Consider the following 72,089-nt stretch of genomic DNA (forward strand, 5'->3'; position numbering starts at 1 on the left):
GAATTGAGGGCTCGAAGAAGGCACAATATTCATTGCTTCGAGACTACAGAGATGAGATTTTAAGGTGTAATCCTTGTTCAATTGTTATTATTGAGACAACGCCGATGCTTGATTCAGACAACATTTCAAAGAGAATATATTTATCTTGATGCTTGCAAGATTGGTTTCTTAGGTGGATGTCGACTGTTTATCTGTATGGATGGGACGTTTCTTAAAGGGTATTACGGGGAGCAGTTGTTGATGGTAATCAGGCATCAATCATCATTCAATTGAGAGTACACTGATGACAAAACTGATAATTTCACAACTTGAAAAATACAAAAAAAAAGAACTAAAATTTGATAACCTCAAGAAAAGTGTAAATAAGTAAGCTTATTAAAATGGTACAAGACTTGATATACTGTAACATATTTATATGCGTTATATGCTTGATATGAAATTTGGTGATATATAGCTATAAGATATTTATATCCTTTATAAGATTGTACGATTTTTTGGTGTTGTGTAGTTGTAACATATTTATATGATTGTATTGTATGTTGATATTATAATGTATAGCTGTAATATATTTGAGTTGTGCTGGGTATTATAGGGTCTTATTCCTGTTCTATAGGAAATTATGTCAGGATCACATTATAGATTTTGTTCTAGGCATATATGGCAAAATTTTGCTTAGAAATGGAATGGTCTTGACTTCAAAGAAGCATTGTTCAGCCGTGCAAAAGCCATGACTTCGCAGGAATTTGATGCTGTCATGGACAGAGTTAAGAGGATGAACCTTCTCGCATGTGAATATCTTAAGCGAATTAAACCTTGTCAATGGAGTCGATCATATTTTAGCGAGTGACCGAAGAGCGATAACATCACAAACAACAATGCCAAGGTGTTCAACGGTTGCATAAAAAAAGATGAGGGAAAAACCAATTATCAGCATACTAGAAGAGATTAGATGTTACATTATGCGCATCTTGGCCAGGAACAAGAAGGCACTAGTAGAGTATATGGTTGGACAGAATTACTCTGGTTCAGCATAGTAGATTGAAAGTCGAGAAGAGGGATAGCAATCGTTGGAGGCTTTTCCCAACGGGTGATTTAGCTGGTAACATATTTGAGGTTTATTACTTGCCGATTAAGGTCAGCGTAGACTTGGGCAAGAAAACTTGTAACTGCATATTTTGGCAATTAAATGGTCTCCTCTGTCGACAAGCTTGTGCTGCTCTAGTATATTAGAATAGAAGACCCGAGGAATACGTGAACAATGAGCTCACTATTGGAGCATACAACAAAACATGATCATATGAGTTATTAGTTCAACTTGTTCCTAGCAATGAGTTTTGAAAAAAGCATGGCTATGCAAACATTTTGCCTCCAGCATACAAGAGGCCGAGCAAAAAACCAACACAGAAGAGAAACAAAAGGAGTGATGCACCAAAGCCACAACTATATCCTTACAGAGTCAAGCAAAAATATGGGCTAATAGTTTGCAAATATTGTCTTATTATATGATTGTTTACAATTAGTGTCATTTTGATACCATGTTATATTTGTATCCTTACTTGTTTCTTACTTTTTCAGGCCCAACATAATATTAGAACATGTAAAAAAAAAAAGGACGACATCGGTGCAAACGAAGAAGCATGACAAGCAGCAGTCCTAGATGCAGCACTGGCAGCAGCAGCCGCACCTGTTGCAGCGCCATCTATGGTGATTCCGACAATTCCATAGTTATTAACTGTTAATGTAATTATTTTCTCATAGTTTTTAATTGTTAATGCAATTATTTCCTCTTTAAGCAGGTGATACCAAAACCCTGTTCCACTTATTCCTCCTCAAGCCAACCAATCTCCAATTCAACTGACATCTATAAGACCACCACCAATCAGACATTCAATGCAGAATATGCCCTCCAATAGCAAGAGGCCAACCAAAAGAAAGAATAACAAGAGGCCTCCTCCAACTCTGTTCAACAACATGAGATAGACCTCCTTCAATAAGCAACCCCTCAAGTATGCATATTGTTAGCCAAGAAACCATGCATGGTGCTAGTGCACTACCAAATTCATGCAATTTATGCCGACTCGAAGACTTGGAGCACCAATAACTGGACTTTCTAGTGGCAGTAGCAATTTCACACCTAATTAGGATCTAAGATTGATATGATTAAGAAATTTTTGTTGTAGTGTTTAAATATGGTTGTTACATAGATCATGTGCACTTCAATTTTTTTGGGAACTTAGTTATAATGTTTTGGTGTTTAGGGTAACATTGACCATGGTTTGTTTTGTTACTTAATTCTCATCAAACAACTATGATAAATTAGCATTAACTTATATGTCTACTATGTTAATGGGAGATGATTATATATTTGGCTTTGTCCCACATTGATTTGGTTTAAGAATTTTCATTTAGTAATTGTTACCATTCATATATATTGCTATGTCAATGTTAGATTAGAGTTTGTAATTTGAAATATAAGCACCTATGTCGAATTTCGAATATTTAATGGTTACTTTTGTCAAATTTTTATTCATTCGGTTCACAAATTTTCATTAGCTGTTAATTGTCACAACTCATATATTGCTATGTCAAAGTTAGACCAGTGTTTATGATCTAAAATATAACCAACTATGTTGAATTTTGAATTTTTAAGTGGTTATTTATGTCAAATTTTCAATTTTCTATGGTTAGATATGTCCACACATATATATTTATCAGGTTATTTTTGTCAAAAAATATTTTAAACAACCAGGAATTAGTTCAACGTCACGTTCCCCTTCCATTCCAATTCAACACCAACCCAGGAAAAGAAGATGACCAAATCAAACCTCAATTCTACATTTTAAATGCTAAGAACATGATTGAAAGGAAGCACAACACAAGTCCTATAACAATTGACAAAATTCATACCCTAATTTCTATAATTTCTTCGTTAATCATTCCTATCTTCATAACTACATTCATTTCTATAATTTCTTCGTTAATCTTTTCTATCTTCATAACTACATTCTCAACCTTTCATAATTAGGGTTTCAGATTTTTGAAGAACCTACACACTTATGAAGAAGAATCACATAGAGTCATTATGGTAAAATTAGGAGATAATACCACGTTGGGAAGCTAAATTGGAAGGGTACTTGCCACGTAAGAAGCCAAACTAACGACAAATTTGAAAAATTGACGTTTAGTTAGAAATGTCAAACGGGATTAATTTTTCATGGTTACAAAGTTAATTTAAATTGATCATGGTCAGTATTATCAGCGCCTCAATCTTTCATGGCCAGAAATGACTATTTACTCTTGTTATTAGTGTATTAAAATCTACCTCCTCCATGGCTGTTCTTTCCTCTACAACCATGTTTGAAAGTATTCCCAGGATTATAATCAAATGATGGTACTAAATTTTGAACATAATGAGCTACAAGCATGTCAAAATTTAGTTTCTTAAAGCATTCTAGAATTTCTTTATAAGAAAGTAAGAAGGCTTCAGCCTCTTCAACTTTAAAAGATCTCCTATCTTTGACCGAAGAAATGTATTTGATCATATTCTTTTGACAATTCTTTATTAATAGCCTGAGGACGATCATCCTCAGGTACTTTGTATCCAAAAGCAAATAAGGAATCTACAATTTTGCGAATCTTGGACACATACTCGTATGCGGCCTGCGGGGCTAGTTCTCTTGTAAGATCGTAGTGGGATCTTGAGGTTTTGAACACACATAGAAGAAGCTGTTTGAAAATATTCATCTATCTTTTCTTATACTTAATGAAATCTAGTGAGATGATTGACCTTGTTTTTGAAACAAGTGCTCATTGAGGCAACAAGCCAAGTTGTAAAAGTAAGATCACCCTGGCATCAATTTTATTACTCCTTAAATTCCGTTATTGTTTTTTTGGCAGCATCAAATGTGAATTGTTGAGAGGTCTTGGTTGGATCTAAATGACTCTCAAGGCCAAGACTTGCTATGATAAGCATAGCAGGATATCGTCATGTAGAATAATTATCATCCTTGAATTTATCAGCAATTAGGTAAAATATTTTTTCTTTTTTTGGACGAATCGAAAAGAGTAATTTCCATAATAAAAGTGATACAGAAATGGTGATGATGGGTCTATCATAAAGGAAATAAAGAGAAAACAAACAAAAAATATCACAAATCAAAATATGAGATTGTGATCAGGGAAGAATTAAAAAATATGTAAATAGAGTGCAGAAACTTGCAGAAGAAGTAATTGTGTATTGAGCTAGAATATTCAACGTACAAACATAATGAGCTTAGACCTCTATTTATACGCTATCTCATCTAATACCAAATCTCAAGATTAACCATGAAATGCAGCTCAAACTAACTGATTCGGGTGAATTTCGTGAAAAATAGATTAAGTGAAAAATAATGGTTAAGATGAGAGATTCGAGCACACTTCTATTAATGACAAATAAGCAATACAAGAACTAATGATGGGAAATAGAGGTGGAGAACAAGTGTTGACACCTCCACTAATGTCACAAGAGGATGAATGAGCTTTGTTTAAAGTGGACAGGGTTGATTAATTGGTGTCGGGTATTCTGGTGGAACACCCGAATACCAGTTTTTGCTCGTGAAGTTGATGAATGAAATGAAGAACAATGAGAGGAATTTTGGGGAGAGAAAACGATGGATTTTCTAGCTTCTCAGCTTCAAAAATAAGAAAGGTCTCAAAAGAAGATGCTTTACAGAGGTGGTTTGAGGTCCTTTTTATAGTGTAAAACTATGATGAAGAGGAAATCTATTGTCCAATGGTTATAGTTTGACATTTGATTTACTCCTTTTGTCCAAAATATTTTTAGGTATTCCCGTCACTTTAAGTCTTTTCAACTGTTTAATGGAAGAAGTTGATTTTCACAAGTTAAACTAAAGCTCATGACATGTGACATTAGTAAAGGGACATCTAGTTTGGTTTTCTTTCAACTAGATGACGCTCTTTACACTCCAAATCCAACCAACCCACTTCCACCAATTTAGTTCCCATTGAAGAGAAATTCAACTCCTCAAGGTGCTCTTTTGGGTTCCATCCTTTTACCCAATACCTTTAGGAGGAACTTGACTCTTTTTTTACCATGTTTTTTTAGGTCATTATAAAAAAATATTTATGTACAAAAAAAGTTTATATTTTTAGTACACAATCATAAGCCCCCTGCAGTCTTTGAGGGTACGAAGTATTCCCTCAAGTTGCATTGAATTTTTTGTACTCAACAGAGCTATAATAATTTAAATATTTTTTTTAAAACATACTAACAAAATAATATATATATATATATATCATAACTCTAAAGGATCAAATCTCCTGTCTTTTATTCATTTTTTTTTGTTATAATAATATATGTATTGGTAAATGATATTCAAATATAAATATGTTTGTATAATTTGAATATGATTATGTACTCATAAAAAATGAATAAAAGAATGTTATTGTGCAAATATTTAAAATATTAATAAAATAAATAAATAAGATTAGTATATATTCATAATTTATTTGTATGTACGTATGTATTTATTTTTAAAAGTAGTATATGTATGTGTACATAATATTATTATATATATATATAAATATATATTTTAAGGAAATGAGAAGGGGAGAAACTCTTACCCTTTTAATTGGACGCGTTTTAAATTTGAGTACCTGGATTTGGAGAGAGGCATAAAGAGAGAGAACACCTGGAAGGATAGGGAGAGCGTGTTCATCATCATCTCTGCTAGGGCATTCTTCTACATGGCAATATTTTTCAGTACCATCACTGTTATCACCACCACCATCCAAACCCTTTGTCTTCTTACTCGGTAAGACTCTTTTTCTTCTTTTCTTCCTTTTGTCTTCAGCCTTGCTCCTTCTTTTTTTTTGGTCATATAATGTGTACACTTATTTTCTTGTATGAGATTCTGACACTTGAATTTCTGCTATTGTATATTTGACATTTTTTGGTATTAGTCTAAACTTTTGGTACTCTAAATTCGTGTGATTCTGAACTCTGATCATCATTCGTATTCTTGTTACTCTGAATCCTTGTTATTATGTTCTTTGTCTTCGTTCTCATGAAATCCCTTTCAGCCCCCATGTTTATTGGATTGCTAATTTTAGAATTAGCTATAGGGATTCTCCGATAAAGGTCTTTCACTTTGCAACTTTAGATGTTATATCCTCATTTGTACATGTTCTCATTTGTGTATGTTTCCAATGGCATCACAAAATAAAAGAAATTGAATTAAAAATTATGAGCAATGTTCATTTGTAACTATAAAATAGATATTTAAAAATAAGAGAATTTTTTTTTGTATAGTATAGTCATAATTCATAAGTAATTTGTTTATAAACTTTTTTTTTTCAATTAGAGCAAATTACTAGTGTTCAAATATTCGTATTCTTTTAAAGTTATAAACGTATAATGTCTTGCAATGTTTTCATATACTTCACCAAATGAAATATGATATTGTGAGGATATGAGGAGTTAGTGGCCTTATCAGGTAAAGAATATAATGAATAATTTTCATACCTTTACTTTTTTGTTTTATTTGAGAACTCCTTGCTTGTTTTCTTGACATGCGATGCTCTTTGACTTTTAGAATTTTTTCAGTGTCCTGCGATATTCTACTTTATTTTTTGAGTATTTTTGTCGTTAGTATTCATGTGATATTAATATTCACTCTATTTTGTTGTTGCCGTTCTCCTTCTTTTCCCCCTTTTTAGGAATTATTTCTTTTTGTTGTCATGCCTCGTGTGAAACTTGCTGAGATAGTGGATAGTGACCCAGAGGACTCTAGTAATAGTTTAGTTTGGGTACTGACTCTTCTGTGGATGATATGGACGATGTTCCTCAAGAGTATGCAATCGAGTTTTCTGAATCTGTCCCCCAAACTTGGGTTAAACCATCAGATAAGAGGGCTATTTTTGTGGATACTCCTCTGATTAAGAAACCTTTTTTGGACCTTCCTTCCTCTGGCTCGTTATTAGGTATGGATAAAACTATGAAACCCAGCTTTGATTCTTCAGATCGTAGAGTTTTGGGTGAATTTGTTGAGAAGCCTTCATATCAAGTGGGTCCTGCTCTACTTCGTTCTCGGTTGAAGTGCTAAGAATTTCCATGGACGTTTTAAATCTGAGGCAGCTACTCACGTGAATAAGGTTTGGCAAAAGTGGGTATTCACAGTGTTGTTTGAGGAGGGTGGTAATTTTGTGAGGAGAATAAAACTTGCTGGTGTTGTTGAGGCTATCCGCACATCTGCAAGTTGGTTGTTCTCTACCATCTATCATCATAATTGATTCTTATCATTTCTTTACTTTGTTGCTATATATTGAAGAAGCACTACTTGATTTCTTCTTGGCATGCTTGGGTGTTCAACGAAATGGATATGATATGAGTTTACTTTGACAGAGGTGGTGTTCTCATACTCATACTTTTCTAACTTCTTGTGGTGAGTTTTCACCCACTTTGGAAGATGTTGTGGTTCTTCTTCAACTGCCGGGGTTTGGTAGTGTGGATCTCACTCTTCTTCGCCCAAATTCTGATCTGCTTAAGCTTGCGAGACGTCTTCAAATGAGTTTAAGTGATGCTGGTCGATATGCAAAAGAGTTGTCCAAGAGTAGACGTGCTAAGAAATCTTCCTCCAAGGATGAGCATCCAAAGACTCGTGGGACCACGAAAGGAAAAGAGGTGGTTGGCGACAAGCAAGATTCCAAGAAGAAGAAGATTACTGTTAAGTATTCTTACTCTAATTGGTCTCGTTATTTCTTTGGTGATTTCCTCAATGGTGAGTTTGTTCCTGCTCCTGCTGTTCCTTCAGATCTTAGGGAAGCTGCTTTTGTTGCTTATTGGTTAAGTAAATATGTGTTTTTGGGACTGGCGGATGAGTGTATGAGCCATGGGGTGTTTCTTTTAGCTTGCTTGATTGCTGGAGGAGAACGTCTGCCATTGGCTTCTCTGTATCTCGGCAGTTTATATACGCGACTTGATCAATTTTTCCAGCAACTCAAGATTGCTCATGGTCGCTTTCCAGTATTGGCTTTCATTGACGAAATATTTCTTCAACTCTTTCTTTTTGAGCGGTTCTATCAGTTTGCTCCCATCCGTAAGCCCCCTACAATTCTTCCAGATAAGAAGGCAAGTCCTCGTGCTTGGATTTGGGGTTCAGCTCATCCTTCCAAATCTTTGGAGGATGTTATTAATTTGGAAAAAAATTTTTGTTTTCGCCCGTATGTAACCTCTTACCTGCCTAGTGCATCGGTTATTCATCGTATATATTCTGCTGATCTTGAACATGGCCGCAATGATATTTCCACTGGCAAGGAAGGGGCTTATGACTTTTGGCTTCTGTGTACTTCTCCTACCCCCTTTCCTGGTCTGATTGTTATGGATAGGAATTTTCATTGTGGAGCTTTGATCTGTCCAGTGAACTACCGTCCTGATAGGGTAAGTTGCCAACTAGGGTGGGACCAAGATCCAAAGAATGTGGAGCATATTTTCTTTCCACTGGAAAATTTAATGAAAAAGGTTTTGTTTCAAAAGGAACTCATGGAGTACAATCCTTGCTTGGTTGTTCCTCTTGATAGGGATGGGAGAGTTACAATGGAGTATGTGGATTACCTTATCCATATGAAGAAGCATATTAGGCAATATGAGGGTACCTCTGTTTCAGATGTCAGATCATTTATTCCGGTTTTGATCAAGGATCCATATTTCATGACTGATGTAAGACTTCGGATTTTTACAAAATTAAATAATAAATTTTTTTATGATTTATTATATTTAATTAAGATTATATTTTAAGAGATTATATATATATAAATTAAACAATTTCTTATTTATGATTTAAAAATTTAGTAATTGAATAATAAAAAGAATTTTATATGCTTTAAGTTGAATAATTAGGTTTATTAACTTTATTTCATGATTATAAGGGAAACTGATTTTATATTATCTCTAATTATTGAATTGAAGTATTAATTTGAAAATAAATTTTAAGTTGGCAATTAAATAGTATTTTTATAGATATTATTATTGGATTAAATTTGGTTTTTTATTAATACCTTGCCTAAACCCTAATTCCCAAATCAAAACCCTAAATCCCCAAAACACAATCCTAACCCTAACTAAACAAAATCCCAAATTTTCCCTAACCTCACCGCCATATTCACCGCCCTAACCCCTCCCATAAACGCCACTAACAGCTGTTTCAAAAGAAAACAAAAGAAAAGAAAGAAATACTGAGCAGAGAGCGAGAGAGAGCGCTTCTAGTGGAAAGAGGGAAGGCGCTGTCGTGCAGCGCGAAGCCGCCGCCGCCGTCGCACGCCCTGTCACCGCGGTTGATGATGGGTTGCCGAGCCTCGCCGCGCCGCCGTGCCTGGTTGCCGGGAAACGGCACTGCCGTTACTGAGATCTACTGTCGGTAAGGGTTTCATTTTTAATCTCCGTTCTTCTGAATTCCTGGAACATTGTTGTCACAACAGAGCTTTTACAGTTGCTGTCTTTGGAGCTTGGGGCTATTGTCGTCACTTGAGGTAGCTGTCGGAGCTTCTGCCCCTCCGTTGCGGCATTTTTCTTTAATTGTGGTAATTTATTCTAGCCCTGGAATTCTTACCGTTATTATTCTGCTATAAAATTTTGAGAAGTTCATGATGTTAATATGCTAGGGTCGAGTTCTGGAAACTGTATGATTAAAATAGAGGCTGTTACGGTGTCATCCTTCTTCGTTTCTCGTGGTTGCTGCCGCGAGTTAAGACTAAAAAAGGGACCCTTGATGCGTTAACTATTAAAGGTTTCGACTTTTGAGGTAGGAGAGTTTTTCTTAAACTTGTTTTACTTACCAGAGTTGTTATGAATCGATATTAATGCGTAAAATACATTTTTTGTGATTTCGTGAGTCTTATGAATTGAATTAAGTTGTTTTGGATAAATGAGATTGTTAGTTCGATTGATTGATCGATCAAATGAGGAAGTTGAATATTCTAACTAGTTGACTGATGTGGTTAAAGTGGTTTTTCTTGAATTATTGGAAGAGATTTAGTATTGGCATTTAGTTTAATTTTATAAACGATTTGGTTTAGGAAAGATTGAATATTGAAATTTGATTTGAACCCGATTTAATATCAGAATTTGATTTTAAAACAAATTTGGAAAAGACTTAATATTTGAAAACAGTTTGTTTATTGAGAATGATTTGCTATTTTGGAAAATGAATCGAAAAGGGTTTGAGGAACGGTTTGGTTTGAAACTGTTTAGAGAAGACCGAGAATTCTTAATTATCGATTGATTGCTGTTGGTTGAAGTTGGTTAAAATTACGATTTATAGGATTGGTTGATTAAATTCTGGATTTTGTAATTTCCTTGGGTTGAGTGTTGATATTGTGATAATGGTTATTGGAAGTGATTTGACTGATTAACAGGTGTTTGGTTTGGTTTGGTTGGGACCCGAAAATGGTGGCAGAATCTGAGTTTTAGAGGAGTTGCTGCTGATATTTTATAAAATTTGAAGTTTTATTTGAAGTAATTAATTAAAAAGATTGGTTTTAAAACATTATATGTTTTAAGATTGATTTATTTATCAAAGAAAAAATTATGTTTTGAATTGGGATTGTTAATGGACAGAATGGACAGAAGGATGATGAGTATTTTCTTTGAAATATGGTTTTTGAATGAATTGGAAAATGAGATTTGAATTGATGAATGATTATAATGTTGAGAATGTTAAGAATGTTGAGATATGAACTTTGAATTATTCATATGGCTTATGAATTTGAATTATCTGAGATACGAGGTTCCCTGGATAAAGTACCATGGCTTGCCACCACGTGTACCAGGTTGAAAACTCGATACTCTGTTGATCCTATGACGTAAGTGTGACCGGGCACTATATAAATTCCTGGGAATGTTACCCCTATTGAGCAATATTGATTATTTGAGAAAAAGCTATGCATAGACTCTTGGGGATGCACGTCGGGGGACAGTCTAAGGACAATTCAGACTTGTCGGGTTGGCTGGATAACCGACAGATGAGCCTCATCAGCCATAGGACAGGCATGCATCATATGCATTTGTATGCTTTGCTTGGGTTTGAACTTGTTTTGGTTTGCCTAATTGCTAAACTGTTCTTAACTGCTACTTGAACTATTTGCTGTAACTGCTACCTAAACCTGTGCTTTCCTTGTCTGTCTTGCCTATGTTTGTCCTGGCGTGCTACATTTGAAAATGAACTTTGGTGCTGAATTAATGATTGTGTTGTTTGATTGCGTGGTTGGTTTCTAATTGGGATTTTTTGAAAGATTAAACATTGTTTCTTTGAAAAGGTTTTGGATGATTACCTATTGGTTTTTAAAAGATTCATAAGGCAATAAGGCAATGATAATCACTGAGCTTGAAAACAGTTTTCTTATTAAATATCTTCTTATGACAACTTTGAAACTCCATGGTGAGACCGTGTGGTTAGGTTCTCACCCCCTACACCTTTACCTTTTCAGGAACCGGATGAAGAAGCATTAAGAAGAGTTATACTGTGTTTGGTTTATATGTTGTTGTATTAGTTAGATTATTTTCTTTCCTCGTCCTTGTTTTTACAGTTTTGTAAGAGGGATAGAAGTTGTATGTTTTATGTATATTATATTATAAGATATTATGTAAGAAGTCTTGTATATGAATCTATGTCTGCTTGTTTTTTTAAGATATTGTATTTATTTCCGGTTTTCTAAGAAAGGAACGATACGATGTTGAGTCACATGCTCCTATTTTAATATTAAGTATATAAAGTAGTCGTAACAGTTCTTGCAATCAGAGTGGCGCAGCCGGAAGCGTGACATTCTGGTAGTGAGGGTGTTACAACTGGCAACCTTTCTCCTTCAACCATTACAAGTAATATTTGCTCTTTGCTTTTTTGTTTCTTCACTTCTTTTCATCCTTCTCTCCTCTTTTTTTTTTTTTTTAAGTTTTGTGTGTTTGACTGTTGTATCTTTTGTGTTGGTGTTTTGTAGACTTGGACGCCAGGTGTTATAAACATCCGCCTTCTTCAAAGAAAAAATCTGATGATTCAGTTGTTACTGCTGAAGTGGTCAACCGCAGTAAAGTGGAGAGTTCAAATGTTAAGGTTGCAAAGAGGTCTCTTAAAAAATCACCTGGGCCTTCCATTGATGCTACGCCTTCACCAATTTCCACTGGTTCAAGAATTTCTCCTTCTTGAACAGCAAAAGCTAAAGGTTCTTCTGCCGCTGCTTGCTTTGTTAAGTCTTCACAGTCTCCTGGTAAGGCTGTGGTTAGCTCATCTAGAAGTGCTGTGAAGCGTAGGTCTCATCGTCTTTTGGGTAAAATGAAAACAATTCCAAATGCACATTCTGATCCGGTAATTGTAGGCGATGAGAGCTCTCAAGAAAGGGTCAATGGGGATTCTCCTAATTCATTTGTTGTTGGCAACATCCCTGATAAGGGTACTACCCAAGATATTGTTCGAGATGGCCCACGAGCAATAGCAAATTCTAAGAGCAATATTGACATTGAGCCGAGTGTTACCTGCCAAGGGGGTCCTACTAGATGTGTTGTTACTCCCATCCGAATATAATGAGCTTGGACCTCTATTTATACACTATCTCATCTAATACCAAATTTCAAGATTAACCATGAAATGCAGCTCAAACTAACTTAACAGTATATAACTAATTAACTAATTGTTGTTATCAGCAGAGCTTTGTAACTGTTTTCTTATTCTCCGTTAATAATGGCCTCTATGATCATAGGGAGCAATGTTATATAGACAGTAAATATTATTATTTTTGGTTAATAATAATTTGTATTTATATTTATAGACGATTTTCACATAAGAATAATATAATTTATACTTATATTTATCAGAATTTTGTACATAAATTAATATAGTTTGCGCCCATATTTTTCAGAATTTGTATATTTAAATTAATAAAATTTATTCGTTAAAGATAATTTAGTGTTTGTACTAGTTAAATGATGGCCAAAAATACTAAAAATTACTGTCTCCAATAATTTTTTGTATATAATTACGATAAAAATAACATAATTATTCAACATTTGTTGGAACCAATTGAAACCATTGTCTCTGGGGATTATCCAAACACCCAACATAATCTCTAACACAAATGCATTTATTTGTGACTAATATTGATGAGTTTCTATCTTTGTCTAAGCACAATCCAATATTGTCTTGTAAATGCAAACCAGAATCTGATATGAACTTCCAAGAACTACTTAAGTCACCTGATAAGCAATCAGATGAGACAACAGCAGGATCACCTTCTTTTCCAAGAGATTTCAAACAATGATCTCCATTCAGTTTGATCTTGTCTCCCTCTTGATTCCACCCACTTGCTTTTTTACAATCACCAAGTTCAATTCGGTTGTAGTTTTGATGAGCTTTCACACATAGCCCACTTTGTGGGTGATACAAGATGTGGGAATATGGTGCCTTTGAAGATGGATCTGTATAAATTAAACTTAATTAAACCTCTAATAATAATAATAAACAAACACATATAATTGAAATCAATATTAGTTAAAAAATTTGTTTAATTTTGATATATTAATAATATAACATTAAAATTCTTTTGATAATTAATCAAGAAATTTTCACTATCATCCGACAAACTTGTTTGACTGTTATAATGACTACCTATATAATATTTAATAACATGGTATTGATAAATGATTTATTATCTTTTTTTAATTAATTTTATTTTTAAATCACTTTAGCCACTACTATAATCATTATAATTAATGACTATTTTTGTCTTTATTATTAAAAAAATTATAATACATTTTAAAAATATTAATTTTGATTAAAAAATAAAATAAAATATTTGAAATAAAAAATATTTTTAAAATTAAAAACAAAATTAAAATTTAGCCCAAAGTTGAGAAGCTAAAACCATAATTTATCCTATGATATTGTACGGCATACCTTGAAGTGTGTTTATCAATAACTGAAATCTCTGAGGGAATTGAGGGTAATTTGATCCATTCCAATAGAAGTTGAATAAACCACAACCTTCATCATGATCAACTATCCCTTGTCTGAAATAATAGCTACCATGCAATCCCCACCAACACCAATCAATGTCTCTCTCAGCAAGGAAAGTCAACATGCAAGTCAACCATGTCTCGTCACTTGGTATTCTTGCAGTGAAATCCATCCCAAACTCACCAAAGTACAAAGGAGAATCATAATGATCATCACTAAGGATAAAACCGTCTTTTTTCTCAAGATCACTCTTCACTGCAGCACACATAGAATTGATTGGTTCATGATCCCAGGTTGGGTTCCAATAAGGGTAGTGATGTGTCTCAAACACAACCTTGTTCTTTGGTTCTACGTTCAGTGGAGTTTCCTTCAAGAATCTAAGATTGGATGCGAAGTCAAAACCTGAGAAGATCATCAACAAGTTTGGGTTTTCTTGGTGAATGGCTAATGCTGCTTGTCTCATGTAACGATACCAATCTGCTGCATTTTGATTCGGGCCATGAATTTCATTCCGCAAGCTAACTGCAACGACCTGTTGGGTTCAATAATGTCAATTTCAAATTAGTTATCCATCCTTGATCAGTTGATCTGAGACAAGTGCCAAGTGGTTACTGGTTTCATCTTATCAGAATTTCTATATATATTAAGAAAAATAGAATTGGTTTTGTGAGGGGAAGAATTTAGAATATAAAAGAATAAAAAAAATTGTAGAACGATCAAATCAATCAAAATGAGAAAAAAAAAAGGATAATTATATTTGTGAAATATTTTAAAAAGAAAACAATACAATTCATTAATAAGAGTTGTTAAGTTGAACTATTAGATATCCACTTTTATTTTTTTAATTTTTTTTAGAATTCGATCATTATTATTACTAAACAATTTAGTAGAAGATAAATAAAAAGCTTAAAAATTATTTGTGTACAACATTTTCTGAGGCTAAGTAAATAAGTATAATATATGTGATTATGATAAATAATTACGTATTATATAATTTTATTAGTAAATTATATAAACTATTATTATTTTTTAAAAGTATTCAAATTATTTTTATATAACTTGAGGTTTATATGAGATATTTATTATAATTTCTATTTTTAATAAACGTTGTTATTGTATTAAAGTGAATTTCAATAAAAATAATATATTTTAAAGGTGTTATCAATATAATTTTTTAAAACATTATTAAATGATAAATAATATTTTTGTCTTCTTTTATTTTAATTTTACTTTTAATATTTAGGTTTAATTTTTTTATATTTAATATATTTCAATTATATACTTGAGTGAGATAACATATAATGTGACAATATTGTCACTGACATGTTAATTGAAAGTTGTCACGTGTATTTACATGTCATTAAAAGTAGTAACACTCAAGTGTTAAGACTCAAGTGTATAATTGAATAACTATATATATATATTATATATATTAAAATTAGTTATTAAAGTTATTAATTATTAATAGTATAAAATACATTAGGGATGGCAATGGAGTAGGAGAACGGGAATGGGAGATACCTATCTGTTTTCTATTCCTGTCTCTAGATTTACTTTTCGTTTTTGTTCTAATTTTGTCGTAGAAAAATATTGTTTTCATCTCTATTTTTCATAAGATCTATTCTCTGTGTGGACCTCATTCCTCATCTCTTTATATTAATAATTTATATGAAAATTTTAATAAAAAATAAAAAATTACAAAATATTATTACAACATACATACAAATAGAAAAGTATTATTTAATATTACAAGTCTAAAAATATAAAATAACACACCATATATATATATAGTTATGGAAAAAAGAGACTGAAAATGTGAAACACACAATATTAGTATTATGGAGGAAAGAGAGGATATTTTTTAAATTCGAATTAGGTTTTTCAATAAATATATATATATATATATATATATATATATTATTATGTGAAATAACTAAAAAATTTAAATTAAAACTAAATTATTAAAGATATAGAAATAAATTTAATAATTCGGAGTTTAGTAAGGACGAGGCAAAGATCTCTACTCGGATCCCCACACCTGTTTCGAGAGAATTTTATTCCATTTTCATTTTTACAGAAAAATTATCGTTTTTGAGTTTCTATTTGGGACCGTTTCTGCGAAAAACTTTACGTTTCGCTGAGTTTTACCATTTTTAAAAATAGATGTTAAAATATAAAATATATTTTAAAAATGAGTTAAATAATACATATATTTATATATAAATACATAGTAATTAATTTTATTTTATAAATAATATTTTTTATAATTGAAATATATTTAAACCGTTAAAAACAAAATTAAAAAATATTAAACGTAAAAAATAATTTTTAGATTTTTCAAAAATTTTAGAAAAAACATATAAATTACCCTAAAAATATTTTAATAAATAAGACAATATTTGTTACTTCTGTCTTCTAAGTTATAAATATTAATATCGATACTCACATTAGGTAAATTCTTGAAAAGTTGAGCTGCCAAAATGTGTCCCTGCACCCACTCATCAGGATCAAAATGTGAGTCTCCAAAGAAACCATTGCTGTCGTTGTAGTTGCAACACCATTTCGCCTTGCTGACGTGGTTGTCGGCGACAACCATAATGTTGGCACTGAAAAGTTGATTAACAACAAAAGCATAGGCTTGAGGATGAGTCATGTTCAGGAAATCATTGTTATACTTCATCATCCCTAATTTAGTCTCTTCCAATTTCAAAGCATCAAGGGTTTGTAAAATGGTTTGGTTAAAGTGACGAGTAAACATGAAGGTTGCCCAAGTGAGACGAACGCAATTAAGGCCAAAAGAAGAAATGTTGGTGACAATGTTGCTTAGAGTTTGTTTGTTCAAACCCTCTGCCAACATTACACTCAAGTGTGCTGGCCAATTTGCACATCTTAGCTTCACACGTTTCCCTGTGTTTTCTTCAACAATCCTTCTATTCTTGACTGAGAGAGGATAAGAAAATGAATGTGATGCGAACACAGCTTGTAAAATTATGAATAGGGTAATCAAGATCAATAGTAGCAATGAAGATTTTGCCATTATTTAGCTGCTAAAGATACCAGCTACTAATATGTTTGATAATTGATACTCTTTTTTTTTTTCACTTTTGGGGAAGAAAGGGGGGTTGTTTGAATATAATGTATTGATATAAATTATAGAGTAAACTATCGTTTTTGTCTCCAACGTTTGGAGTAAGTTTTAAAGTTGTCCCTAATGTTTTAAAATTGATTCAATGTTATCCTGCCGTTAGGGATCCGTTAACAAAATTGACAGCGAGACAAAATTGAGACGATTTTGAAACGTTAGGAACTTAAATAGGACGAAAACGTTAGGGACAAAAAGGATACATAAAATAAATTTTAATTTAATTTTATCTTTCAATAATAATTTTTTACTGTACATAGTATTCGATTATTTTTTAATTACATCTAAATAAATTAAACTTAATCACGTTACTTTCATTTTAAATAAATTTATTTTTTTATAATTTTAAAGAATTTTGATACATTGGAGATAAAAGGTATAATTTATATTTTATTGTATATATATTATTTTTTTTTCTTTTCTCTAAGTTTATATACTAGTCATTCTTCAAACATTTTATGATAACTAAAAATCTTTAAGAGTAAAATTATAAAAAAAATAATTTATTTAAAATGAAAGTAATATGATTAAGTGTAGTTTACTTAGATGTCATTAAAAAATAATTGAATACTATGTATAGTAAAAAATTGATATTATTGAAGGATAAAATTAAAATTTATTTCTATGTATTATTTTTGTCCCCAACATTTTCGTCCTATTTAAGTCTCTAACGTTTCAAAATTGTCTCAATTTTATCCCGCCGCCAATTCTGTTAACGGATCTCTAACGGCAGGACAACATTGAGCCAGTTTTGAAACGTTAGGGACTTAAATAGGACGATTGAAACGTTAGGAACAACTTTGGGACTTACTCCAAACTAGGGGTATTCATGGGTCGGGTGAAACCGGGTATGATGTGACCCAGACCCAGCCCAAAATATACACTGGGTCTATTTGTTAGACCCGAACCCGACCCTAGACCCGATGAAACCTATACACTTTCTGGCCACGATTATACCGGGTAAAAATCAGGTCGTTAACATTATATTATCTTGATACCTTCTTGTAAGCTAGCATGTGAAAATATCTAAATTTCTAAGACTCCAACCATTATTTGACTTTGTAAAATTCACTTAGAAAAATATAACAAGAACCAACTATTCTCTAAAACTAAAGCATAACCATAATCAATACTAATATTGTCTAATAACACCAAATTTTTAAATCAATACAAATAACACAATATTATGCCATTAGTCTAAAGTCTTATACATTTTAATCATAAAACATTAACTTATAGTCTTATAATGACTAATAACACAAAGTATTAAAATTTACAATATTTAAATTCCGCATAAAAATAGTCATCATCCATCACTAATAACAAAATATTAATTGTGTATAATGACCGGATCGAGTTCGGGTGACCCAAGTTATGGTCCGGACCCGACCCGAAATAATGATCGGGTCTATTTTTTAGACCCTTATCCGACTCTAGACCCAATGAAATCACACCAAATTAGCCCCTAAAATGTTTGGAACCGGACCGAATCTTTGAGTCAGACCGAATCATATACGCTCCTACCCCAAATATTGAGGACAAAAACGATACTTTACTCTAAATTTTGAATACTCCTAAGCACTTTAATTTTAGTCAATATGTCAACCGTTAAATTGTTAAGAATACCCTTATTTTTAGTAAAGAACTTTAATTTTATGTTTATTTGACTACGTTAATTAATTATATTGATTATCTTATTTGACTAGAATAAATTATATAGTAATATAAATTTTTAAATAAGATTTAAATTCACAATAAATTAATTTTTGATATAATGGACTGGGAGATATTGTAAATAATAAAAAAAATTAATTAATTAATTATTTAATTTTAATTAAAATAAATATCAAATTATTCGATATTTTATTTGACTACATAAGTACTCATCAATTATATTAATTATTTAATTTAATTCAAATAAATAAAAAATTATTTTAATTTATATTAATTTTTCATTTTATTTATTTTAATTATTAATTTTTAAAATTATTATAATTTTTAAACAGTATATTTATAAGTATAATTTTTATTTATTTAACTTATGTTATTGAGTCAAACGATTATAATTAATTTATTATACTAATTATTTAATTTAATTAATGTAATTAATTTAAATATATATGTTATTTTATTCAATTTATTGTAGTAGTTGTTTATTAAATTTTTTTTTATTTTTTTATTGATCTTAAATATTTTGATTTTTTAAATGTTAGAATTTTTATCGTTTATATTTCTTTTTTTTATTTTAATATTTCTATTACTATTTTTTCATAATTTATTGTCTAATAATTATATATGTATCATTAATTATATAATCGTGAATATTTTTTTAATTTATTAAAAAATGTAATTTTTTTTTTATTTTATCTATTTCTATATTTCATTACTTATTCAAGGTAAAAATTCATATATGGTAAAAGAATTTCATTTTTTACCAATTGCTCTTCTATTCAAAAATATTTTTTCTCCTATAACGCATTATTTCAACTCTTTAATTTTTTCTCCTATCTCCTCTATTTCTTTTATTTTGTTTCTATTTAAGCTTTTATTATTTTTTATTATAAATTTTAACATTTTTATCTCATACAAGTTAATTTATTATAACTTTTCACATGGTAAATCTTTTCAATGTTTAAATTATATCCCTAACGTGTTTAATTTCATTTATAATTTGAAAAATTGATTAAGTGATAAATAAAATTGATGAAGATTGTTATGTGTCTTCTTCGTCGTCTTTTTGGTTTACCTTACTTATATAGAAATTATAAGTAATTATATACAATAATAATGCTTATGCATAAAGGATAAGTATAAATTGTATCCTATATTATTTTCTTAGTAAAATTTTTATTATTTATCTTGAAATAGTAAAAATCATTGTAAATTACTTTAGAACAATAAGTCTATTATCATTGTGAATAACTGTAAATTTTTAAAACAAATTATATATAATTATTCGATGATCATTTCATTTAGTCTAATATATTAATTCTTTTAGTCGAATATTATCTTAAATTTGTATTGGACTCAAATATTTTAACAAAAGACATTTAAAATACTGGTGCAATTTTTCTTACTTAAAGAATAAATAAATTTATATACTTATTTCAATAGCTAATGCCTTAGATTAAGATAAAAAAAATAGATTGAAAAATTAGGCCAGGTAAAATAAAAAAATATTTTTAAAGATGATACACTTAAATATTGGATAAATTTTTATTGTATTTATTCTTATTTGATTCATGTATTTTATTTTATTTTACTATACACAAAAAATTAAGACTTATCTTTTTCTTAATTAATAATTTAAAAAAGATAGTGAAATGGGTTTTATAATATTTCAATTATATAATATTTTTTATTTTTTATTCCAATGATAAAACATGAGTAGTGTTGTTGCACTCATCATATAAACTGTTATGATATAGTCTTAAAAAAAATTATTAAGTATTATCGATGCAAATTTAACTTTCACAGTGATATATTAATTGAATGATAAATTGTTAATGAATGTCAATATATAAAAAATACACTTTAGTATATGTGGCATAAATTAATTAGAGCAAATAGATAATTTTATTTTACACTTAGAACACCTAATAATAACTCTAATATTAGTTAATTTTTACTATTTTTATTTTATAATTATAAAATATATAATTTAATAATTATGTTATTTTTCAAATTCAATAATTATTCTCATGCTTGTATAAGGATTTTAGTCCAATATTATTAGAATTTTTTTGTTACTAATTTATTAAAATTTTTAATTATCAAAAATAATTTAGTAAATTTGATTTTTAAAAAATATATTTTTAAAAATTATATCAGTTATATTTGATAAATTAAAGTAAATAAAAATAATGGTTTTCAACCTGCACAAAAAAATAAAAATTTTATTCAATAAAATAATATTTAAAATTTAAAAAATCATATATAATAAACATAAATATAAGAAACAAACGATAATTATGTCTAATCAAGTTAAATAAAATTGATTGAAAATGTAATCTCATTCATGATATGGATATGGTAGTAAGCGCCACAGACTCGCCATTGTGGAAAGACTTGGTAAGAGTCAAACAAACTTTCAACCAGAATGTCTCTTTCTCTGTTGGAATTTTAATTATCTGGAACAATACCTAGAAGGGGAAGTATCTGATCATGTATGAGTATTATATGAAAATGGGTGTGGCCTCAAAGAATTCCTTGTTTTTTCTGGCTTCTTCTCCATCAGCGACTTTGGGGTGAGCCCGAATTGCCATCATTGTGGAGGTGTATAGTCAGTTTGTCATGTGCTTAGAGACTCTTCCGAGGGTGTTCATGAGCCAAGTCGGACTGGATTTAGTTAGATTCGGATCCAGCCTTAAAAGTTCACTAAGTATTTTGACCCAATCTAAAAGTTGTATAAAATAAAGCGAGTTAAATTAGGTCGATTCAATGTAAAATTAATATATATAGATTTGTAAAAATTAACCAATTTGGATTTGTCGAGAGTTTAAATCCCGCTTAAGCAAGTATCGAGAGTTTGAATTTTGCCTACCGCATGCAGCAACTCATTAACCAATGACAAACCTTTAAATGGAGTTCATATCCGTGACTAGATTACTTATTAGCCTGTTAGAACTTTAAATGGAGCTCAGATTCGCAATCAAATTAATTTTTAGTCTATTGGGTTGGAAAATAATATGAACTATAAAAAAATTGTAAATTTTATATATTGAAGTAATAAAAAGTAAAAACAACCCAAAACATAACTTTAGCCCAACCTAAAAATAACGTTGAATATAAATGATAAATTTAAATCCAACAAAATATATCTTAATTCCGGGATCGAATTTTAAGTCGACCGAATTTTAAACACCCCTAATTATCCATTGATGGTCTCAAGAGTTTGGACAAGGCATATCCAACTCAATCATCTTCAATAGTTTTTCAGAGTTTCCTTTGATGCACATGGATCGGATGAAACTTAACATTCTTTCTTGGAATCACCAAAGAAGAGAAGTGGATCTCTTAATTTTTGGTGACCTGTTGGTGGATGTAAAGATGGCACAACCAGGAGTTCTTCTCACCGCCGTTTCCGAAGGCCTGAAAATATAATACTGATGGAGCGGCAATGCATAACCCATGTAAAGCGGGATGTGAGGGGTTTGTTAATTAAGGAATTAATCAAATTATCAAGGAAGGTAAATTGCTAGATTTATGGCTGGTCTAGGCAATTACACAGCAGTTCAGGCGGAGACATGAGGAGTTTATCATGGACTCAATACTGCCTCAGATTTGGAGATGAGGAAAGTTATTGTGGAATTGGATTCAAAGATCCTTGTGAATCTGCTAGTTCATTAAGCAATTCATTCACCAATAATTTATTAATCAACCAATAGTACGTATTAATTCTTATTCTGTCGAAATAAAAAATATTATTAAAAAAATATTATTAATTTAAGAGATTGAATAAATTACTATTTGTACTTATGAAAGATATAGACGCTGACAAATGTATCTATATAAGAATAAAACGACAATTATAATCACGGAAGATGGCCTTCGTGTGCCAAAAGTATCCGGACATTGGTTACGCAATTGGTCTGTTAGGGTAATTTTGGCACACATAAATCATCTTCTGTGGTTACAATTGTCGTTTTATTCTTATATGAGTACATTTATCAGCATCTATATCTTTCATGGGTACAAATGGTAATTTATTCTTAAGAGATTATATTCGATCGTAAAAAGAGTTTCAAAGGCTAACATTTTTATTAAAATTTAATCAGCATTTAACCATAAAAAAATGTGTAATCTCACTTCACTAGATATAATTTCACATTATTAAAAATATTAACGATAATTAATTAATGAGTATAAATCATAAAATGTGTTGAACCCTAATTAATACTACTGTTGTTTTGTGAAGTCTACTATATTCAAGCATTTAAGATTACTTCTATCTTGGCCAAGTAAAAGATTACTTCGACGACGAAGACGAATATTTGACCTTATCAAATTTTGGGAAATTAAGTACATATATTATTATTATTTTTATTTCAAGTCCTTCGGCTATTTTAATATGAATATATATAATAGAAGAAGGAGAACATGCTTTTCTCTTGCACTTGTCTTTTTTCTTCTTTAAAAAGTAGTATTAATTAGCATATATAGTATTAAAAAGAAAACTGATCCAAAGCCATTTTCTTTATTTAGTACTATATCTTATTGGAAGTCATACGACTTTCTCCTAACGCATTTGCATGCAATTCATCACCACGACATAGAGCTCATGATTCCAAAGCAGTACCAATTTGAAATAAAATATTATATATTATGAATATAAATTAAAGGATGCAAACAAAAGATCCTATTTTTATTCGTGGGGCATCATATACATGCAATGCAAGAGCTGGATATCCACTAAGGGTCACATGTAGTACTACCTTAAACCTAAATTAATTATCTTTTCTTTTTTTTATTTAATTTATTTCTTTATTTCAGCCTTACAAAAATATTACTTTCTATTTTTGCAGTTCAATAAAGGATATCTCAAAGAAATCGCACTACTCAAAAGTCTACCAGCTCCTTACGACTCAATTATAGATTTGTTCCCACTTTATACACTAATAATCCACACAATAAATAATAACAATAATAATAATAATAATAATAATATAAGGAAAATTGATAGAAAATGTTCTATATATTAATTAAGAAGTGTAAGAAACTTGTCTCATTTTTTTTTTCTTTTGTCTCAATTGAACTATTGATATTGGAATTTTATTACTAAGAACCTGAGTGAATTGGATCAGTGGAAATTATTATGAGGCTGGTGTTCAGGCCAGGGCCACAGATTCTGTTGATCATCAATTTGGTGATGAAACATGTTGCATAAGCCTTCATCCTGATGAGGAATTCCTTGTGGTCTTGATGATGATGGTGGTGAGTATTGGAGGAGCTGAATTATGTTGTTGGGCTTTAGAGAATTATCATTATTGGATTCAAGGGTAGTTTTGGCATTTTGAGAAGATACTGGACTAGTGTTTATAATTGGTGTTGTTGAGAGATCTAAGTTAATGTCTGATGATGAGATATTATTATTGTCACTACAACCATTATTATTATTATTATTACTCCATGAACCCTCTCCCGCTTCTTTCTTATTAAGGTTGCTTATTATTGCTCCATCTTCTTCTTCACAATAATACTCCTTTCCTTTGATTAGGGCCTGTAACTACAAACATAATTAAGAATCCCAAAAAAAAAGTGAGATTGTATACCAAAAATATAAATAATTATGAAAAATGTTATCTATATTTATTTCATGGTGAAAACTCAGGTGCAATCGACTTCACGTAAAGTTGATAGGTGAGATTCGACTAAATTTTCATCTAACAACTCTCAACTATTAACTTCACATGAAGTCGACTGCACCTGAGTTTTCACCTTATTTCATTTTATGTATCTAGTCAACTAACACATACTTTTATATCAATCTCCATCATTTTATTAGATATCCATGAGTGAAAAACTCATGGTTTCAAAATATGCATTAAAGTGTATATATAAAATAAAGGAAAATGTAAACACCACATTTCTATAATTACATACCAACTGATGACATTTAGTTTTCTGATTTCTTTTTTACATTTTTAAAAAATATCAAATAAAATAAATATTTTTAATCCCTTACATATTCTTATAAAACATTTAAGTTATTTTCATTTAATATTTAGGAAACATTTAGAAAAATATATTAAAGTGAATAAATTATTTCTTTTAGATAGAATAATGTAACTTTTGCCTTATTAGTAAAAAAGAGTTTTATAAAGACAATTAATTATATATATGATCACATTATTAATATGTAAAAAATATTATCTAAATACATAAATTTAATTAAAAAAAATAAAAAATATACTATCAATACATCAGAATCAAACTTTTTTTCCATAAAGAGAGAAACATCACTTGTGAAGAAATCCAATTGGGAGACTATGCAGAAGAAAGAGTAACTAACAATCAAAGAGAAAATATCAAAATAATGAGAGAATCAATCATCTTAAAAAGGACTAAGTATAAAGCAACAAAACCAAAACAAGAAAAGGTGTTGCATGAATAAAGTCAATGGAAAAAGGAAACGCTTTTTTTCGTCCAGCATGGAAACATCAAATCACCATTATTGAGCAAAAAGAGGGAGGGGAGAGGGGGAAGCACATACTAAGATGAAATTACTTATAAAAACATGAGTAGCACTCAGGAAAATATTTGATACATTATAGTAAATTGAGTTCAAGTGAATATATGGGAACAAATAATAATAATAATAATAATAATAATAATAATAATAATAATAATAATAATAATAATAATAATAATAAAGAAGATATTTTTAATAATAAGAAAAGCCTCAATTATTCTATTTTTAGTTTATTATGAGCCATCCACTCATCATGATGATCTTACAGTTACTATCATAAATGCTTTACCAACCCCAAGATCTTATACAAGTTTTTTTTTTCTTTTTCTAAATATATTACTAAATTTTCAAAACATATTTGTATTTTTAAGCAGGATGGTTATTATCTTGATCCAAAAAAGGAACTACCTAACTAGTATAGAGAATTTAGTTACACCCATAACATAACATAAACTATGGGAAATAATTTATCAATTTTCTTAAATATTCTCCTAATTTAATAAGGACAAAGAAAGAATTATTGAACTACTTTAATTTTTTTCCCTTTATTTCTTTATTAGCATATAATAAGAGAATTATTATTATATGATTACCTCAGCATGTAATTTTTGATTCTGAACCTTAAGTGCATCATTATCAACCTTCAATGCTTCAAACTGCTTCTTAAGAGATTCATATTCCCTTTCAAGTTGCTTAGTTTTCCACCTTGCCCTCCGATTCTGAAACCAAATAGCAATTTGTCTCGGTTGCAAGTTAAGGGCCTTAGCAAGTTGAACCTTTCTTTCAGGTTCAAGCTTGTTCCCTAACTCAAAACTCTTCTCAAGTGCTTTCACTTGTTCAATGTTCAGCCTCTTTTTCTTCTCCCCAAATTGGAACCCGAATCCGTCGTCCGATAGGTCGTCGTCGCCGTCGCCGCCGCACTTATTCTCGATCCCTGAAAATGACATGGATCTTTTCAACATGAAAGGTCCACCACCCCCTACAAATTAAGAGAAAGTATCTTAAAGTTTGTTTTAAGAGTAAAAAGAAAAAAGAAAAGAAGAATTTTGTTCTGATCCATCCATAATAATTAAAATTAAGCCCACATCATCAATTATTAATTAAGGGGGAAATAATTCATATTTTTTCTTTAAATTAAGCAACCCTAAAAAAAAATTAAGCAACTCATAAAAAATCCCTAGTCTAGAGAAATTCTTGAGGAAAAGGGTTTTTGATCTGGTTAAATTCATGATTAAAATAAGAATGGATCTAAGTAAACTATTTGGTATAATAAGATAGGAAAATAAGAATGAATTAGAATATAACTTTTTTTTTTTTTTTTGAAATTGTTGAATGAGTATATAAATATTACCTAAGAATTGGTGTGAACCCATCTTGAGAAAGAGAGAGGGTGTGTTGTGTGGTTGACCTAAGAAGTGGTGATGGGAAGGAATTGGCAAAGAGGGGAAGGAATTGAGGGAATTAGAAGAGAAGGGTTGGTGATGATGATGATGATGATGATCTGGTTGGTGTTCATGATTGTGGAAGATGAAATTATTAGCACTTTGTGAAGAAGGTGGTGGTGGGAATGCCATGATTAGTAGCTAAGTGTAGTTGATGCAAACAAGATTGGAGGGAGTATTGAGTTGATTATATAGTAGTGATAGGAATTTATTGATGATGATGATAAGAGGGTAGGTTGTTGGCTCTCACTCTCATGGTGATGTTTGGAGACAAAAGCTTCGGAAAGAGGAATGATGATGATGATGATGATGATGATGATGGTGGTGGTGGTGGTGGTTGATTCAGACTGCTGCCACAGACACACACCCATTTTTAGCTTCACATACGGACACACAAACACAACATATATCTCTTTGTGTCTCACCGAGAAAGATGCTAATTATTTTCAAATGAGGAAACAAATATGTTTATTGTAAAAAATAACTCTATCAAGTAAATATTTTTACTGAAAATACAGCAAAATGTTATTAGGATGTAAACTCTAGTTTGTGAATTAAGTTTGAATAAATGGACAAACATATATACTAAAATTCATAAATATAAAAGTATACTCGAAAGATTAATTTTGGAGGACAAAATTACATCCTATATTTTATAAACTCACTAATGATACAGTTTTTTTTTTATTAAAAATAAATAATTTTATGATATGTTATTTAAATTTATATAATTAAAAAACATCTAGATTACTCAATTATTGTTGAGTTTAAAAAAAAAAGTAAAGTAATAATTAGTTCTCTGAAGATTTTGACTTCGGATAAATTAGTTTCCAAAGAAAAAAAGTTATTAATTTGGTCTTTTAGGATAGCAAACGGTGGACATTTGATGTCCTTATATCAATTCATCAACTAAAACCTAATGGTGATGCTTATATATATTGTTAATTACTCTAATATATCTATCTATGAAAGATAGTAATGTAAATAATAATTTTTGGAACGAAATTTCACTTATTTTAATAGGATTTCTGATAAATAAAAAATCGTTGATAAAGGATATATGAAAACTCAAGATAAGAAATGCTTTAATGTCCAAAACTATATCGTTTTTCTACTCATGTGATAATAATGAGATATGCACCACTGTAAACAACGAAATACATGAATAATTCAATTTCGTTTTGTACTATTTATTGACAAAAGGACATACATATTACAATTTGTTATCTTAGAGGACTTAATTGATACTTTTTTTTTTTCAAAGACAAATTAGTCCAAGGTAAACATTTTTAAAGATTTAATTATCATTTTACTCTAAAAAAATAAGTATATAAGACAAAAAAAATGACAACCTTTATGCAAACCTAAAAGTTTGTTTTAAAAGACACCTTAGATGTATAATGAATTAATGATTCATCTATTTTATCTAAAGTTTAACCTTTTAAATTTGTGATTTTATGATATAATTAAAATTTTTATAATTGAAAGATTTAAAAATCAATCATTATTAATTTCTCAAATAAAAGTACAATTTTATATTTAAAGCATAGTAGACTGAAGTATACAAAATATATACAAATTAAAAAAAATTACATGAGATGTATAATATACATAATCTTTTATATATACATCTATTTAATCATTTTAAAAAATTGATATTTTAATACTTCAAATTTTGAGATAAATTATTTTATCACATTATTAAGACCTTTTTACTTGGGATAAACCATATACTTTTCTGCACATATTAAGAATTAATTCATGTGTGTTTGATTAGACAAAGGAATCGATCACTACTGTGTATTATATTTTAATGTCATATGATAATATATACATTGTGTTAGAGATAGGTTCAAACTTCAAACTCAAAGGAAAAAGCTACTGTATAGAGAAGTTCAAATGCAATGATTTGGTTATTGATTTCAAGGGATAATAATATGCATATATATATTTTGGCCTTTTTTATTGCATACATCATATTCAATACAGGATCAAAGTCTGATTTTGTTAACCCTCCGTGTCCAAACCAAAGGAACAAGCAAATCCAACAAAAGAAAAATAAAGCTTATAATTAGCTTTGATTGGTTTGTGTGGAGAAAATTTTCATGTTGCTTGCTTGTATGGTTGCATAATTATTGTTAGATAAGTGGTTAGGTAGCATTGCCTATCATCATATATACATACTCTCACTTCAGTTAACTGTTAACATCTTTGACAACATTTTCTTTTTATATATAACGTATTATATATTTTTAACACACTGCTCAGAATATTTTATTATGCATATTTAATTTCATGCTAAATGCTAAATAAAATACATTTAATAATAGAGAGTTTAACTTCAAAATCAATGTTTTATATAGTCGATATTAACCTAGTTTTGTTAAATTACTTTTTTTTTTACTTTACAATCTAACAAATCTAAAATTTTGAATTCTAAAATTTTAAATCCTAAATCTTTTGAAAAATAATATTAAAATAAATAATTAATTAATATTAACTAATTAAAAATTAATTCTATATACTTATTCTTAATAATAAGCATTGCTTGTAAAAGTATTTTTTAGGGTTACGTACAATTTTGGTCTCTAAAAGTACAAGTCGAATTTTTTTTTATTCTAACTCTTTTTTACATACAAAATCGTCCCTAAAATTTAAAATCAAGTTTTAAAGTCATTCTTTTTACTTAAATCTTCAAATTTTGGACCAAATTATCCATAACAAAAAAATTATAAAATAAAAAAAATAAGAGAAAAAAAGTATTTCTACTCCTGCAAAGGGGGGAAGAGAAGAAAAAGAAGGAGAAAAAAAATAAAGAAGAAGAAGAAGCTATCCACGATCTACCTCTACCTCTGCTTCTGCTGCCACCTCCGTATGATTTTGATCTCTAAAGTAAGGACAGTTTTAAAACCAAGTTAAACATTAAGGACAATTTTGTATGCAAAAAAAGGTTAAAGACAAAAAAAATTTTTAGCCTATATCTTAAGGACCAAAATCGTATTTAACCCTATTTCTTATTATAATAATAGTACAACTCTTGATTTTTGTTTTTTTTTTTTTTTAAAAACCACATTTTTAAACAGAGTTGCAATTAAAATTACATGGAAAATGCAAATGAATTAATGATTTGGATTTTTTATTATTTATTTATTTTTTGGATTAAGAAATAGTTAAATTAATTTGACAAGTTTGGATTATATTATGTAGGATTATTGCTATATATGCTAGGAAATACACAGATTAGGATTAGATCCAAATAACAATTAGGCCATGTGTAACAAGGAAACCTGGCATTAGATCGGCTGCATGAAAACCCAGAATCCAAGGAGAAAATTATAATACAAAAAAATAATTTTATTTTATAATAAGCATTTATTATCAGTTATGGGACTTGCATTTGGAATTAAATTAATTTATGCGAGCCTGGCATATCGGTTTGATATATTTGGATATATTTGTATTAATTAAACACACATTCATACTGGGATTTTGGAATATATTCATTGGGCATGAATAATACGTATAGTGCTGTCAGTTCATTCAAGTGAAACTGAAGAATGGAGAATATTTTTTACTATATACTCTTAACCTAATCCTGAAATATGCATGGTAATTATTGATCCATGCATGTGGTTGACAGGTTCGATTCTAAATTCTCATGTTTGCCAAAAGAAGACAAAGGACAAAGAATTTATAGCAGTCAATGCTTTCGATGAACATACAAATTAAACGAGTCTGCTGGAAATAACTTTTATTTTAATTTTAAAGTAATAAGTCGATGTATTTTTTTTTTTTTTTTGGGTGAGAAAAGTGGATGTGATTAATATTAGTAGTTATAGATCAGAGATACTATAACTGTTTTACGGCGGTTCAAAATTGTCGTTAAATTCTCTCAAAACTGTTGCTATCTGCCTTTTTTTAGTATAGTGTTTATGAAGACTTATCAATTAAATAAAGAGTTAATCACATGAAGAGATATATAACTTTGTAGTTTTATAAGAAATTTAAACATAACTACAGAAATCATATATATATAATCTATGATGGTAAGAAATTAATAATATGACATTCCTTGATTCATGTAATTAAGAATCTAATTTTTTTGAGTAAATAATTTTATAATATACTATTAGAATTTTTATTGCTAAAAAAATTAAAATTAAATCTTTATATATTACTCTTAAGTGAAATCATTTTAATTAACATAAATAAAAAAATTATATCAAATACACATTTCAAACTCCAAGAAAAAAAAAAGATTTTTTCGTGAGAGATAAGCAAGATATATAATCATCATTTAATTTGTATATGTTTATACTAACAATATATATAAGTTTTAAAACAAGCTATTTATTTCATGACATAGCTAATAACTAGACAAGAAATTGTTGTTATTAATAATATTATTGATACATAGACTATATTATTTTAAGATAGTAAAAAAAGAGATATATGCATGTGTTTAGAGTTAAAACTATATTATGATACAAAATGTTCCTAAATGTATTGGGATTGGAAGTGCCCTTTATCCATTGAAGTAGAAATCATTGCATGCTTTCTCTTTTCCAATGCATGCAAAGCATATCTAGGGGAACTGAGAAGAGAGAGAGAGACCCACACCACCATCATCTCAATTAAAGTTTCACATTTGATTAAGGAGTGGTGATGATGGTAGCTGGTGAATTAGGTGGGGTACCCTAATTATGTGTATGATGGGACCCATCATGTTATATATATGTGTGTGTGCTGCTACATCTATCAAATAATGAAATAACTTTAATTCAAAATTTGGGGGCAAGCCTTTTGGAGTAGGGTGTGACCATGTTATTCCTTGTATCTTCATCTTTCTTTCTAAAAATTTAATTCATGAAAAAAAAAAATAAAAAACCTGCTCTGAATCTTCTCCACATGTGTTCTTGTGCCCATGTGCTTGTGTTTCCTTTCTCTTCACATCTCTTTATTCTTTCTTTTCCTTCAAATGTTTCACTACTTGTCTCATTGTGATCACTTTCCATGTTATTAATAAAAGGGCAATCATCATATTTCTACATTGAAGACTTAGATATATACTAAGAATAATGAAGAGATTATAGAAATTAAAGTGTTACAATGTCTTGCTTGCTATACCACCGAGATGCCTAATTTTTAGAGGGAGATACTATTATATATATATTGTGTTATATAAAAAATTCCCATTGATATATGATTATATTCACTAGTATATCAGATTTCAGGTCTTATATGTGTTACTAAATAAACTACGAAATGGTAGTAAATTATTAGGTTTTACCACTATATTTTTATTCTACACAAGTCATATGATTTATATGAAAATAAAAAGAGTGTGGTGTAACATGTCTAATATTTTATTCTTGGTGAGGATGAGTGGTTATACAACACGTTGTTCAAGTCTTTAAATGAGTGTTCAGAGAAGGCCATGATCTCTCATATTCAAAATATCGCTTCCCTAGAAGCAATGATCAAGAACAATAAGTTCTACGAATCACCCATGCATCACTACTTGACAATCATGCTTGACAAAGAGTAGAGTTTCTTCTTCACCTCTTTTATTACAGATAGAGAGATAGCTAGAGATAGAGATCTAAATAAATTTCTCAAACTATATATATATATATTCTTTTTCTTTTTTTCTTTTTTCCACGTGAAGCTGTATTGAATTCTTAATTCTAATTACTCCAATAAAGCAATAACTCTACATACTCTATATATAATGATTAAGTGTTTAGTTAATAGTCTCGAGTTAGTAACTTATTAAGACTTACGTACAATTATTTTTATGTGAAATTAATAGTTAAAAATTATTAAATTATTTAATATATTTAACTAAATTATCAATTGACAATTTTTAATTATAAATTTTATATAAAAATAACTATATCTAAATTTTTACTAATTATAAATTTATCTATAGGAGATAACATATCTTAAATTCTTTCCCTTCAATTCAAAATCCTTCATAGTTTAATTCTAGAATTTAGCACTGTTATGGATATGCCTTGTGGCAAGATTAATGTAAGGAGTATAAGAAGTATATCATATGGAAGTATTCAGAAAAATGTTATATAATTTTGTATATTTAACTCTATTTTCTTTTATTTGTACTAAGTTAATCTAATATATCTCTTATAGGAAAAATTCAAAAAAAATAATTATATATTTAGTTTTTTTATTATATCTCCTAATAATTATCCCACTGGACACTAATTAATCCATTGTATGTGGATTAGAGTTTCATTAAATTAAAGATTTGCTGCTGATAAATAAATTGATATATACATAAAATGAGATTCATATTCCTCGACACTTACTTAAACGGACAAGTAAGATAATCACTCCAACAATTAAAATTGGTTAAATAAATTTTATATATAAAAAGTCATTTAATAAGAGAAAAATATATACTAATTTAATGTATATAGAAAGTATAAACGAGTACAATTAACACGTTTGCCATTATAATAGAGAGAATAAATACCTACAGCTACAGAATACTGAAGAGATAACAAGTTGGTTATAGGGATAACTATGTCTCTCTTTAACTAATTCTTATCATTGGAATGAACTTTTTAAACTCATGATTATTTGAGAGAATCTCACGTACATACCTACAACTCCTTCAAACCTCAAATTATTATTTGTCTCTATGCCTAAGAATGAAAGGAAAAATACAAAAAAGAAGCATAGATCAGATTTTGATGTATGTGTTAGAACATGATGAGTAGTGGCAACAACAGATCATTTCTTGTTCTATATATATCACTCTGTAAATAATTAGCTCATTATGTTGTTTGTTTGAGATTACATTGTTTATATTAAAAAAAGGAAAAGAAAAATTCAGATCCATAAGGTAGACATGAAGAGATATATTATATATGTACTGTCATGGTATCACTTTTTTTTTTTTAATTTAAATTGATAGAAAAATACAACATAAATAATTATATATCTAACAGACATTAATATAATTATTACTCCCAAATCATGTCACCTAAATTTATGGACAAATATCAATAAGTAAGGACGAATCTTTTGTTTAGGGCATGTTTGATTGAGTTTTATTTTAAGAAAATATATTTTTTTGAGTTTTTTTTTAAAAGATCTTACAGAAAAATAAAAGTAATTTTATGTTTAAATATATTATGTAAAAAAAAATTTTATTTATTAATTATATTTGAGTATAACAATATAAAAATATTTTTTATTTATTTATTATGTAAAATATATTTTTTTAAAATATTCTAAAAATGATATAAATTATAATTTTTTAAAAAAAATATTTGTTTTAATATTTTATTTTTATTATTAAAAATTTACTAATTTGATGATGCACAAACAAATATTGAATGTATGAAGTTTTATATTGATCGGAGAGGAGAGCGAAGCATGCTATTATAACCACCTGAATATATATCTCTTATGGAAACTTTTTAATAAATTGAGTGATTTTTGGTTACGTTCTACGTTAAAAACAACACCGTAAAGTTTGGAATGAAAAAAAAAAAGGTTAATAATATCGTCAAGGCTAGAGAGGAACATATCATGATTTTGGGTAGTGATCAAAGAATATAATGGATTCTGTTCAGTCAATGTGTACTTCGTGAATGGTTGAAGTTATATATCTTGGGAAGAAAAATGCTTTTGTGTAGATAGAAGTGTATTGACATCATATCCGATATTACGTTAATCATATAGATTTTATTTTTCGTAGATGCCTGTTCAGTTAGTAAATAATAAAATATTTAAATATAATGCTAAACTGACAATTTTGCTACATTTTCTTTTTCTATTAACATTTTTTTTATATTTAAATTTCTTTAATTTAAAAAATTTAAAATTAAAATTTTTTAGTAAGAGAGATTAATAAGATATGAACTATGATGCACATACATTAATATGTATACGGACACAACATGATACGAGATACGTCAATATATGAACTTAAAACTTTTACAAGATACAGGAATATATAAAAAATAAAGTATTTTTTAGATAAATTATAATAATATTTTAGTATTTTATTAATATTAAAACATAAATTAATTTTTAATTATTTTTAATGTTTTTAATTATATAAAATATTAAAAATATTTTTGTTTTAATAATTAATATTTTCAAACTCATTTTAAGAATATATGTTAAGAATAAGATTGAACATGCTGATATATGATGGTATTTTAGTGTGTCCAAGCGTGTCCAGAAAAGAATTTTTTATTTTATATTAAGACACGGTTGGACACAGAAGACACGCGTATCGAATGAGTATCATATTTAAAATGTGTCCAACATGCGGACACGACAAATTAGGAAAGTGTCCGTACTTCATAAGATATGAATCAACCATGTTAGGTGTACACCAAAAGCAGCTACTAAAATTAGTCACTGGGTAGAATACACATTAAAATACAAAATATATATTAAAAATAAATTAAATTATACATATATTTATACATAAGTACATAGTAACTGATTTTGATAACTAATTTTAATATACAAATAATATTTTTAGATATAAATAATTATAAAAAAACTAACTTTTAGTTAATTTATACTAGTTAATTTTTTTTTAGTTGTAATATTTATTTAACAAAAATGCTATTTGTATACTAAAATTAGCCATTAAAATCAGCCATCAATATATTTGTGTATAAATAATATATGTGATTTAATTTATTTTCAATGTGTATTTATATTTCAACATGTATTTTATACTGATAACTGATTGTAATGGCTAATTTTAATATACACGTAGCATAACTCTTTTTTTAATTATCATTTTTTGAAAAAATTATAATTAAACATTTAAAACTTGAACTTTAAAATTTATAATTTATAATTTAAAGCAAAAAATAATTTTAAAAAATTAACTAATATTAACCGAAAAATTCACTGATTGAATTCATAAAAAGTTTACTACCATCATCAACAGTATATTATATATATATATATATATATATTGGACCAGTATTTAATTTTTAAAAATAATTGTTGAAATTTTCATTCTGTTTTAATTTCTAATTTAAATTATTAAAGTAGTGATTAAATTTTGTTGATGATATTATTTGGAATGAAGTTGAAAAATTAATATTGGTGGTAAAAATAACTAATAACAATGGTGACAGTAATGATTATGTTTAGGATAAAATAGATATTTGAATTAGAGAATTGTGTTCTATATATCATCACTAAACATAATAAATTTTTTTTTTGTGTATATTTATTTGTATATTTATGTTTGTATCTCTGTATCTAAAGGACACCAACCAAACACACACACACACAGATATATATATATATATATATATATATTGATGGATGGGTATACTACATTCACATCAAGTTTTTTTTGTCATGATGGTTTTTTTTTCACAACATTAATCAAGTTAGCTAAATGGGCTGCAGTTCACTATTTCTTTGTTCGAACTTCTGTGGGGCTGGGTTTTTCATCAGTATCCAAAAACCATAATTTTTGGATAGAAAACGTGCTTCTAGTTGATCATCTATGTGTGCCAATCCATCACCTATTCATTTGGTATTGGGCCGATGCCTTTAACTGACCCAAATTTGTTTTGCCTCATTTCAAGGACATTTTTGTGCTTCGGACTTTCTTTTTTACAATAAAAAAGAGAGTATTTATACTAGACCATAACGATGAAACGAAACAATACTAAAAAAAAAAGAAAAAAAAAGGATGAAAGTATGAAACGAAATATTTCATGTTCCATGACAAAAAAAAAAAAAAAAAAAGAGAAATATTTCATGCTAAGGGGTTTCATAGAAAGATTAATTAAGAGATAAAATATCATTTTTATCTCAAACATTTGGGTTTGAATATTATATTGTTCCTAACATATCTTTCATCTTGTTTATGTAATTATTTCTCAAATATTTGAAAAGCAACTTAAGTTTATCATTATTTTTAAAACTCCATTTAAAATATTAATAAAAAATGTATATCTTTTGAAATTTAATAGAAGAACTACCTTGACTTACATAAAAATAGGAACACGATGATAGGCGTTGTGAAAGAAGACCATGTCTCAATCTTTTACAGTTTATTTTTCCTTATTTTAGTTTTATTGTTTTTTTTTCTATTCTTTTTAAAATTTATTCACACCGTTTATATCATTAGGATTTACCATATCTGAAATTTATTGTATACATCACTACTTCCATTAGTAATATATAATTTTGGTAGAGTTCTATATACAATTTTTTTTTCTGAAGTTGATAATTAAAAATTATTCAATAATTTAATTTAATATATATGATTAAATTGTTATTTAACGATCTTTAACTATCAACTTCATAGACAACCCATGCTAATTTCAACCTATAATATTTTATGGAATTAACAATTGTCAGTAGGCTAACATACATTGTGCCAATTTAAAATGTTTAGGCCACAAATAGCTAGCTAGAATAATTAAGAAAAATAATAAGTACAACGTTCATACTTATCACAAAAATTTACGTCCTCCTTAATTAATTGAAGAGACATTGAAGTATAACAAATTTTGGGAAGAAAAGAAAAGAAATGTTCTAGTCTTAGCTTAGCTTGTCCTTAGAAGAGTGTTTAAAGCTTTGATTACCAATATGAGAACTAATTTTTTAGTTTCTCAAACTTAAGCGATCGGAAAATGCAACCAAAAAAATAGCATGTGATGTAAAATCTATCTTTTGGTACTTGCTTGTTGAAAGTTGAATTATTAATTGCTAGTTAGTATAGCCACTAGTACAAGAGATTGAAAGCGAGGACAGAATCTTGTATCCTCTTACTACAACAAGTGATGATGTTCTCATCAGCTTCCTAAAGATAAATGTTCTACGATGCTTTAATGTATGGGTGGTTTCATGTGTCTTCTTTAGGTTGCTGCATTGTTATGTGTTAATTAATCTTGGGAGAATATATAATTATAGAGAACTAATAATGCTATATAATATAATTTATGTTAAAAAGAAAATGAAAGTCGTCTAATTAAGCAATGACCATCATCGTATAATCATATGTATGTTATTTAAATTTCGTCTTTTAAAGTTTGCAACTTGCATGTTATATATAAAATAATCTAATGTTAAGAAGATAAAAAAAGGGTTAAATAATTTAAATTTATTTTATTTAATATTTATTTATTATATAGTGTATTAAATAAAGTAAAAAATAAAAAGGATGAATACTCATCTCAATTTTTGATTATTTTTTGATGAAGTCTCAAAAAAATATCTATTTCGGTTCCTGATAATATAATATTGTGAGATTGGTTAGTTCTTCTGTTAATAATTTTTCTTCAAAATATGTTTATATGACTTATTAATCATTAGTATATCTTTTATTTAATTTTTATACGTAAAAATAATTTAAAAATTATTAATATTACTTAATTTTATACAATAAATTTAGTCAATATATTTAAAAAAATAAATAAATAAAAAAAACTAACAATTACCCCTAAAAAAATAATTTTTCTTAAAAAATAATGAGACTCTTAATAAAAACGAATTTGTCAATCTTAATTAACTCTTAACGGATATATAAATTTATTCTATTAATACAAAAAAAAATATTAAATAATAAATTTTGACTTTTTTTATTTTTATTTTCCGTAACTTTTCCATAAAATAAAATAACTAAAAGGATCAATTGCAGCAATTATGGCCACAATTTCAGGTCTTGAGGACGACCAGCTCAGGAGTCAGGACAGATACAGCTAGCATCATTCATTCCCATCCCAAAATTTAGATTGCATTTAGCCATTATTAGGATTTAAAATTTAGATTTTAGAATCTAAAATTTATAATTTAAATAGAAATAACGTGTTTATTTTAATTATCTTATATACTGAATTAATTAATATATTTTTTTATTGATTGGTCTTAATTAATATTAAATAATATATCTCATCAGTTTATATATAACTATGAAATATTAATATTTTGTTGAGTTGTGATATTCACATATCAGATATATTTTACATACGATATTTATTGATATTTGTTCGATACGTATATCTACTATATTTAACTATATCTTCATAAAAAGTAAAAAAAAAAAATTTCTGACCAACAAAGAGGACACGAGCTCAATGAAGAGATTGAAGAGTACATCGCTGACGATGCATCGGAATCAAGTGTATTAGAAACAACGCCGATTTCTGATTTACCATTACTCACGATGGACGTTCCACTTGGTCGGAATCACTGCATGAAGACACCTTTAGTCAGGTTGTGCGATTTTATCTCTGTTGTTACGATACCAATAGGCCCTACCGACCAACCTCCCTCTCCATCAAAATCCTCAAGTGTGTCCTATTCTATACAAAATTTTGTGAATTATAATTCCTTTTTTCAAACAACACTGCAGTTTTCTTGCCTCTCTCCAGACAGAACAAGAGCCTTTATTTTTCTTCCAAGCAGTTAGAAATGAGCGTTGGCGCGAAGCGATGTCCCAAAAAATTCGTACACTTCAACTCAATGACACTTGGAAACTCACAACCCTTCCTCCAGAAAAGAAAGCACATGAGTGTAAGTGAGTTTATAAAATTAAATACAACTCTAACGGGATAATAGAGAGATTCAAAGCAAGACTGGTAATTTTGGAAAATAATCAAGTGAAATGTTTTCTCCAGTGGTAAAGATGGTAACAATTCGCACAACACTCGCATTGGCAACAGCCCAGGATTGGGAACTCCACCAAATAAATGCCCACAATGCATTTTTTCATGGAGAACTTGATGAGGACGTTTACATGAAGCTTCCACCTGGTTTTCAAGTGTCTCAATAAGGACTGGTTTGTAAACTTCAGAAATCTCTCTACAGATTGCGACAAGCTCCACAATGCTGGTTTGCAAAACTTTAATTTGTTCTCCTTCGATATGGTTTCAAGCAATCCCCAAAGGACCATTCCTTGTTTAGCCTTCGCCACAATAGCGTGCAATTGGTAATTTTGGTATATGTTGATGACCTTGTAATTACAGAGAATGATGGTGCTGCAATTCAACGTTTCAAAGAGTATTTACACACATGTTTTCACATGAAAGATTTAAGCCGGCTGAAATACTTCTTGGGAGTTGAGGTTGTCAGATTTTCGATTGGAATCTTTCTGTGCCAAAAAAAAATATGTTTTTGATATAATCACTGAAACAGGATTTTTAGGTGCTAAGAAAAATATGTCTTTTAATATATATTATTAGTTATTAAAAAAATATTTTAAATATTTTATATAATTAAAAAATATTTAAAATAATTAAAAAATTAGTTTATATTTTAATATTAATAAAATATCAAAATATTATTATAATTTAACTAAAAAATACTTTATATTATATGAATATATCGTATCTCTGTATCTTAAAATATTTTAAAATTTATATCTACGTGTCTTGTATCATGTCTTTTATATGTTCATATTAATATTCGTGGATCATAGATATATAATGATAATAAGAGGATATATATGCTAGTTTATATACAAGATAATTATATTATAAATACAATAAGATGTATATATAAAAGGGAAAACTCTAGGGGCCAGCAGTTTTGTTGAATTTTGGCCAGCATGTAACCAGCAGAGAAAGGTGAGTTATTGGATGAAATTTCACACCAATCTCACACCATTAGATCATCATTGATGGTTATTTGATGGCTACCAATCACAAAAGTTGCTGACCCCCTAGCATTGCTCTATATAAAAGTTTCATTTTATGGGTGTCCCACATGTACACCAATGTAAGTTAGTAAGTGGAGTTCATGAACTTGGATATGTAACAAGCGGCAGACAAACATACCATCCAAGGATTAGAATCCACCAAATTAAACTAACTTCAAACATGATATTGATATATGAAATAATGAATTACATTGTATTTTGTTATTCCCTATCATTCCGGATTTCTTGCCACTCATGAATTATATATAGCAATGCGCACATTAGGTTAGTTAAGTAGAATAGTCTATATTATATTATATAGCTAGTGATGATGACCAAAATAAAGTCTTCAATGGATTGCGGTCAACAATCTAAGAGTGCTACTCACATTCATCACTTGCAGGTTATGTATGTATGTCAGCGTCAAAGTTTATGATAACTGTAAAGTCTTAGTATTAACAATTCCCATACACATACATTTATCTTTTAGAAAGTACTATTTTAGTATCATTATTTTTTAAACAATTAATATATATTTTCTTTATATTTTGTTAATTATAAAAAAAGTTATTAATATGTATTCTAAAGATTAGAGAGTAAATCTAAAATAATTTTTTTTAGATGAGATATAGTTTAGATTACCAAAAATACAGAATGTGAATACTTACCAAAGATATTTTGATATTCAAGTTGATATAAAAAATGTATTAGAATATATAGTAAAATAATTCATAATTTAAAAATTATTCTCTATTGAAAAAAAATATAAAGAATACCATATATAACGATTAGATTATACATAATATTAATAGAGGAAGTATAAGAAGCTAGTATCTATACAAGGAAAAATTTAGAGGGTCAGCAATTTTTTTAAATTCTGCTCAACATGTAACTAGCAAAGAAAAATGAGCTATTGGATGAAATCTCACACCAATCTCATACCATTAAAATCATCATTGATGCCTATTTGATGGCTACAAATCACAAAAATTGCTGGCCCTCTAGCACTCCTCTCTATACAATGAGTACAATGGAGTATAAGGATGTTCGATTCAATATGATATCAGATATTTATTATTATTGGTATTCGGATGGTTATTCTGGATAATATGAGTGTATTGTATTTGAGAAATTAGTAGTATTTTATCTTAGATGTTCATTTTTTAACTTATATTGGACCAAATAAATAGCCCATTGTACACATTGTACAAATACTCCATTAGCTCCCTAGTGGGATTCATATTGATATTATGATTGTTTGGTTATTAACTCATAATTTTTAGGTGAGTATGGGGAGACTATGTTATTTGAGTTATAACTTGTTGGCACAAACTAAACAAGATATAACCTAACTCATCATATACGATAAATATTGAGTTATAACTCATTTTGAATAATAGTGTAAACTAAATTATAATTTATAACAAACAAATCAGAAGAAGTAACGATCACTACAACAATATAGATTATTTTTGAGGGTTATAATATGTAAAAAAAATTTAAAATTTGTCAAAAAAATAAATTTTGACACTATTTTAACTATGAAAATATGTTAATAAAAATTTTGTCAAAAATAGTATTTTTAACATATAAGTGATTGTGAAAAAAATTTAAATCTTATTTTAATAAATATTGGCTGTCAAAAATAATTTGTTAGAAAATTTTGAGAACATATTTTCTGTGATACTTATTAATTGTCAAAAATACTATTTATTTTGACACTTGTTGACTATAAAATATTTTCAACAAAAAAATTTAACAAAGAATGAAATGAGAACTTGAAACTAAAGAATAAATTGAGATTTTGAAGATAAAAATGAGTAGTATAATCCTAAACTGAGAGTAATGTAATGTCAAAATTAACAAAGTCCAAAGAAGAAGAAAAATAGTGGAGTAAATTGAAAACAAATGAGTATCAAAATTGAGGAGTAATTTTCTACGGTCAAATTATTCATCAAGAAAACATAGAAAATTTGACATTTGTGATATTTGTCAAAAATATATATTAATTTTGACATTTAATTATAGTGTTAAAAAATAAAATGTTAAAATAACTCTATTTTCTTGTAGTGGATAAATAAGATATCATAAATTCCATTAGTGTAAACCACCATAAATAATAAGATTTGAAGAATTGCACGTGGAAATGATGTAGGATGGAAAATTCTAATTTAGGCGTTGATTAAGGAAAACAGTGAATGGCTCCCTCCACAGCTGCATCCATAATTGGAGAGGCAAAGAACCAACATTCAATAACTGTAAAGACCTCTTTTCCACGTGCCATCACGTGCATCTTATAATCCCAATTAAGATTCATTTTTATATATGAAACCAAAATGTTTGTGTTCTGTGCTTAATTGCTTATGTAATCATCATATTATAGCTTTTGCATGCCCCAATCCCTCCCCACATTCATTCATTTTGGATACAAGAGAACCCCTTTTTTTCTTTAATTTGATGAATACCATTCAAACACTGTTCATTGTTCATGTATATTGCCAACAACTTGTTATTAGTTTACTTATTGCTTTAATAATTTGAGCTATGACTTATATATATATAAAATTATCATCATTGAACTTTTAAACAGGATGGTTAATCTTATCATCATCATTGTTTCAACAATAATCTCGATATAGAGTAAAGTTCGAAATTGCTCTACTGCCAAACAAAGTAAATTTATTACTTCAATGTTTGTATATATTTGTGACGTTTAAAAAAAAAAAAAAATCAAAGTCAATTCTTATCATGATAATAGTTGTAATTAACAACAAAAATATTATTCGTACAACAAAATCAATTATTAAAATTAGTCACTAATATATTTATATATAAATATATACATGTATAATTTAATTTATTTTTAATGTGTATTTATATTTTAACATATATTTTATACTAATGACTAAGTACCTGATTTTAAGAGTAAGCCAAGGAGAGAACAAATTTACATGATTAAGTCAATCCGAATTCAGCTTCATCAATCAACCAAAACACAATAATATGTAATTCGAATAAGCTAAGCTCGAACTCTATTTCTATATAATTCGAATCATGCTGATTCGAATTGTGAGGAGTCACCCAAAACATGTAATTCGAATTCACCTTGTTCGAATTACACAGTAACAGTAATTCGAACCAGGCTGATTCGATTTACTCCCAAATTCCAATTCCTATGTAATTCTAAAGAGGCTGATTCGAATTACACATTGTACAATTCAAATTAGGCTAGTTCGAATTAGTGAGGACCAGACCTGTATATATATGGTGTGAACGTGAGTTGCTCTCATTAGAGGGGGAAAATGGCTAGTGAGGAGAGTTTTGTAGCGTTGGTTTACCACAGAGGTTCGATTAAGAGAAAAACTCGTTCCGGTGTGAAGTTCACTGATAAGGATCCTCTCAGTATTTTCGTGAGGCCTACGACGAGCTATGATGACCTTGTTAACTCTGTACTGGTGAAACTTGGTCTGGAAGGTGTGAAACGGGTTAAGAAGTTTTTCTATCGCATTCCAATCACGGTGCTCCAAGAAACCGTGAAGTATGATTGTTTCACGATCGGGAGTGATGAGGACTTGCAGGTCATGTTTCATTGTCACCGGCAGTTTCCCGAAGTGAGGACACCAGAGCTATTGGCAAAGTTGGTTGATGTGGTATCCAGCTCGGGGGGTTCGAACTGGAATACCCCCACCTTAGGGACGGTAGCCGGTTCTAGCTCCAGACCTGCCGTTGCTTCTTCCTCCGTCCCTGTGTACGAGCCACCCGTCCAGCCTGTCGCCTCCCCTTCGTTCGATGTTGATCTCAACGGCAGCGTAGGCGACGAGGTTGGAACCGGGGAATTTCTGCCAACCTCTTTACAGTGTGTTGCACCGGCTGGGGCCGGAGATGAATTGTTGGATGATCCAAAGGACGATGATGTGGAGCCGGATATGATTGCTGATGACAGTGGCGATGATATTGGAGCAAGTGAGCCTACAGGGGCGGGAGGTGATTCTAGCTCTGGCACACAACAGTACCCTCCACATTTTTCATCTTTGGACTTGGATGCCATGAGGCAGGAGGGAGTTCCTGGGGAGCCTGCTGGATTTGGCGCTAGAGATGCGGAAGGGTCTGCATGTCTGACAGAGTTTCAGGTTGGTCAGTAATTTCAGGATAAAGATGAGTCGTACAACGAGCTCCCTAGGTGGGTGTTAGGAGTCCAGGTGACGATGCCTGGGACTGTTGCCGTCCTTAGGACGAGCCCTGTTCGAGTTGGGGGATAGCTAGACGAGTCTCAAGCTTATTTTCACAGACTGTTCTGGATGTTTCCACCGTGTATTGAGGAATTTCGTCATTGCAAGCCATTTGTTAGTATTGACGGCACCCATCTGTATGGCAAGTATGGGGGAACGTTGCTTGTCGTGATTGCACAGGACAGGAACTCCAACATACTCCCTGTTGCATTCGCACTAGTTGAGGGTGAGAATGCCGAGTCCTGATCCTTCTTTCTCTCCCACATGCGTCAGCACGTGACACCGCAGCCGGGTCTGCTGGTTATATCGGATAGGCGTAACGGCATCAAGGCCGCGCATGAGGCTCTCGACGGAGGATGGCTACCTCCAGCTGCATACCGTGCATTCTGCATTCGATATGTAGCAACAAATTTCACCCTAACCTTCAAGGGCAAAGACGCAATGAGGCTTCTTGTGAACGCAGCGTATGCTAAGACCGAGGTAGAGTTCGATTACTGGTTTGATATTTTGCGGTCTGAAGACCCTGCGATGTGTGACTGGGCGAACCGGATTGAGTATTCATTGTGGACACAGCATTGTGATGAGGGGCGAAGATTCGGGCACATGACGACGAATATCTCCGAGTGTGTGAACTCAATCCTCAAGGGTGTCAGAAACCTCCCTATGTGCTCGCTGGTGAAGGCAACATACGGAAGGTTGGCGAACTATTTGTCCGCAAGGGGAGAGAGGCTGAGGGCCAGCTGGGTACCGGACAACAATTCAGTCAACACCTGGTGAAGTGTATCGAGGCCAACCTGAAGACGGCGAGGTGCTTCACGGTGACGTTGTACGACAGGGATAACTCGGAGTTCACCGTCGCAGAGACGACTCCGACTGGTTCGTTCTCACTGGGTAGCTACAGGGTCTCACTTGGATCTCAGACATGTGACTGCAGATACTTTCAGGCACTTCATTTCCCATGTCCGCACGCCCTGGCATGATGTGCCTACTCACGGATTACTTGGCAGCCGTACGTCCACCAGGTGTATCGTCTTAGTTTGGTGTTCAGTGTGTATCGGATGGGAATCACACCTCCCATCCCGGAGGGTTTCTGGCCACCATATAATGGGCCGACAGTGATCCCGGATCCGAACAAGAGGCGCGCGAAGGAGGGTCGTCCCATGTCCACTCGGATACGGACCAATATGGACGAGGCAGATCCGAACCGGCCGAAGAGATGTGGCCTCCGTCGGCATCCCGGACGCACACGTCGGAGTTGCCCACAGGTCGGAGGACCATCCCATACTGGGGGCATTTGAGTAGGTGTATTGTTATCTTTATTGCTGCGTCCATTTCACTTTTGCGTTTGGAATCCACTGTAATAGGTTTTCTTAGTTGGAGTTGTTGAGGGATAAAATATGTTAGACTTATTGTGATGTACTTTGCATGGTTTTATTAATTAATGAATATGTTCCGTTTCCATTGTCAAGTACGAAATGTCCGATGAATAGATAAAGCGGTAACGCAATCTACATATTAAATGATGCATGATAAGCAAAGTATAAAAGAACTTAAACAGACAATGGAGTTCGCACTATCAATTTAACAGAAACACGATCAAACAAGAAAGAACTCAAAGGCAATAACCAAAATACAACATGGTTGATACAAATACATAAAAGAAGTAAATATAGTTCCCTAAGATACAACAGTGATAATGAAATAAAGTTATACAACATAGAGAAATCATCTGAATAGATGCGAACCGGTAAAGCAACGACGGGGTACCCGTGTCCTATGGCCTCTCCGAATAAGCGACTCCTCGTCCTCGATCTCGTCCTCATCCTCATCCGGGGCAGGCTGCGCAGCTGGCCTAGGCTGGACGGGTGCCCCGGACGGCCCGGCAACTGAATGTGACCCAGCAGTATAGGCGGAAGGAGGGGTACCACCCAATACAAAATGGTTAGGAGCAGGCACGGTAGGAGGCTCGTTCAGATCGACATCTAAAGGTGGCTGTGTCCCCGACGTCTGACCACTTCGACGGGCCGCATCATCCTCCTGCATGATAGCAGTAATCTCATCAAGGAAATGTGATCCGCCGAAGTCCGCATCAAGATCATCACCGGCCAGGAAGTCTGAAAACATCGTCCCCGGGCTAACCCATGGGGTACTCTTCTGAAGTGTCTGATCATAGACAGGCACACCGACGAAGTAATCGCCTAGGGGCCCTGAACCAAGTCCACCATCCCCATGCTCAGCCCCATCACCCATACCGGAGCCGTACCACTCTCCACCATGACCGCCATGATGGGACTAACACCCCCAACTCCAGCATGCCCTCCAGCGTCTCCACCGACAGGTCCGTGCTGATCGCCGTCGTCGTCGTCGTCACCACTATCACCGCGATCGTGATCCGCCTCACGCCCTCTCTGTCTGCCTCCACCCCCTCGTCGTCTACCTCTACGTCGACCATCCGCGTCATCCTCGTCCATAGCCTGGTCCAGCCACCTCCACTCACGCTGGCTCCGTCGTGTCCCTACACGAGCTCTCCTCTCAACCCGACGCCTATCCGGCACGTCGTCAACACGATCCATATCGGGAACTCACCCAGCACCCCTCTGCGTCGCCTCCACAGAAATAGGAACGGCTCTTGGATCCCCCAGGTACATCTCTGGTGACAAGAACCTCTTTCCATGCTGACTCCACCACTCCAGGAAGTCATGTGAGGGTCCAGGGTCTGCGACAACATCGAACCGGAGAACATGGTCCGCACGGCTCTCCCAATGAAGATGCTAAAACTGTAAACTGGACGGGAACCAACGATCACCTCCTCTCCCGTCCTTCGACATCAGAAAGTCGATGTTCAGGGCGGGCTGGGGACGGGGCTGCACTCTGCCGAACTGCGGTAAAACTCTATCTATCTGATGCCACTCTATCACGGCAAAATATATCAGTGACGTCACAGACCACCATAACGCCGTATGACGAGGCTCCAACACCTCCGGATGCACAACCTGTAGTACCTCGGGGGAGCTATACAGCATCTAGATGAACTGCAAAAATATTTCAACATTGTCAGGCCATTTAATGCTTCAAAGTCATAAAGGTTAATTAATTAAATAAACATTAGCGGTTACTATACTCACATCCGTGGCCTGTAACATGTCTATCCTCAGTCTCCACATCTGCACTCTAGGTCCCTTCTCGGTACCGGAAGGGTTGTAACCTGACCACCTGCATCTCACATCGGTGTTATAGCTAATTAAAAGTGTGACAGAATTGTATTACATTACAAGCGTACATGGAATTAATTAATTTAACTTGAAATAGAAGAGTCCGAGAATGGTACCTCGAGGCCAACGATCAGCTGCACGTATCATACCCAGCAGGCCTAAACCTAGGAAAGCGCCAAAAGATCCAAGATTGAAGTAACTGTAATGGGCCCACTAACTTCATCACATGTCTGTTGACCACTCGGCACATGCACCGGTATAGCCATGCTAGTGCTGCAGACCCCCAGCTATAGGCACCCATCTCCTCAAGCCTAGCCACGTAGGGTAGCCATTTAATGTGAATACGGTTGCCGGACTTATCGGCAAACAGCTGAGTGCCCAACAACATCATGATATAGGCACGAGCAAAGCGCCGCACAGTCTCCTTATCGGCTCCCGCGGGGCACTCTCCAAAAGTCTCCTGGAACCAGGTGCAGTTTACTGCGAACTTCTGAACCTGGCTCGGAGGAGGAATCACTCCAAGCAACTCCTGGAACCACACCCAAGCTGGATGGCCACCCTGGATGTATATCTGGAAATCTGTAAGGCAACCACTGACATAACGCCCATCCACTAGCAACCCCAACTGGTACGCCACGTCCTAAAGTGTGATCGTGCACTCTCCGAACGGCATTGAAAGGTGTGCGTCTCCGGACGCCACCGCTCGACGAAGGCACTGACAAGGGGCTCATCTAACCAGAACCATCTATCGTTCAGCCTTGAAAGATGGTATAATCCGGCCATCTTCAAGTACGAAACATACCGTTCATCGAGTCGCATGCCCTGCTGCCGCCACATGCTCGAGATGCATCACTGGGGCTGCGCATTTTATGGACCGCATTATTAGAACCACTTAGAAAACCACTAACAAAAACAACTAACACCAGAAACTACTTATGGAAACCACTAACAGAATCTACATGCAAAACTAATATAATAAACCACTAGCAAAACCACATGCTTAAACCGCTAATATAAACCACATACAAATCCACTTACGAAAACCACATGCAAAACCACTATCATAAACCGTATACAAAACCACATAATAAACCACTTTCAATACCACCAAAATAAACCGCCAAAATAAATCATCAACAAAACCGCATACAAAACCACTAACAAAAACCACTAATAAAAACCACTAATATAAATCGCCAACAAAATCACATGCTTAAACCGCTAACATAAACCACATACAAATCCACTTACGAAAACCACATGCAAAATCACTATCATAAACCGCATACAAAACCACATAATAAACCACTTCCAATACCACCAAAATAAACGGCCAAAATAAACCATCAACAAAATTGCATACAAAACCACTAACAAAAACCACTAATAAAAACCACTAACATAAACCGCCAACAAAACCACATGCAAAACCTCTAAAATAAACCACTTGCAATACCACTAGGATAAACCACCAACATAAACCGCCACTAAAACCGCATGCAAAACAACTAACTCAGATAAACCACTAGCACAAAGTTTTCTATCTACTAACCTCGTCGTTGATGACCCCAGCTATATGAGCAACTCCGTCCAACCGATATAGCCTTTCCGGGTCGTCTCCCATCGGCTGAGTATTCTGCTCGAGTCTTTGTCGGATCGAATATGGGTCGTTTTCTCTGGGATTTGGTGGGGTATGAGAATGGAAAAGTGATTCGAATGAGGGGGATTCGAACTCCTTATATAGCCGAATCCAGTGTAATTCGAATCAGCCCATTCGAATTACTATTTGAGGCAAATTGTGAGTAATTCGAATCACCTAGATTTGAATTACTTGGGGTTCGAACCAACCTAGTTCGAATTATACTTCTTTGTAATTCGAATCATGTAGATTCGAATTAGTTTAAGCTCATGTTCCTTTATAATTCGAGTTACATTGATTCGAATTATGTGTTAATGTAATTCGAACCCAGTTGTTTCGAATTTCATAGTAATCTGATTTGGCTGATTCGTGTAATTTGTTTCTTCTTTTGGCTTAATTGTGTTTTTTGCCCTAATTTTAATATAAATATAAGATAGTCTAATTAACAAAGATTGGTGTATGCTTCTTTTTCCCCTAAAACAAGATATCTCAACACAATTAGGTAGAATAATAAAAAAAAATAGAAATAAATAAATAAATAACAAATATGATCAATTTTTATTAGTCATTGTTATTTGATATTACCATTAGCCATTATAGGGATTAACACTATTCTACTCGTGATATTTTTGAATGACCTGCTAATAATTTTCGACTGGTATATATTTATTAATTAAGACACAATTATATCCATTATTTTTGTTTTTTTGTTTATATATTTTTCACTTTTGGAATGTTAGTATTAAAAGTGATTAATAAAAAGTTTTATCTTTTATAACCAAAAAAAAAAAATGTATACAAGAAGTGTGCACAAAATAATACAAACATCATTTCTTATTATTTAGCTCATTCGTACTCTATAATAATAATAAAGTTCAAATAACTTCTAAAGGAGACATATCACCTTGAGTTATTATGAACTTAATTATGAGGGATCATATTGTTACTCTTATTGGGTGAGGTAATGCTTTCTAATTCATTTTGTTTGGTGATTTCATTATTCATTTTATTGATACTATTTTTTATGGATTAATATATCCGAACCCGAAAATTTTAAGAATTTATTTGTCTCTTTACTTAGTAATTAACAATGGACAAAAGTGAAGTAATTTAGAGTAAAATAATAAGGGTTATGTTAGGTAATTAATGACTTTTTTGAACAATATGAACAACGAATTTTAAAATTGGTCAAATTCAAGTAAAACACACTACACTCCAAATTACTTATCTAAATCTTAATATTAGAATAACCATCTGCATACCTAGTGAATTGAACATCCAATATATCTATTGTTCACATTGTTTAATATTTTCATTATCTACCTATACTTCTCCAAATAATAAAGTTCATCCTTCAAGTTTTCTGTTTTCTCCCTTCAACATGAATTTGAAATTTCTTCGTATAATTAGTTTGCTTTTTCTTTCGTTAAAGTTAGAATTAGACGACAAATAATATTATAAGCAATGATATCAAGAGTTGTTTTAAAGTTTTATAGATCACATACAATCAAGTTGAACGGTTTGATTACTCAATACTTAATTAAGCTATAGCCTAATGTAAGAAAATTAAATTATAAGCATAGAGTAGGCATCCAACAACAACAACTACTACTACAGAGGTATTATTTAGAAAACAACAACTACAAATCACAACTCATCTTAATTTTTAAATAAACAAAGTAAAATTTAAAATTTTATTTTTTCGTATTTTTAAAAGATTATATTTATTTAAATTTTTATTATTTAAGAGGTAAAAAATCACTCTTAAATTTTTATTAATTAAGAGGTAAAAAATGAACTAATATTATTATCATCAATTTTTTTAATCCAAGAGAGCATACCTTAATATGATTTGTCTAAATTTGAGCACTACTATTTTTCTATTAGAATTGATATTAATAAACTTAACTACTCAACTTCAAAATTTAATAAAACGAGAGATGCTTCTATTAACAGTATATCTAAATGGAACTAGACACCAAAAATATCTAAATGGAACTTAGCCATTAGAGGTGGTTACTGGTTAGAGATAATTTTCTTGCATTGTATAGATTCTATTTTTGTTTTTTTTTTTTTCATCATTTACTCCGAATTCTAGGGCTGTCAAACGGGCTATTCCGTCTCATTTAGACTCGACCCGTTAAGTCTGCGGGTTAAACGGGCGGGTTCGTTTAAGCCCGCTTTATTCATGGGCCAGAATTTTCTAGTCCAGACCATTTATGGTCAGTTCGATGGGTTAAACGGGCTAGCCCGTTTATTATTTTATTTTATTTTTTAAAAAATATTTTGACAAAAAATACCACTTTTAGGTCAAAAACCATTAAAAAAGAATATTTTTTAGTTTATGAGTCAGATTTTCGAGTCGGATCGGAAGAAATATTAGCTAAGAGTGCTACTTTTTTTAAACAAAATGTCAAAAAAAATAAACGGACCACTCGTTTAACCCGCGGGCTAGCCCGTTTAACCCGTCATTTTTTCGGGTTAATCGGGCTCAGTCCGTTTAGTCCGAAATTTAAACGGGCTTAATTTTAGAGAAAAAATCTGCCCATTTAAACGGATAAACAGGCTGGCCCGATGGATTTTAACCCATTTTGACGGCCCTACCGAATTCTTCTAAAACTTTTGAAGAGTTTAGGTGATCTTTCATGCATAGACTTTGAATTATAAGCAGCTCGAGATGCTTCTATGTGACAAATTTATTTTTTAATTTCTCAGTGATAGAAAAATTTACTTTTTTTTATGAAGAATGAAAAAGAGAGATTGCCATAATAGGAAAGGATCAATAGTCCAAAAAAATGATTCTAGATACCATATAGTGTTAATCTAGAAAACTAACAGAATTTATAAAAATATATATATTAACCATCTCTTACGAGATTTTATCTTTAAAAAGTGTAAGACTTATAATACACTTCTTTCATTTTCAAAAATGATCATGAAGAATAATATAATTAAAAATATAATGTATAACACTAAAACAGATTCTACTTTTACAGATTTGTTACTTCTAACTATACTAGTCTCTGCAATAATTAAACTAAGAAATATTTGGTACATATATTGAATTACGCTTTTGGATGAAGGATTGAAGGGTACATTTCTGGTTCCTAAATGCTCTTTAATATGCTTATTATGACATCACAAAATAGGGACTTGATTTCAAATAATAAATGTAAATATATATACATGTATATGTAAACTGTAAAGCCTTAATAATTAACTGACGATACCTTTACTCATTCGGATGAAAAAACAAGGTAACACTTTCTTTATTATGTAAAGTTACATATGGTAGCACCTTTATAACACACTTTAATTTGTACATCAGTATTTATTGATTGAATTATTGGGTGTACATATTATGCTAATTAAAATTGCATTAAAATCTGTCGCGTGAGTACTGTGTTCATTTGCTTAAATTAAATTTCCAGTGTTATTATTTACGATACATGATGTTCATTTTTTTTTGGTAAACAAATTTTATTTAGAAAATACCTAATACATATACAATGATTCATTTATTTGGCAGGCAATGATTTTATTAAGTATTAAATTTCAGCTTCTAACACATGTCCCCCACTAATAAATGTATGCTTGAATTTTCTATTTTTTGGGAACTATTGTCAATTGAAGCTCTTGTACGCTTAAATTTATAATTTGGATGGTATATTAGACTTTTCTATTCATCATGCATTATTCTAATTTCTAAAACAACAACTAATTCATATTTATTGATTCGCAAAAGTGACATCATAAAATGTTTTATTATTGTCATTGATTCGCAGAACTGTGATAATGATTTTTAAATATTTATTGACTTGAGCATAATATTTTTTGTAGATATATTTTTATCTTTTTTTTATTCGACTTCAATGACAATAGTTGATGAAGAGTTTTTAATAAAAAAATTTTTGACCCAGTCATAACTCATATAGTCACAACTTCACTTTTATTAGGGGTGTCAACATGTACTATCACTACACCAAATTCGGCAAATAGCAGCGATTATGTACAGGATTAGCAGCGGTTTTTAACCGCTGTCAAACGGATAGCAACGGTTGATAAATCCGCTGAAAGATAGTGTGCGACTAAATCCTTAGTAGCGGTTATTAGTAACCGTTGGTACAACCGTTGTTAAATGGTATTTTGCAGCGGCATTATTTTGCAGCGGTTTTATCCGCTACTAAATCGTGAAAATATCATTTAAGGGAGATTGTAGCGGTTGTCAACGCTGCAAAATGCCATACGTTTACTAATCCTGTTATGAATATAGCAGCGGATTTAAAACCGCTGCCAAATGTCGAGTAACACTTTTTTAAAAAAAAAACCAGAATTTATAATAAAATATGACAACTCTTTCATTCTTTATATGTTCATCCACTCAATTGCGTTAATTTATTAAAATAACCAACAGCCAATCCAAAAACGACACATGAAACGAAACATAATTAATTTTGCAAAGGTGAATCATTATAATGATAATTTGCATTCAGTGCATCCATTACTGTAAACTAAAAATAAAGTCAACAAGATAAAAAACTACAAATAAATATCTCAAAAGTCATTATGAAAGTAAACAATAAAAGAGTATTCCGATTCCAACACTGATAAGTCAAATCATTAGTGCCCACACATCATCTTGCATGGGATGAGGTTGGTGTACTTCTCAAAGAATCCAAATCCGCAACTATTTCAGGTGGCAAATGACCTCCTTGTTGCTGGATTACGTATGTCAACAAATTTTTCATTGTCTATATTTTTGCCTTCCCTTCAGCTGCCTTTGTCTCCATTCTCTGTCTCTTTGCCTTTTCCTCTACTGCTGCCTCCGCCTTGAGTTTCACAATCTTCATCTGATACTCCTCAATCTGTACACCGTAGTCCGACTGCTTTGGAATGTTACGAAAACACTGACTCGAACATGTACCAATACCAAGTCCACGAACTCTTCCTAGGTGCTCCTTTCCAAGCACTTGTGCAAGGGAATCATTTTGTAAAAATTCCTTGTTAGAGGAGTCTTGGCTCTCAATAAGTTCAATTGCTTCCTGCAAACATCTGAGGTCCGGATTTACACTAATCTAAATTCAATGATAGTAATTGCAAAGGAAAATTTGAAAAAGTAATGAACATGATTTACCCCAACCAAATGCGCTTCTTCATTCATATACTTTCCATTCTTTTTTTTATGACTCATGGTCCATCCATCTGCTCTCCCAATAGGTCTTTCCTGTCGTTGCTCCTATAACAATCATCAACACACATTTGTATTAAAGACAACACTGTATTACCAGAAACACGTCAATATTTTTAAACTAAAATTAAATTAATTACTTCTTCGTGTCTTTTTCTTGCCACGTTTTAGAACCTCCGGTATGTGTGTATTGTTGCTTTAAACGATTAACGGCATTTTTTCTACACTTCTCTACACACAAAACGAAAAAAAAATAAATGTTATCGGGATAAATTACTACACTGTTAATGATTTTATAAATCAGCCTTGAGCGTACAACTTCAGGAAAAAAATGATTTGGTGATGAACTTTTGGGTAGTAGTTTTTCCACTATCACAATAAATTCAGCATATTTAGTAGTAATTCATTACCATTTAAAATCACATACAATGAAATTTCAACTACATATTTGTTACCTTCGTGTCCTTGTCCAACCGATATTGAAGAAACTTTTTCCAGTGATTTGCCTCTATTCCTACTGGCTTACGCTTGATATTTTTCTCAAAATTTAGTTCTTCGTCATAAACCTTATGGAACAAATGATTTCTTAAATTCCTCCAGCAACTTCTTATTCTTTGTAAAATTCCCCGCTTTATCCACCCTCTTTTATCGTCCTCATAGTGGAATACTCGCTACAAGTAGTTCAGATCAAAAGACAACATATAATAATTAACCACCTCAAACAGACTAATGTATTATCAAAAGACATACTTTATGACATCAACAATTCTCGACAACAAAATTCACAGAAGTCAACTACAAGAAACCCAACATGCACTATCCTTCTCTAATTTACCAGACTAAAACAAATAAAATAGAAAACCAAAGAAATTCACCTACTAACGGAGAGTTGCATCACAAAAAAAACAGCATCCCATAGCTAGGAAACAATGAAATAATCTCTCAAGAAAAAATTAAAACCACATAAACATTCAAAATTTCAAAGTTAGGACGGTAACATAATCAACTTGTGCAAATGTGTTCCAAATTTATTTTCCTCAGACAGTTTCATCTAACCAAAAATCATAAATAATAGCTAGTCACTCTCTAATTAATAGCAATAGGAGCAGCTTTAACATTCTCATGAGGTTTATAAGTTTTATCATTATTATTGTTATTATTATTACTATAATTATTAGTTAGATTGCTATACACGAAGGATCAGAATAATTGGGGATTAAGCTGTATAATTATATAGTGCAATTTAAACTATACAAAAAATTTCTTAGAAATTTATCGAATATTCTATAAAAATCTGTATGGTCGATATCATGTGTGTGTGTCTTAATCTTTCCTTTTATTGTTCATTTAATATGTAAAAAAATAGCAATTTACACCGAGCATTGGTAGCGCCTTACTTTATCAAACAAAAGGGTAAACATTACCTTAACCTGGTCATACGCATGCTCCTTGGAAGCCTTACTCATTGTCTTCCAACTCTTTGCACAAATTGGTAATTGTTGAAAATCAGACCCCAATGTCCCCAAGAACCCGCTCAATAAGTCCGCTGCCTGACCAACTTGTTGCAACTATCTGTTATGGTGTAGAACGATCTTCTTTCCAGGAGGAAGTGCTAATGCCTCCTTAACAGTCAGCTCCATAGAAGATATCACACCATTTTCTAACAGCAATGAACAAACTTCAAATGTTAGTTTACTAATAGAATATAATGCACGGAGAAGAATCATTACATTTACTAAGAAGCAAGCATCAGAAGAATACCTGTGACATCAACAACCCAATAATCAGTGTCCTTTTTTTGCTGTTGGCATTGCCTTGACGTTCAACTTCCTGTGCTGCAAACATATTGTCTAGATGGTCATCGAATGACTCGATCTCATCCGCCTCCGGGTCATAGTCTTCATCTTCTGAATGGTCATCTACACCTTCATGTGAATCCGGTGGATGCTTTCTATTTGTTGCCGGAGCTCGAGCGTCCCCAATGTCACTTGACGAAGCCAGCCGTGTTTTATTGCGAGGTGGTCGAAAGGGTACAGCGTTAACACGGGATTGTCGAGCACCGTTGCCGGAACGCGGAGGTGGAGGGGTTCTTGCACGTCGCTGTGCACTTGAAGTATCTGCTCCCGTATCATGCGTTCCATCCATTTGCTAAAAACAAAGTAGTTAGAACATCAATTTATTTTATTCGATTTTCCCACAAATTATATTGAAGAAGTGTATACACTAAAAGGTAAATGAACATTTTAAATAACTAGTGCATTAAATAACTCACCAGAGTAGCGTGGGTTTGACTATTAGGGCCAACTACAATTTTGGCTGCATTACTAACGGTGTACCGAGGTTTCCTTGGCATTTGATTATTCATTTACACAACACAAGGTCATTAGAGAACCAGCAATAGAACGACAATGGAAAACCAAATAGTGCACAATGACTATACCAATTATATCAATCAAGTTTCAAACAACATTTAAGACATTATATAGCAATTTTGTTGCTGAATAATAATAAATAAATGAAATTAAATAATCATGAAAAATCTGTTATCAACTTTCAAAGGTGCTAATAAAGGAGACAAACTCTGTGGTGTTAAAGATGACATGGCAACAACTTTTCATCCCCAACAAACATTTGTCTAAGTAAAATGAGAAATTAATGTAACCTTAGCAAATCGAGCATTAGAGAAGTTGTTAAATAGAAACATTTGAGATGTAAATATCTATCGTATTAAATTTTTCCTAAACCAGTCATGCCCAGTGTTGAGGCCGTAAACCAAAGATTGGGGGTAGGACTCATTAAAAATTGATACTTATTCAACCTTTCTATAGCAACAATTTTTTCAGGTATCTCTAATTAATTTTGTAAATGTTGCAAACGTTTGAATGGTACGTAACAGGTCTATCTTGCATGTAAAGAAGCAGATCATCAATAACCAAAGGGAGAAAAATTCAGTATCATAACATTTGGGTAGGGGTCACCATGGTTTGGATTTTCAAAAATCCAAACAAGATCCACTTTAGAACCAATTTTATGGTTCATGATACCAAACTGGAACCGGATTAAAAAGAGACACCGGTTTAAAACGGGTTTGAAGAAACAAAAACCTATTTCATAGCGGGTTTAATATTTAAATCTGGTGTCATTTATTAACCTGATGTTAAATCCAGTTTTTTAATATCCAAATTAAAAATCCGATTTTAAATCTGGTTTTAAAATATCCAAATTTAAAATCTGGTTTTATTTTTAACATCCAATTTTAAAACCAGATTTTTTAACCAAAAATCTAATTTTAATCAAAGTCTGATTTTTTTATCCCTCCTGTCCAAACCAAAGGAACAACCAAATCCAACAAAAGAACAACAAAGCTTCTAATTAGCTTATAATTTTCATGTGGACAGAATTTAAAAAAAAAAACCAGATCAACATAAACAAAAATGGACAGCAACATTTTAGATCTCGAGGTAAACAAAAAGCTTTAAAGGACGTAAACAAAAAAATGAGCAGAAAAGAAACACAAAGAACAATAGAATCTTCGAGGCAATGGATGAATGAATAACAATAACAAAATCATATCTTGTTCCTAAAGGTGAAAACACAATCACAATCAACGCAGATTAATGGTTGGAGAAAGAACTAAGTTTCAAAATTAGTTAATCAAAATGCAGCTCAACCTCAAGAATCCCAGCAGCAATATGTCAACAATATATCAGATAAGCGAACAAACTACAATTCAAACTCAAGAATAGCATGATAGTATGATGAACATAATTCTAAACAGCAATGTTTACGCACAATTCAATTGAATCGGTAAGCATATGGCAGCAAAATCAGACACGATATAGTGGATAAATAGGATGACACAATCTCAATAATTACAGCAACAACCATAAGTCCATTTTCAATATATAGGTCCAAAATATGAACTTCTCATGTAACCTATTCAGTAGAGATAGAAAAGTACTGGTCCATTTATAATAAGATTTTTTTTGGGTCTCATTTATTCAGAGTTCGAACAATACAATATAAAATTGAAAAGGGTTCGAATTCTGGGTTAGACTGAGGGAGAGTGTGTATGTTCTGTAAGACCAAAAAAATAGAGAGAGACAAATAGATAATAGACATTAATAGATAAAAATAAATAAATAAATAAATGGGGAAGGAGAAATTAGGCCACAAAAGTGTTTGCCTCAAGTTAATTCGAAGATGAATGAAGAACTTTGAGAAGTTGAGCCCAAGTGTGTTCGCTCCAAAATCAAATAATTAACCAAATTAATCAAACTTAGTAAAATTAAACAGGAAAATGGACCAAAATCTGAAAGAATAGAACTAGAACAGGGCAAAAAGAAAAGGGACAGGGGTGCTGCAGCGGCGGTGGATGGAGGACGCTGATACAGGCGGCAAGCGCCGGTGTGCTGGAACTGTGTCGGAACTCTGTGGAAAGAAGAGAATCAAGGGCTCCTGCTTGTAGTGCTTGTGCTATAACTGCTTGTTCTGCTTGTGCTGGAACTCCGTGAAAAGAAGATAAAAATTTTTTGAAGGCACAATTTGGAGAATAAAAATGATAACAACGTGACCCAGTGCTTATCTTTGTTGTTTGGAACTATGTTGCAGTAACAACAGAAAAACATTACGAAAAAGAGCTAATGCAAAAGACGAAAATCTGTTACATAGGAGAAATCATCATCAAACTAATCATGAATTGCAGAAAGATATAAACAATATAAATTAATTACATAAGAGTGAAAAAGGAACAATGATGGAAAATTTATTCACCTTAAGTCACTGGGCAGAAATTATAGAACCAAAAATCACGGTTTCAGAATCACTTCAACCCTTTGGTTAAATTTAAGAGCCTTCTTCTCAATGATTAAAAGGACATGATACAACTATGATCATTTTGCAGCGGTTACAGGAAAAACGCTGCAAAATATGATCATTTGGTAGCGTCTCCTAAAACCGCCACAAGAACTGCTGGCAAATTGTATTTAGCATCGGTTTAATATAACCGCTACTAAATAACCGCCGCTATTTGCCAGTTTTCTTGTAGTGTATATTTAGTTATTTACAGATATTCAACCCGATCAAATAAGATTGAATGCGAAGCGAATAAAATATAGATTGAATAATGACTATCTTGAACAACATAAATAACCACCAATCAAATAAAATATACTACATCCTAATTTAATACTACTAATTAAATTTAAGATTAATTTACTCTTTTAACTCTATTAATTCACATTGTTCACACATTGTTCAAAAATATTGTTAATTACCTATACTTTTTCTATATAAAATTATGTTTCAAGTAATGTTGAACAAAGGATTTTTACTTTGGAGTGTAAAAAACTTTTAACAACTAAGTCGAAATTATCATTTGGTAATTTAATGTTTTTGTTTATATAAAAGCCAATTGTATTTAATGATATATAAATATTCAATTATAACAAATTCTAATCTCTTCGCTCAGATCATCCCTACCTAGCAGCCAACTTTAATTTCTATTCTCAATCTCTCTGCGTTTTTTCACCGAAAATTTGTGCTCTCTGCTCGGACTAATTCCTTTATCGACGCTCTGTGTCCGTGCTCGTGTTCAATGACGTGGTCGCCATGCTCGCATACTCCGTTCAGCACCGTATTTGACGTGCTATGTAGAATTGAGTATTTGATGTTTATGTTGTTTGTAGGACGATTATATTATTTATGTTAAAAATTTAATTTGTATGTTTATTGGGTTATATAATAATATTGTATCTTTTTATTAATCTATAGATAAAATTAAATATCCATATATTAAGAACAGATAGAATTAGAATTGATATATTTTTAATTTGCGGATAGAATTAGTATTGAGTCCAAATTCTATCCTTTTCTGTCTGCCACTCTTTTGATTACATGTTCTACGAAAAAAGTTTCAAACAGCAAACAACGCATCCTCAACGAATTATATGTCGAAAAATGTTATCAACAGTTATGATTATCACTATCTAACTTATATATGTGATAAATTAATTGCAAATCTTAACACTAAATGGTAACTATCCGATTGGATAATTACTCGTATGTCATAATCCATAATATGAACATTTTGTTGCAATATATGGTAGCCCACAAATATTTCATTTTAATTAGCCTTAGATTTTTTACCCTCTTTTAACTAACAAAGATATCTGTGAGAAAATTATATTATTTGAATATTATTGATATATTATATTTATAATATTGTCATGGATTCACGTTTTTAGTTTTTGTGGTCTAACTTTCTGGTATCGGAAGTTTATTTAGAATCAAATAATTATAAATCAAAATTAGCTAGCTATATACGTCATCAAGTTGGGTCATATAAGAAGTCAATAATCTTTAGTATTTTCGAAAGGAAAAAAAGGTTGAAATCCTATAATATATTGTATTATTATAATATTTGTTAAATGATCGATCCCAACAATATCAACATCTACATTGAAACATTCAGTTAATATATTACCACCTCTTTTGCAGATTTTAATAAAAAAAATCAAATGAAATAAAACTTTTTCTCATAGAAATAAAATAAAAATATTGTTAATACGTACTTTAAGAACATATTTTTAAATTATTACAAAAGATTATTTTATTAAAAATTTAAAAATGTTATTGTTATACTATTAAAATATATCTCTATAATATCTAATTCAATAAAATAAAAATTTAATATAGTGTTTTTCTTAATACTAATTCGTAGTACTTAGAATTTGTTTGAAAAACTAAGATCCAGAAGTTATTCAAGAATTGATTTTTTTTTATTTTAAAACAAACAAAAATTAATATTTTAATTCTAATAAAAATTGTAATTCTCATATTTACTCTATTTACAAATCAAACTATTTTTGGTTTGATCTTCAATTCTATTCTCATGGTTATGATTTTAAAAATTAAAAACCTAAAATATCTTTAGAAAAATATTCAATTTTTTTAGTTAAAAATAAATTAATATAAATAAAAATTATTGAAAATTTAATTTTATCAAAATTATATATTATTTTAAATTATAAATTTAAATTAAAAATAAAATAAAATTATTTATTTAATAGAATTAGATTTTTATTTAAAAAAATTTTCAAACGTACTCTATCTTAAGGATTAAGAGCGAAGGTTAGAGCATAACATCAGTGTATACTGTATAATGGATGAAGCACCCTCAACACGCCATTTGTATACACACGTGAAAGGAACAAAACTACAAAAACAAAAGTACCGAAGTTCTATAATCCACTGACTCACGCTTCTGAAAGTGCGAGTGTCAGTGACATAACTGTAGTTCAACTCGTGGTAACGATGTACGCTCGGACATAAATACAGTACACATACTACTAACGAAAGGTAAAGTATTATAAAGAAGAAGAGTAAAATACCATTTCTATTCATAAAAGTTAAAAATGCTGACATATTTACTCATAAAAAATAGAAATTACCATTTGTACCTATAAAAAAATGACTTTTGCAAGTAAAATTATTCAAACCCTAAAAAATTAAATAAAATTTTTAAATTACCCTTCTCTCCATCACTACTACCATCGCCTCCTCCCTCTCTCTCAATGTTCTCAGCGACCCAATTCCAACATCGACCACATCGCCGCTCAGTACCACCGCGTCGCCCTCCTTCTAAACCGTGACCCTAACCCCTTCGCCGCACACTCCCCCATCGGTGTCAGTCGCGACTCAACAGCACCAGCACCACCATCACCAGCATAATCATCTAACGCAAACTCAGCCTCTAGATCTAAGGACGCTGCGAGCAGTGTGAGCGATTCGTTTGGGATGGGTAAACCATCACTACCGTTAACTTCATCGTCCTCGCCATCTTCCATCACCGTCAAGCTTAACTGTCTGGGAATGACTTTTTCAATGGTTGATCGAAAAATGGTGTTTGAGAATGACCCACTTGAGTATTTCTTCAATTCCATTCAGGTTGTGAAGGAATCGTTGTTCCCTTTGAAAGTGGGTATTCGGAAAGCTGCAAAGGATCTTGAGCACTAATTTTTGTCAGGGCACAAGAATAAGGGCATTAAAGGTGTTTGTTTGATTGTCCAAGTGAAACAAGGTGGTGAATTTCATATATGCGATGTGAAGAAGAAAATAGGGTTGTCAATGAACGTTCCCTTGAAGGCTTTCTTGGGTATTTTCTCACAGAACTCAGTGAGTGGTAATGGAAATGTGAATGTGAATGGTGATGAGGTGGATAAGAAGTGTGATAGGTCTTCTTTTTGCACCAATTGCTTGAAGTTTGCAGTGACTTAGTCTTTGCTGGTTAATAGTTTTCTTTAAGCTCTCCCAGCTCCTTTCAAAGTTGGTAGGAGAGGAGGCACGGGGTTGGAGTTTCGAAAGAAGTGGAAGGTGAGGGGGAAGCAGAGCCTACAGTTGAGATCAGAGTCGAAGAGGTGGAGGGAGGAGGAAGGGTGGTGATGGCGGTGGTGGTGATGGTAATAGCAGCAGTGATGGTGGTAGTTGGCGAGAAAAATGGTGACATAATTTGGGATTGGAGTAGTTGAGAACCTTAAGAGAGAGAGATGGGGGGGAGGGGAAGAGATTATGGTAGTAGTGGTGGAAAAAGGGTAGTTTAGAAATTTTATTTAATTTTTTAGGGTTTGAATAATCTTGCTTGCAAAAGTTATTTTTTATAGGTACAAATGATAATTTTCGTCTTCTGTAAGTAGATATGTCAACGTTTTCAATATTTATGGGTAGAAATGATAGTTTACTCAAAGAAAAATTAGATAAAAAATTTTAAATAAATTTAATATTATTTTATCATTAAATTTATACAAATAATTAATAAAATGAGTGATGTGGATATTAATAACATTATTATTTAGTCATATATTTTTTTATATTAAAAAAATATAACCAAAATTTTTTTATAACTTTTTTTATTTTTTTGTAAAAGAAATTCTAAATTCTATCAATTAATCATATCAACACTTTAGAATAAAAAAAAGCTTTTATGTTAGGATAATTGATAGATCAATGTTACTTATGTATTGAAATAAAATATTATTAGCTTTTAAATATACTAATTGTTCGTGTAAAATTTAATAGTGAGTCAACATTATTAAATTTATTTAAAATTTTTGGGACTAAAATAAGATATTTCAAATTTTTTGGAATTAAAATAGGACATTAAAAATATTAGGGACAAAATTAAAACTTAATCCAAACATTTGAAACTAAAATAATACTTTATCCTAACCAAAAAGAACTTTCTTTGGCTATTTTTTTTTTTTTCATAAAAGTGAGATGAGTAATATATCTAAACATTATAATTTTTTTATTTTTTAAAATTGTGGGATGAGCTAAAATGGGAGAATCTGATTTCAATGATTATTGTTTTTTTGCTTTTAATTTTAAAAAATAAAAATTGAAAATTTATTTTTTATTTTTTATATGTTAAATTAATGGTGCCATATTTAAGATTAATAACCTAAGAGTCCATAATCATCAAAAATACCATTATTAACGTAATATCAAAAATAATTTTTCACTTTCTTCTTCAAAATTAATAACTTCCTTTTAAAATTGTAACTTACATATTGTAAAATTATTAAATTAAATTATAAAGCTAAACAAGTTTACAATATTTTTTTATAAATATAGTACTAAAAAATTATAAAATAATTATTAGTTGTTAAAATTATTAAAATAAAAATAGAACTAAAAATAACAATTAGTTTGTTTATACTTTATACCACATCAAATAATTTAGTTTTAATATACTGTGAACATAAAATAGTTTTACATATGTATTCAATTATGTAATATCATATAAGTAAAAATAACTATTTTTTATTGACTATTTAAATAATAATCTAAAAAAGACAAATATAATTATATGTATAACACATTTTATGCTATTAGTATATTAAAATTAAATTCTCATATCAAAACTATGAAATGACATAAATTTTAGATTAAAAATTTAACTAAAATGCTTATATGAAAAAGTAGAGAATAAACAAAGTATTTCTTTTAAGTGTAAAGTATACTGATTATCTCTAAAATTTATCAAAAATTTTAAAAATATTCTTAAATTTTATTTTGTTTTAATTGTTCTAAAAAATTTTAATTTTCATTAAATATATTTTTAGCCGTTAATTTTTTTAAAAAATTTAGAATCAATTTCATAAGAATAACTTTCAATACAATTAAGTGGCTCTTAAGTGTCAAGCATTATTATTAAATTATTTTTTAAAAAATTTAGCTGTTAAAATTATATTAGATGCAAAAAAAAATTTAAGAAAAAATTAAAATAAAATAAAATTTAAGTATATTTTTGATAAATTTTAAAAACAAAAAATATAGTTTTATCTTTTTAAAATTAAAAAAAAAAACAAATTAATTGACTAATCTAAGCTAATAAGATGATGAAACTCATTTCAAGAGTAAAGTCATTTCACCTATTGCACTACTTCTAAAGTAGTTGTTCTAGAGTTTTTTTATTTTTAGTGTTGTAGTAGTTCAAGTAATATTTTTCAACAATATAGATATTTGGTGTTGTATGGATATATATCACAAATCTAAAAACCAGGTTTTTAAATTTTTTTTTTGTTAAAATACAAATTTAAAGGTTAAATTTGTAGTTTACAATTTTTTTTTTACAAAATCGACTTACCCATTCGCTTACCACTTTAAAAAAATTTCAGCCCATACAAATCTACACAAATTTAAGGCACATATTTTTTATGACACCAAATTAAATCCTAAATTTTATTTTTAAGACAAAACTGAGCCTTTTATTTATGAATTTTAATTTTAAAAAATTATTTATTATATTCATAAGAAACACACGGCTTCTCCATAATTAGACATAATACATTGTGAGTTTTCATAAATTAGCCGTTATTCTAGTCGTATGATCAGTAACATACTTCGTAGTTTTCTGAATCAGACTAATATTTTTTTGGGAAAATTATTGTAAAGGACTATTAGGAACATTTAATTATTAAAAAGGATATTTAATATTAAAATTATTAAAAAAGATCAAATCTTTTTATAATATTTAAGAAGAAAAATTAAATTTTTTTATAAAGAGATAAATATATTTTTAATTATTTTTTATTTATTTTTTATAATTTTTTCTTAAATATTAAAAATTACTAAAATAATAATAAAAAATAAAATTTTAATAACAGTTTTACTAAATATTATTTTTAAAAATTGGTCATCTAAAATTTTAAATTAATAATTATTCTTCAGATACTTATACAATAATACTTATTTCGCGTTATGTATTATAATAAATTGAGTTTATGAATTGATTCAATTTATCATGTATTTTCTATAATAATAAATTGAATTGGATTGATTAGATTTATTAAAGAATTTAGTGCAGATATAATTTTTCACTTGTTTTAATAAATTGAAATGGCCTAATTCGATTTATTTAGATATTTTATCTTATTAATAAATTAAATTTATCTAATTTAATTTATATAGATATATTTAAAACAGATGTGTAATCAAATAATTTTATGTAGGACATCTGTATAATTTTAATCTCTATTTATTAACGTAAATTACCTTTAAATTTATATCATGTTTTATTATTATAATTCAATGGCTAAATTAACATAAATGCTATACCCCAAAGAAAATATAAAATGCAGGGTCTCTAAAAATTATAATCTTTATGTTGATAAATTTTATTTCTCTTAAAATTTTAATAATTTTTATTAATTATTTTTATTTATTTTTTTTTTTTGTGATTTTTACCCAAAGAGAAAAATAAAGCTAAAAGATCAGAAAAGTAAAAAAATAAATAAATAAATAATAAAAATTACTAAAATTTTAGAAAAAATTGTTAATATAAAAATTATAAAAAATAAATAAAAAATAATTAAAGATATATTTATCTCTTTATAGAAAGATTTGGTTGTTCTTCTTTAATATTATAAAAAGATTTAGTCCTTCTTAATAATTTTAATATTAAAGGTCTTTTTTAATAATTAAATCTTCCTAACGGTCCTTTACAATAATTTTTTCTATTTTTTTATCTAATTCTAATTTTAAAAAAAATATAATGTTTATTTAAAACTAAAAAAATATAAAAATGGAAGTAAAATTCCCAGTATTGTTTATTGACCAACGCCAAAAATAAAAAATTAACCCCAACCTCAAATACTTCTTTTAAACTATGTACCACACCCATAGATCTTATAAAAAGTATACATTAAAATTTTGTTAATAACTTAATAAGTTTGACTAAATCATTAATATTATACGAAAATATTCGTGTATATTTATATGTCACCTTTTTTATATAAAAATTATACTAATTAATTTTAAACGGATAACGGATAATCGGTTAATCACCTTATCCAAAATAAAATTAAGTCATTAAGAAAACTAAAACTTTTGTAATTTCCCCCTATTTTGAACTACGTGAATATTTTTCAAGAAAAATGGAAGTATTTCATCGTATAAATCAATGTAAGTGGCATCCTTAAAATTTAGCAACTCATTCATTCCTGCTGTTCTTGTTGTTCATTTCATTTCCTCTCTCTCTCTCTCTCTCTCTCTCTCTCCAAAATTCAAGAGAGAGAAAGAAAAACCGTGTGGGATCAAAGTGGTGATCTTGATCAATCACTTGGCCTCGTTTCTTTGACCTTTAAGCAATTCACTTTCCAAATTCTTCCGTTCCCATTTCTCTTTCTGCAGATTTTTCTTCAGTTTCAGACTCCTTTTTCCCATTTTTTTCTGTTCCTCTCTCGTTGGAACAAAACAACATTAAAAAAAACAATCTTTGAAAGTTAGTTGCCATTGTTTCTTTGCATCTCCATCAACATGTTCATGATGATCATCACAAACGCAAACAAATTGTGGGTTTGTTTTTTGCACACATGGTGATTGATGAATTGCCTTGTTTTATTTAATTTTTTTCACCCTTTTTCTTTCCACAATCGGCAATCACCATTCTGTGGATCATTGATCATTGATCATTCCATGGTTCTCAATTTTGCTGTAAGTCTTTAATGGCACACCAAAATTGAAACCTCAAAGTTTGAGTTTTTGTTTTAAAAAATTATTCTTTTATGGTCAAAATTTATTATTTTTGTTTTTTGTGATCATGGGTTGTGCTAGTTCCAAGCAAAAGAAACGTTGCCGCCATTGCAATGCTCCATATTCTCCTGTTTCCAGAAGCTACTCAATGCATGTTCATCATCCTCCACAAGCTGAAGGTGATAACTACCATGTTGTGGCACTCAAATCCACCACCCTAGACACCATGAAGCTCAATCCCCCTGCTCCAAAGCCTTCATCTAAAGAAATGCTTACAAACAGTGAGAGTTTCAGGTTTGATCATGGAACAAGCTTCATCCCAGAGAAAGAGAAGGAGGGGATTAAGAAGAAGGAAGAGTTTTCAATGGAGTTGGTTGAAGCCAAGACTTGGTCCAACATGATTGAGCAAAAGTTGACAAAAGTTGTTCCTAAAACACCAACAAGAACACCACCTGGTGAACCTGAAACAATCAACACATGGGAATTGATGGCAGGGCTTGAGGACACAAGCCCTTACAGGTCACCAAATCACTTCAAGAGCTTCTCTTTTGATATCAAGGGTGGTGATGATGATGATGATGATGATGATGATGATGATGATGATGATGATGATGATGTCCAAGCAGAACTTAGAACTCCAGTATCAAAAGCACTTGTTGATGATCCACCAAGGTCATTGTGGATTAGAATGAGTGAAGAAGAAGCAAGACTCAACCCTGCAATCTCAGAGTTTGATCCTGAAGTCATTGCATCTTTTAGAAAATCATTGATGCAGCTATCACCTGAAAGCCCTTTTCACCTTAGGCCATCAACATTGTGTGATGAAGAGAAACAAGTATCCAATAAGAAGAGCAAAGGCAGAGGAGGAGGGGGTGACGATGATCGAGTAGTTTCGAATTCGAAGGATGTTGATCTTGTTGTTCATCCTTCTTCTTGTGGGAAGGAAAAAGTTGTGTTGTACTTCACAAGCCTTCGTGGGGTGAGGAAGACTTATGAGGATTGTTGCCAGGTGAGGATGATCCTCAAAGGGATGCATTTGAGGATGGATGAGAGGGATGTTTCGATGCATTCGGGGTTCAAGGAGGAGCTGAAAGAACTTCTTGGTGATGCATATAGTGGTGGAGGGTTGCCAAAGGTGTTTGTTGGGAGGAACTACATTGGTGGAGCTGAAGAGATTCAGAGATTGCATGAAGATGGGAAGCTTGAGAAGAAATTGGAATGTTGTGAGAGGATTGAAGAGAAAGTTTGTGAGGTATGTGGTGATGTTAGATTTGTTCCTTGTGAAACATGTTCTGGAAGCTGTAAAATCTACTATGAAGGTTATCATGAAGAAGAAGAGCAACGAGATTGTGATTGTGATGATGGTGGATTCCAACGTTGCCCTGATTGCAATGAAAATGGACTAATTCGTTGCCCCAATTGCTGCTATTAGTTTCATATACTTCCAGGTGATACTTACATAAAGACCTTTTCTTTTTTTGAGTTTTTAGTCTTTTATTTTCTCTGTGAGATTTTGTTGTATAGTGAACTTTTTTTAGCATGCTTGATACTATTAGTGAAGATCATGGAATTGTGCAATAGAAAGAGTGAAATAATGTGTTCTAATTTGTCTTTTTTTTGCACAACCACTGCAGCTTGTTGCATAGTGTACACTTTTTTAATTTTCCATTCCACACACAAAAAAAAAAAAAAAAAATCCAATAAAAATAAAAATACAAAGAAAGAAAGAAAGAATTCTGGGTTGTATTGTATAAAATTTCCTTTTCGTGCAAAGTGAATTACCAATTTAGTTAGTATATGTGCATTCTTTTACTTCAAGATGAATTCTCCTTTTTACAATTTCAAAGATGTAATGTTTTGAGTCACTACATCAATACATTAGAGGTCTTGAATGATGAATGATTTCTGGACTTATGAGCTCAATGCAATTTCCATGATTTTCCTTGTGCTACCAAATTTATCATTCACAGTATCATTTGTAGGTAGCACATTTTTTGCAGCCTCCTATATTGGATCACAGTTTCTCACTTTCTTGGTTATAGAAGAATTAATCATATAAAATTTTGTTAAGTCCCAATTTATCTGCAGATGGTAAGTGACTAAGTGTGTGCTTTTTGCTATATATTGATTCTCTGCTTTCACCAACTCATATTTTCTTGGATTTTATATATATATACTCAAGTTAAGTGGTGGCATAAAATAGCATACTAGTTGGTCAAATCGGGCCAAAGAAGTTTGTAGTTGAGTCAAATCATGTGATGTGAATGTATATCCACTATCCTTCTTAAAAAATAACAATTATTATAATAACTGATAATAGACTATTTCTGCACTAACAACTTTCAAAAGCATACATAAAATATTTTTGAAGTTAAAAGATGTTTCATAAGATTAGTTAGTTCTTTATGATTCTGATTTTAAGGTTAGTCTGTCTATGTTGTATTGTTTATGATTCTTCTACATCAAGTTTAAAATAAGTTGAACTTTTAGTCCGTTGCTTTGGAAATAAGTAACAAAACGACACAGCATAGGCCACATGGTCCTAAACTCCCAAAGACAAGAAGAATCTCCAAATTTGACTTCAGGTATCAACCACAGTTCATAGCTACTATATATACTATATACTACAGAAAAGGCGCTTAAAATTTGAAAAGAGGGTTCTCTAGACTAGTTTCCATTCATCATCACAAGATTTGTTACCATATTAATCAAAATGAAAGAAGAAATTGTATTTTATTTTAGGTATATCAAAAGTTTAGACGAATTCGATATTAGATAATGTACAAAACTGTGACTAATCAACTTGGATTGGTTGAATGATCAATTTACTTCTCCGATTAAGTAAGTGTTGGGAGTTAGAATCCTGTCTTGTGTATTCAGAAATCTATTGGTCAACGATAAACTCTTGAGTGGAGTTCAGATCTGCTGCGAATTAATTATTGACTTGTCGAGTTAGAATATATCGTGAGAAACCAAAAAAGATAATGTACAAGACTAAGACATATACATATACACGACTGAGTAAGTATATAAACAAACTTTACATCGATAAGAATTTAAATTCATATTCTTATATGATAAATTTCTAACAAATTGATGTGAATGTGATCATGGAATTTAGAATTGAAACTCCATGTTGTGCCATCCAAAAGATAAATCACCACTAAGGAACACCTGAATGATACAAATGATTTGTGCCAAATGGGTAACCTTTATTTCCCCTTATACCTACTAATTATGTCTTCTTTTAATCATATACATGTGTTCATATACTGGCAAGTGAAAAAATTCCATTGTTTACATGTCTCCTTTGCTGTCCAATCAAATCACAATCCATTTAGGTGGCTAAGGGTAGATGACAGTTACAATGCAGTTAATGGTTGAAGGTGGCAATTGCTTATTTATGTGGATGATATAATAGTGTTAGATGTAGAATACACAAGGTTGGTACATTTTTCTTTTATATACGTTCACAAATTCACCTAACATTGTCAATTTGTTATTTGTCAGTGACCCCAATTGATATGGACAGTTTTGACATTAAAAGGAAGAGTGCATCACAACTTTGAAGACTTTGTATGAAAAAATAATATATTAAATAAATTAGTAGCTTTACTTTCAAATAAGACTTTTTGCCTTTTTGGTATGCTACTTTATTTGGAGAAAATGGTTATTGAAACTTTTGTACTTAAAGCACCATGATGATGCAATGCAAATGATAATTTCTCAACTTTCACCCTTACAAATTAGCTTGAACAAGATTTAGTTGTTTGATGATGATGATGATGTAGAGTTGTTATATCCAATGACTTGTCACTTTCATGTAATTTTGAAATTTTCACTAAATTAATATAATTCCTTAAATAGTAGTGTCCTCTAGGACAAAGAATCCAACCACTACATATACATAGGCAAGGATGCATGTTATCAAGGTAAAACTTAGCACAAATATGGTTTTGTTAATCTGTTGGAATGAATCAAGGGAAAAGGAACAGTCAATTAATTGAGATGGATGCAACTAAGCTTTTTATTTATTTAATTATTGCAAAAAGCAAGGTTGGAAAGGGAAAAGTAGTGGTTGGGATGTAAAGAGCATGATGAATATCTAGTTTTATTCCATGAGATAATGTTGGCTAAGATGACCATAAAAGTATAAGAGTGTGGTTGGCAAGGAATCAACCTGTTGCAGCATAAAAATATTAGAAATTAGTTCACATGTTATTATGTAAGATTGTTGAATGCTAATGATTTGAAAAGTAACAACCGGTTGTGTTATGCATCATGAAAAAGATGGTTGATGTCTTGATTCAACAAATCTACTTGAATCTAAAATTAATCATCTTTTATGTAG

At 30.7% G+C, this 72,089-nt stretch overlaps 2 protein-coding genes and 2 pseudogenes across 4 annotated transcripts; 1 reads left to right on the forward strand and 3 right to left on the reverse strand.

Annotated features, from left to right (window-relative positions):
- Positions 1-13,043: 13,043 nt before the first annotated feature.
- Positions 13,044-17,037, reverse strand: LOC107637289 (glycosyl hydrolase 5 family protein pseudogene; annotated as a pseudogene).
- A 6,784-nt stretch (positions 17,038-23,821) lies between these two features.
- LOC107638135 (homeobox-leucine zipper protein HAT7-like) lies at positions 23,822-27,190 on the reverse strand. 2 transcript variants are annotated; one of them, XM_016341306.3, is made up of 3 exons: positions 26,685-27,190; positions 25,927-26,267; positions 23,822-24,367 (listed from the first exon to the last, which is right to left on the reverse strand). In XM_016341306.3, exons 1-3 carry the CDS (start codon positions 26,905-26,907, stop codon positions 23,942-23,944), a joined length of 990 nt encoding a protein of 329 aa, XP_016196792.1. In that variant the 5' UTR covers positions 26,908-27,190; the 3' UTR covers positions 23,822-23,941. The 2 variants fall into 2 exon arrangements, with proteins under 2 accessions (XP_016196792.1, XP_016196791.1); XM_016341305.3 differs by having other exon boundaries at positions 25,927-26,312.
- A 19,202-nt stretch (positions 27,191-46,392) lies between these two features.
- On the reverse strand, positions 46,393-47,138 carry LOC148569489 (uncharacterized; annotated as a pseudogene).
- A 20,073-nt stretch (positions 47,139-67,211) lies between these two features.
- LOC107635321 (uncharacterized protein At3g28850-like) lies at positions 67,212-69,343 on the forward strand. Of its 2 annotated transcripts, none has more exons than XM_088485565.1 (2): positions 67,212-67,557; positions 67,820-69,343. In XM_088485565.1, the coding sequence occupies exons 1-2, from the start codon at positions 67,523-67,525 to the stop codon at positions 69,168-69,170; spliced, it is 1,386 nt and encodes a 461-aa protein (XP_088341691.1). In that variant the 5' UTR covers positions 67,212-67,522; the 3' UTR covers positions 69,171-69,343. The 2 variants fall into 2 exon arrangements, with proteins under 2 accessions (XP_088341691.1, XP_016194261.1); XM_016338775.3 differs by having other exon boundaries at positions 67,214-67,699.
- Positions 69,344-72,089: the final 2,746 nt, after the last annotated feature.

The sequence above is a fragment of the Arachis ipaensis genome, chromosome B4, assembly GCF_059453495.1.
Source record: "Arachis ipaensis isolate K30076 ecotype BB chromosome B4, ASM5945349v1, whole genome shotgun sequence".
NCBI lineage: Eukaryota > Viridiplantae > Streptophyta > Magnoliopsida > Fabales > Fabaceae > Arachis > Arachis ipaensis.

Bases quoted from the DNA above. Each gene is read 5' to 3' on its own strand.
- LOC107638135 (XM_016341305.3), bottom strand. From the start codon at position 26,907: ATGGCATTCCCACCACCACCTTCTTCACAAAGTGCTAATAATTTCATC. The intron at 26,313-26,684 runs GTAATATTTATA...CTTAATTTGTAG, and splicing joins GGGTTCACACCAATTCTTAG to GGGGTGGTGGACCTTTCATG. The intron at 24,368-25,926 runs GTAATCATATAA...TTATGTTTGTAG, and splicing joins ATCAAAAATTACATGCTGAG to TTACAGGCCCTAATCAAAGG.
- LOC107635321 (XM_088485565.1), top strand. From the start codon at position 67,523: ATGTTCATGATGATCATCACAAACGCAAACAAATT. The intron at 67,558-67,819 runs GTGGGTTTGTTT...GGGTTGTGCTAG, and splicing joins ATCACAAACGCAAACAAATT to TTCCAAGCAAAAGAAACGTT.